The sequence below is a fragment of the Balearica regulorum genome, chromosome 9, assembly GCF_011004875.1.
Source record: "Balearica regulorum gibbericeps isolate bBalReg1 chromosome 9, bBalReg1.pri, whole genome shotgun sequence".
In the NCBI taxonomy this organism is placed as follows: domain Eukaryota; kingdom Metazoa; phylum Chordata; class Aves; order Gruiformes; family Gruidae; genus Balearica; species Balearica regulorum.
In genome coordinates this window covers 6,662,330-6,734,418 of record NC_046192.1, presented here as the reverse complement: position 1 = coordinate 6,734,418, position 72,089 = coordinate 6,662,330, and the positions used below count along the sequence as shown (strand labels likewise).

The 72,089-nt window shown below is 37.7% G+C and overlaps 2 protein-coding genes across 4 annotated transcripts; both read left to right on the top strand.

The window, feature by feature from the left end:
• The first annotated feature begins 13,836 nt into the window (after window positions 1-13,836).
• NMNAT3 (nicotinamide nucleotide adenylyltransferase 3) lies at window positions 13,837-40,579 on the top strand. Of its 3 annotated transcripts, none has more exons than XM_075760978.1 (5): window positions 22,372-22,625; window positions 24,733-24,869; window positions 32,150-32,333; window positions 36,622-36,731; window positions 39,787-40,579. In XM_075760978.1, the coding sequence occupies exons 2-5, from the start codon at window positions 24,761-24,763 to the stop codon at window positions 40,194-40,196; spliced, it is 813 nt and encodes a 270-aa protein (XP_075617093.1). In that variant the 5' UTR covers window positions 22,372-22,625; window positions 24,733-24,760; the 3' UTR covers window positions 40,197-40,579. The 3 variants fall into 3 exon arrangements, with proteins under 3 accessions (XP_075617094.1, XP_075617093.1, XP_075617095.1); XM_075760980.1 differs by lacking the exon at window positions 39,787-40,579 and adding an exon at window positions 38,014-39,503; XM_075760979.1 differs by lacking the exons at window positions 22,372-22,625; window positions 24,733-24,869 and adding an exon at window positions 13,837-13,930.
• A 128-nt stretch (window positions 40,580-40,707) lies between these two features.
• RBP1 (retinol binding protein 1) lies at window positions 40,708-58,334 on the top strand. The gene is made up of 4 exons (XM_010298244.2): window positions 40,708-41,817; window positions 42,437-42,615; window positions 54,694-54,795; window positions 58,063-58,334. The coding sequence occupies exons 1-4, from the start codon at window positions 41,745-41,747 to the stop codon at window positions 58,114-58,116; spliced, it is 408 nt and encodes a 135-aa protein (XP_010296546.1). The 5' UTR covers window positions 40,708-41,744; the 3' UTR covers window positions 58,117-58,334.
• The last annotated feature ends 13,755 nt before the right edge of the window (window positions 58,335-72,089 follow it).

Sequence of the window (72,089 nt, the reverse complement as noted above, 5' to 3'; positions counted from 1 at the left end):
TCACTTCTGCAATTCTAAGGGCTCTGTGCTGGCATCATACTCTGCTACCAACAAATATAACTAACGGGAAGAATGCAGAGGAACAGAAAACAGGAAAGAATGAAATACCAAATTTCAGCAGTACACGAGAGGTGCAGACTTACCGTAGCTTTAACAAAAATCAAAATCTATTTGTTATGAGTCTCAAACAAATGTTTGCAGAAAAGTCTAGATAGGACAGAAGAAAGAGATGAAGAGCTGGTTTAGTACATTCTTTTCTTCTCTTTAAGATCAGCAGCACGAAGACGTGACATTACAGTGATGTTACATCACTTTACATTATGCAATCTTTGACCACACAGGCACCAGGATCCAGAGAGGTAGGTGCCCTCATGTAAAAGGCTTAGTCATGTAGAACCAACAGGATTAAAGCTCTGCTAAAGTAAAGATACTGCAGCACAGAAAATCTCAGGGATGCTGGGACAAATGGAATTGCTAGTTTGGTTTATTGTTTATTTGTATCACAGTTGTCTAGGGAAAAAAAGAAGCAAATGAACTAGTCTGCTCTGTACATTATGAGTATTTTCAGCAGAATCATTGTTTCTTTTTCTCTTCTCTCCTTTTCTAAGCTAAGCAGCACTTCGGAAATATCTGTTTTAAACAGGCTGAATTTTCTTCTCCTGCTGCTAAAACAGCTACTAGTTTACACAAGCCATAGCTTATAATTTTGACAAACTAAATATGCAGATCCTGATTTTTGTGTCTGTCTTGCTGCATTAAAAACCCCACATCATTACGATTGCATGTTTGGAGGAGTATTCTTATAAGCATTTCATAGATTAGCATAAGCAGTCATTAGAGGAAACAGTAAAATTGCTCAGTACAGCAGGAGGAAAGTGAACCTGAAAAGAACAACATAGATAATGCAGATAGGCAAAAACCTAAAGCTAAGTGAAAAAACTTGGGCAAGTTGCAAGCAAAATGAGAGCTGAGCTAAGGAGGAATAGTAGTCCTTAGTCACTGGAGCCACTGGGTTGAATGTTGCACTATTTAAAGAGGGGATACTGAGCTATCTTTTCAGACTGTCTGGGTCTCCTGGAAACAAATTTTCCTTCAGGGACAGAACTCAGTAACCACCTTCCCCAAGGCCCAAACAGGAATAAAAAACCATGCAGATTTCACATGAAAGTGGAGAGTAGTAACTGGTCACGTCTTCCTCTCGCCCCTAAAGAGAGGTATCAAAGCTAGGGCCAACATGAGGACACAGTGTTCCCAAACATCTGAGACATCAAGACTTGCTCCAGGACTTCATGAATTTGTGAGTGCAACTATCTTCTCTTTCAGAGGACATGACAGAATACCCATGAGAAAGCTTTTGGAACAATATCCCCCTTCTGAATGGCTTTTAATGTAAGAGACAATCATTGCCTGGAGTACAGCTAAGCAGATGCAGACTTACTCTGAAGTTTATACCTGCAGCTACAAAAATATGAGCACAAAATCTCATTGACCTAAAGGAGCCCCTCCCTCATACCAAGACAGTTTCATATTCCAGACAGTTCTCACTGTACCCTGATCACATCATTAATCATAAAGGCCCCATAGCTAACAAAATATCCTGTTCTTTGAGAAGAAAAACAATACTGAAAGGTCAATAGAAGTAACAGCATGAATCATCATAGCAGGCAATTATATCTGCTGTGGTATCAACAAGGTACTCAGAAATGGCATCAGAAGTTGCTTGATCAATGACTGGAGCAGGACAAATGAGCTCAGTGAAAGCACAGTTGACTGACAGCTATAGCAAATACAGCCTTGACTACAGGTGCCTGAAGTTCATTACTGTTAATGGTGGGTTCCCACTTGGAGGCCTCAGTTACAGAATCCTCAGTGGAACGAACGGTTAGCAACAAAGATATTTCTCAGAGTTTGCTAGAACATTGATGTGTTGGGGGTTAGGATTTAATGGTGCTTATACGTTGAGGATTTGAAATGGTAATTTTAACTACAGCTAAGCTAAGTTTTTGTTAAAATCTTTTGTTAAAGTCTACTCCATTTGACTTAACTTCAAGAAGTTACTGCAAGATATCATGCTATTTCAAATAGCTGTTTAAAATAGCCAAGCATTACTTATTTCATATCATGAAGAGAAACATGATACACCAACTTTTACACAATCATAGCATGTTCTCTTTGTGTGTTTTACTGCAGTAAAAGCTCCCACCTGCATTATCCACTTGGAGATGCATCTAAACATCTTCCACAGAAATGGAGAAGTGTCATCCCTTCTCTTTTGCAAACTTGCCTTCTGTTCTTCTGTATCAAGAAACTCAGCTAAGAAATTTTTGCATGTAACCATGTAAATCATTCTGGTCCTAAGTATATGTCACAAAACAATCATGCAGTGAGGGTCAGCATGTTTACAAGAATACTCTAATGAATAACAGATCGTAGAATGAAGAACTAATTTTTGCATTCAAATTCTAGCAGAAATTTCCAGAAGAAAAAATGTATGGACAGTCTCCACTTCTGAACTTCTACCTCTGAATTCCTCTACTCTCATACAGATAAATTAACTTGCAGTTGTAATCTCATTAGCCAAGAAATTCTTCCAATATCTTACAGTTACACAATGTCTGCTTTTTTATTTCTGTTGGATATATAGATTTATACTTATAAAGCACTCCATCACATATATTTCGTGTTTAATATACATAAAATGTGAGCAATAACTAAATATGCTCTCACAAACTGTCCAGGTCTTTTTAGAAAATAAACTAATGGCAACCTGTTGAATCTCACCAAGGAGAGATTTTGCTATTTTTACTGCAGCATGCAAATAACTATAATTACTTATGCTGAAAAAATGTTAGTAAAAAGTATTTTTGAAAGTCACAGGTCCAGAAATTATATTTTTTTTCTGTAAATCATGAAAATATATATCATAATATCTCAATTAACTATACCCATAGCTACATTTAATGCAACTGAGAATAAAGTTCTACTAAAACCCACTTGAAGTAATGCAGCAAACCTGACACACATCTTTGCTGATTGAAATGGTGCCTTTAAACATACTGCAATAAATCTGCACCTTGTCTAATCTTAATCAAAAATACGCACCAGAACAATGATCCAATGCATTAATCATGGTATATAATTGCAGTAAAATAATAAACAGCCACAGCTTGAATAATGTTTCTAGTTTGACAACAATGTTTTTCCAGTCAATTGTCAAACACTTATTTTTCCCCGAATAAAATCTTTACTATAGATTTAGGGCAATGAACAATATTTAAAACCTCATACAGATGACATTCATGAGATCTTTTTCTCACCATTCAGCAATAACTTACTCACTTTTCGACTTCATTTTATTCAACCAAATTGCTATGAGAACAGTTGCCAGGACATTGACATTGTAACATTTACCTTCGTATGTGTTCTCAAAAACATTATTTCTGCACAAAATGGAACATTGAAAATTGGATGGATTATTTCTTGAGGGCAATGAAAATAATGTTGTTTACTGCTACTTTTCTAGGTTTGTACATATAATAAGACACTGAAATCAGCTCCTTGGGAGGGTAAATGAAGTAAGCCCATTCATTGGACAGCAGAAGAAATAATTCACTTTAATCCCATGTTAATATAATCTTGCCTGGATTTTTTTTTTTAGAAATACACAGATTCTGTTGCATTCTGGTGGAAATTATGCACCCTTTGTACATTCTGAGCATGCCTTGATAACCACAGGTTCCATTATGTGTTTAATAATTGACTATTCAATAGAGCATTGATGCATTTTTGTCTGGAACTAATTCACCTTTGTCTGTGTATCAGCATGAATGTACAGTGAATTACAGATATGGTCTTCAAATGTAAAGGCCATATGCTTTATTCATCTCAGGTTTTTTAACTACATATTCATGACAGGCACTGCTTAGAAATTAATATCCTAACTTGTATAAGCTAGTATATGTACAAAATGATTTATTAGAGCAGTGATTCATTGAAAAGCACCTTGAACCTTTATTGGGAAACAGCACCTCCTGTAACAGGCCTGACCTCGAAAAGAGAATTACTCATTGCTGTATTTGCAGAGATGTGTGTGACATGGCATATTAACAAATAAAAACAGTGGTTAGAGTATTTAAAATACAACTTTTAAAAAAGCCACAGAGAAAAATGCTACTACTCATACACATGAATATCTCTGTGGCAGGAAAGCAAGCATAAGAAAGTACTCAGTGTTCCATGCAGACCTGGTACCCCACCATTGCCAACTCGGGAAAAAAAAAAAAGGTTTGTAACAAAGTGCTTATTCACAAAGATACCATATTCCATCTCACCAAAAAATAAGCATTTCCATCACCTCTGTTCTCTCCAAACAATTCTTACCAAGATCAATCAGCCTGGGTAGTTTCAAGCACAAGCTTACTGATTTAGGCCACACAACCCCACTGAATTCAGCCAGTATTAGCCGAGAACAAAAAATAGACTGAAGAAAACAATCTCTAAAATTTTCAACGAATGACATATAATCTCAAGAAGAAAAAGTAGTAATTTTTCTCCACTGGGAAAAATTATCATTTAGCTATACAATAACCAAACTACTTTTTCATCTTTAGAAGCTCTATGTCTAAAGGCGAAGTTGGTCTACAGTACATCAGTCATGCCAGCACCTTTAAGAGCCATAAATTCACATAAAGACTATTCATGGCACTTTGCCATAACTGCACTATTGGCCCAACGGTGCCTTTGAATTTCCTCTAACTATAACCAACGCCTAATGCTTCAGAAGTAAAACAGCAGTGCCCAGAAATAAGACAACAGCTGCTTTTAGCCCAATCTGTAAGATCATAAATGTTAAATTTATTAGCCAGTTATCCAGTTCTTATAAGACACCCCTTTTCCTCCTCAGCACAGTGATAAGTCAGTAATTATTATAACACATACAGGCTCACATATATCAAGTTAGAATATATGCTAAACTAATGGTAATATTCAATTTCACATTTTAAGAGACTTCAGGTACAAAATGTGCTATTGGTTTATTATTAGCAAGTGACTATTCCCAGGTAACTGCAGAGTATACTACCATTTCAAACATGTCTGGGCAAGCTTACCTTAACTCTTGCTGTCTCCCCAGCCATCCATCCAAGTTCTTTTGTTTTAGCATCTTAGTATGTTCACTTCAAACCATAACAGACTTTCTTCCCTTAATTTATAGTTAATTATTTTCCCTCAGAGGGTTTAAGGAACGCTATAGACTACAAAGTACCCCTTATTTTGCAAGATGACAAAGGGTACTGCAAACATTTTTATCCACCAGCACACAGCCATATCTCAAGAAGCATTTCATTAAACTGGATCACAGTTTTGCCAAAGCTACGATAGAAACCACCATGGCTACTCTCCACAGTCCCTATATAAACACATTGTTTCAAAAGTCCCATTCAAAGGGACATACTATCACAGCAATAACTCACACTTGTACAGTCAAGCAATACATTTGTTAAATTCTATTTTGGGGCTACCTACAGATACTCTGTGTGTTCAGGCAGATAAATAACCTTTCACTACTGCTATCAAACCAACAAAACAGAGCTAGTGGGTTCTCTTAAATAAGTGCTGTTTGTCACACACCTGTGGTTGCTGATGAGCAAGGTAATTCCTATGCATATATGGAAAGGATCCAAAGTCTTGTCAGCTGCAAGCTATTGGCTCAGCTGTAGCAGTGGGGCCACTGCAAGTACACCAGTATCTTTTAGGTCTGGATCCCATATAGAGAAGAGGAGAAAAAAAAAAAAAAAACGAGAAAAAAAACAACAAACAAAAAACCCCTGAAAAGATCTGACGCAGGGTTTTTAGGAATCTACCTTTATTGACTTTTAACACACTTATGATGTCTAAATTTCATTTCTCTGAGGACTACTTGTTTGACTACACAGCTATCCAAGTGTTACACAGCTTCATTCTCGATTGGATGCTTGTCTGTGATTGTGTCTCATCTGTTAGTGGTGGAGCCCTCAATAGGAAAAGTCAATTTAGCAATTTTCTGAAGCAAACAGGAACTTACAAGATGTGGACTCAATTCACAGGCCAGTTAAAGTTTTGGGAATCTCCTAAATGATTTTTTTAGATGTTTAATGTGGTCCTGTTGTACTTAAGAATATTTTTACTCTCTCACACCTTTCTTTGTTGAGAATACCTTTGAGAAGGACCGTTGATTCCCAGTGATATATTTCATGTTTATTTAACAAGAGATACTCTTTACCTATTTATACGGTGTTAGAGCCCTGATATGTTGCACTTTCACACCTATACTTCTGTTTTTGTTGGGACTGTGATTACAGATACATGGGCAACAAAGATACTGCACATTAAGCTCTTAATTACATAGCCTGTTTTTCCTTGATTTTTTCTTCAGGATAACTACCATTCGTTTATAACACAGAAAGCTGGTTTTTTTGTTTGCATGTAACTCTGTTAAGTTGTCACTGCATTTAGCAAAATGTATCTAGGGAAAATGATAAAAGGGAAAATGCTTTCAATTGAAGACTTTGGGAGATAATGCTGGTTCTGCATTAGCTGGAAAATTACTGACATTTCATTGCGTGAAGGATGCTGTTTACTAAGTGGATACTTCACCTTTTAAAGGGCTTATTACAAGGTTGGCTATACGCTGTACCATTACACAGAGATTTTGTCTTTCATCAACAACAATGGCAAGCGACAACACTGTTCTAAAGCTCTAGAGACATTTCAGCTGCTGATGGCTCCTAAGTAGTGAACATAAACCAACAGTTTCTCATTCCCGAGTTACTTTATGGATTTCATAGTTGCCTCTCGGTTCTCTGTATGCAATCTAAATAAGTTGCCAAATGCCCCACCCAGGACTAAAATGCAAATGCACTCAAAAATGTGTGGGAAAGGAAGATTGCTGTTAAAACATTCATGTCTTTAATGAAAAATAGACCAAGCCCTACTTATACGTAGTTTTCTGTCTCTTTTTTAATATGCATATATTGTCAATTGAATGTTAGCACATCACAGTCAGCTACTCTATTTTGCAATAATAACTAACAATGACAGTTATGCAAGATTTTATGGCTCTCCTGAAGGAAAAAATCTTGACACAGCAGTAATGAAAAGAAAAAAACCCAACCCTTAGGTCTGCTTTTCACAGAGCTTCATATAAAATATTCTTCTCTGCAAGGCTTTATTTCACCAGTGATCTCTGCAGGAAGAACAAAGCTACAGATAAAGTTAGGCATTGCCGTCAGATTCTGAACTGCCTGTGTACGGACAAGCCAATTAGTGACTAGCAATAAGTCATCAGGTGCAATTGAAAGGAATATGCAATCTGGCTTTCCCTTTCTCAAGAGGCACTTATCTTCTCATCTATTGCAGCTATAACTTGAAACGCCTCTGCAGTTGCCATCTGGCATGTAAGTGTGGATCTGGGCCTAAATAAGAAACAATAAAGATGGATGAAAGCCTTGATGCTTTGCGCTGCACACTACTGCTTTGTAAAAGATTCTTTATATTAAATTATACTGAAATCAAGATTTTCAGCATTATATTTATGCCTCATCATATCATTTTAAAGTTTATGTAAAACAGATTAAATAATCTTCTAGCCAAGTCATTAAAAATAGACGGGTGAGGGCTGAGAGAAAGAGAAATCCCCTAGCTGACAAAGATAACAGAAACCAAGAAAGAAAACTATGTTAAAAATAGGTAAAATGTGATATTTACATCGCATTTAATCTTTATGCTTTAAAGTACAATATTGCATGTTTTAAAAAGTGTACAAATATGAACTTTCTTTTTTTTTTTAAATTAAAACCATGTTGTGCATTAGTAGTCCTTGAAGGGGATGGCAATATCGGCTACACAGAAAAGGCAGGCATCTGACTGACGGTAAGGGGCTGCAGCTGACCATCGCCGGAGTACGCTTCTCACTGCTTGGTGAAATTGTACGGCTTATTAAGCACATGAGCACTATCACTGCGTGTGCCCAGACGGAATTCTCTTCTGGGAAGAGAGACACTGCAATGCCCCCTCAAAACACAAAAAAACCCACTACTGACCACTTTGTCCATAAAAATCCTTCTGTACTAACTGTAAGTTTGGTTATAAGCAGGCAAAAACTCCCTCAATTTTCTCCTGACATCGATAGGAGAGAAGAAGAAAAGGAGGTCACATTGGGAAAAAAAAACCTGCAACTATAGTTTGCTCTCAGAAAATAGCAACAAACTTGAGCATTTCAGCAAACTTGTGTGGCTGTGGCAGCAGGAATCGAAGCCCATATTACCTCCATTACTTAGAGTGGGCAAATGATGTGCCTCACAGCAATTCCTCTCAGATAAGCAATAATGAAATCCACACCTCGTACCCATTTTTCTATGTTACACAACTCCATCTTATGGAGAAGCTATTCTAAAAATTACAGAGCTCCCCAAAAGATGACAGCTCTTTTTCACAAGAAACCTTCAAGGTTTTGAAATTAGTCTTTGTTCTGCATTGAAAGAACACAAAATCTTCTGGGTGCCTTTGTAGAATGGAATTGTGTCAGATAGCCCGTTTTATGAAAACCCCTACGCTTTCCAGTGTTAGACTTGTTTTCTTTTCTCTTTGCCCTGTTTGTGCAAGAGATCAGCGAGGACTATGCAGTCAAAACTTTATCAGAACAAATATGCCACCATGATGCAATTAAATTTTGACTAGTGATATATTTTAACTGAAAGTAATTTAATTAAAATTATTCCAATCATTACAGAACTGTTCCCTGCATTTTAAACAGAATCTTGAAGCCCAGAACTTTGTTGTTCCTCTCACGTATGACCAGGGTAAAGTTACAAAGGTTCTGTTCAGGCTAAGGCGGCAAAGAAGTGAGTTACTGTCATCCAACAGTATAGAAGCAAATGTTTCTTTTCGATCCAATTTCGTTCTTGGTAAACAGATGTAGAGTATATACTGTATTCTCACCACAACCTTTTTTACTACTGGAGCTGCTGCTCTAGAGACTTTGCTGACGTGGCCCTCCCCATGCCCAGCTCTGCTCACAGCAGGGCTCCTACCGCTTTTCTCTCGGGAAGCCACAGCCCCGCTCAGCACAGGGACGTCTGTCCGGCCGCATCAACGCGCAGAGATCCAGCAAGCGCCCATACCGGATTGCGTCACTCAGAGGAGTGTTTTCTCTGCTGCTTTACTCATGTACCGCAGGTGCTGTACAGTAACTTTGCTGTACAGAAACCTGTTAAAGTACAAGCATTTTCTGTCTCCGTCCTTTCTGAATTGGAACAGAGCCAGACCAGGAAAACAGGAATGGTTTCCTTCTGATAACAGTATTACTCCCAATTTCAGCTCAGCAGAACTGTTAGATCTCAAACTTCCAATTATGTAGAGGCTTTGGCTATAGGAAAGCTGACATTTGACAAAAATGATGCTGTGGTTTCCAGTACAATTATTAAAAATACCTGCAGTAAAATTCTTTAGATTACAGAGGATGCTAATATCCACCAACAGAGTTTAAGAACTAAAAGCAAGGTGCCAAATACATTTATAAAATCCTCTTGAAAGAAACACTACCAAGTTTCTTCTATTAAAAACTGATTTTTAAATGATCTGATAAAAATTCTCTTGGACTGCATATATATGTTGTTATTTCCAGATACAATCCCGCACAAGTTTTTTAAGAGTCATTAGATTACCAAACATAACCCTACTTCTGAGATTTTATCAACCAATAATACCACTGTGCTGGAAGGGTAATATAGAATGTTATCTGAAAAATTATGCAAACAAAATGAGCTATTTTAACGTAACTAAAATTCAAAATAGAAGCAAGTAAAATCAATGACCAAAAGGAAAAGACAAAATGAATGGAAGACAATGCCTACCAAGATACAATTGATATATATTGACAGAATTTTACAAACACTGGAGGATTAAGGAGGGAGAGAGAGAAAAAAAACCCCAAAACAATTTAAAATGCATGCGTGACAGACTCTCTAATAAAACAGAGAAAGAAAGAGAAAGAAAGAAAGAAAGAAAGAAAGAAAGAAAGAAAGAAAGAAAGAAAGAAAGAAAGAAAGAAAGAAAGAAAAGAAAAAAAGAAAGAGAAAGAGAAAGAGAGAGAAAGACAAATGAACCAAACATTCCATTCTGTTCACCTGTGACAAAAAACTGCTTTGATCGTCATGGAGCCTGAAACAAGTAAGAAATTTTTATTTATCTGCCTTTCAGTGTTTGTATTTTATCTTCTAGATACGTCTTCCTTGCAGCCAAGTTAAAAAGTTCTATGATTGTTATTTGAGCCCTTTTAAGTTGGTTTTGGTTTTTTTTCCTTAGCTTTCAAATAAAGCTTTGTATTCTGCCCCGTCTCTACCTCTGCTCATTTATCCTCTGCAGCTTCAGAGGAATATAGCACACTGGAGCCTGCTTTGCTTTGTTTCTGTACTGCATTTTAGCTTACTGCTCGCTTCAGTAATAACGGATTTGCTAATGTTTGCCTTTAATTCTAATAGCAATCAAGCAACTGAATGATTTTCATTTACAGGAAGTTAACATTTTCTTGTCCACCCGTATTTGTAATATTTGATTTAATGTTCAAACTAACCGTAACTGCAGCATTTAAGTAATTTAAAAATAAAAGCTTGTGTATTTACTCCATAGATTAAGCCGAGTGAATGATTGCCTCTTTGTCCGAGCCAAGACTTCAAGCTAATGCTTTCCAATTCTGTTATGGAGGGTAAAGGTTAATGAACACTTCTCTCATGTTTCTCTTCTCCATCTCCTCCCAGTAGAATTTTTTTCAGATCTGAACTATGCATCAGTAAAGGCCAGATGCCCAGAACTGAAAGATTATGCTGACTTGCCGTGCTGCTGTTTTGGCAGATTTTACAATTACAAGGCCTAATTCTACAGCCTCGATGTGCACAACTTATGTAAGACCCTGGGAGCTTTATGTCTCAAGAACTGCAGCGAACGCCAAATTTTCATACAGCTACTGATTCATAGCATCTGGAACAACTTTGGCTTGGAGTTTCATACTCATAGTTTTACACCTTGACATGGGTATTCCAGCTTATGTTTTACTTAATGGGAATAGAAGATTAACAGAATAGTATTGTTGCTCCAAACTCCCACTGGAACTAGTCAAGAATGGAAACACATGAAAATAAGACTACTGGGATAAAGAGCAGAAGCTGGTCCAGTGATTACCACTATCTTCAGGTGCTAGTCAGAACCTTACATGATTTTTTTAATGGTAACTTTGTCTTAATTTATTTGCTGGAAGACAGGTTTTAATTGGTTCCTCTTTCATAATCATCTTGGAACTTTCTGTGGTCATTTGTTCTTCCCTTGCAGCATGGCATCTCAGCACTTCAGCTCTTGCCCACTTTCTTGTCCGACGCTCACCTGTTCCCATACCACCTCTTTTACATCACTGCACTTCAGGCACAATTTGCAATTTCATCCTCTTCAAGAGGGCTCAACGGGGAGCACAGTTTAGGATCAGACCTACTGCTCCATTTATTTACCATTAGCAAATTATTCTAGATACAACTCATCTTAAAAAGCATTTTATTTATTAAACAGTTTTAAAATGGAAAACTTATGTTTAAAGGCAACATGCAAGAAATGCTTATTACTACAACTATGATTCAATGTACAACAAAAATGGTGAAGGACAGATCCTCAGCTAGCATAGAACAGTTCCCGTTGAGATCAGTGGAGCCACATTAATTTGTGTCAGATACTTCCCCTTAGTTTTCAAGCCTGATGCACAAGATTTAATCTTTGGATTGGTTTTCTTTTTTTGTAAATGAAGCACCATGTTTCCTTTTATAGGGAACCTTATTTATTCCCAAAACACATAACAGTAATTAAAAATCTACAAAGAGGAGGTTTTAATTTTAGCTACTTATTTCCAGAATAGGCTTTTAGTAAGCCCGGTCAGCAAAAATAAATGATCCATTATGCACTAGGATGTCAACTTCACAGAGTTTTTTAAAATGGACTTTTCTCCCTCAGAGGGAGTCGGGGGAGTTACTGTTTCTATAACATTGTAGATACCTTGATAAGAAAGATTATTTCTACATACACATCAGTTAATTTCAATACTGCCTATCTGGCTTTTCATCATTATATAATCCCATAGGATTATAATCCCATAGGATTTTAAAGCCTGAGTGCCTATAGTCTAGGCTGCTTATACATAAGAAATTGCTTGCATTGTCTTTTTGTCCAACATTTTTACATCTATATATGCTTAAAAGCAGAAGACATGATACTTTATATACTTATCTGGATCATTTTGTTTAAGCTTGTGCCTTGTCTTGGGAGTCTAATTTATGATTTCAGACTTTACCTAAAGTTATGCTTAAACAGTATATACCCTACTCCCAGTCACAAGCCAAAGACCCAAATGCTGAAACAATCCCTTGGCCAGCCTTCGGCAAGGCCAACCAAAGATCTGAAGTACAGCTCGTGGCCTCCATGCAGCACTGAAGTTTTATCGTTTGCACGTGCATTTTACACTGTAAAGCTTAAAAATACAATCCACGATCCTGTTTATTTTTTACCACGATGTCACAGAAGAGGAATAGCTGTGCTTCCCTTTAACATTATAAAAATTAGGAGATTTTTGGGTAGATTCTAAAACTAGCTGGTGACATTCTGACATCTCAAGAAACTGGATTTTACATGCCTAAGAATTAAAGAGAATAAGCAAATTACCTCTCTGGAGTCCAAATTTTGCTAGAATCTATTTAACACGCAGTTTATGACATCTCTGTATTTTGCACAATATTCAATAGCTGATGGAGAAGGCTATTAATGAGAAAGCTGAGCTTCCTGACTCCACGTCTCTGAGAAAGACACAAAACCTCACAAACTCTTTCGGTTGCAAATTGACCTCGCCACCCTGAAAGCACAAAACCCTGGAGCCGCAGAGCCCATCCTCAAAAACAGAAGGAAGAGCAGGAAGCCAAAAGTTTGGACCGTCACCTTCAGGTGAATAACGGAGCTAAACCATCAACCTTCCCGCTAACAAGAGGAGGACGCTTAGCAGCGCTCAGGAACGATGAATCGCGATGTGCCAGCGCAGCGGTGGCAGGAGCAGGCGGCAGTGCGGAGCCAGCCCCGAGGGCGAGCGGCATCGCGGGGCGGGGGAAAGGCGGAGGCAAGGGCCGCTCCCCCGCTTGCCCTGCACTGCCAGAGGCCGACCCAGCACGGCCCGGCTCAGCCCCGCCGCCCCGCCAGCCGCGGTAAGGAAGGAAGAGGCGGGGGGCTGGGGGCTGGCGGCGGCCAGAGCGGCCCGGCGGGGTGGCGGTGGGGCCCTCCGGCAGCCGCCGTGCCGCTTGCGCTCGGGCTTCGTCCCTCCGCCCGCGGCTGGGGCCGGCGGGGATCCCGGAGCGCGGCGGGCTGGCGGCCGCGATGGCTCGGCTCGGCCTCTCCGCGCCGCCTCCTCGCAAGGGCCGGAGCCTGCGGTGCCCGGGCCGGGACCAGGAGCGGGCCTACGCGGGTGTGTCGGCCCGGGTAGCCGGCGGAGAGGGAGACACAAAGCACCAACGCGGGCAGCGCCCGTGCGGAGCGGGGCCTTTGGTGAAGCGACGGGTGTTCCCGGGCAGCGCAGGGCTGGGCCCGGGGGAGGCGGCGCTGGCGGCGGTCCTGCCCGCTCCGGCTGGAGGGCCGTTTGTCCCCGGAACTCTCTCAAAAACAGTCCGCGGCTGACGTCTGTCGTACTCTGTACGTCAAATACATGATAAACATCTATCCAGGACCATATACATATAAAATAGCCAATTAAAGCTTTTTTCTTTTTTTTCCTTTTTTACCCAGAACACCTACTCAAGTGCCGGTGCCAGTTAAAGACGACAAGGATATATGGAGGCTACTTTTTTTTTTTTTTTTAAATCTCTCTGGCTTTCACTGTGTAATTTATTCATCTTCTCCACTTCAGTTTAAGAGGTTGTTTCCCCCCTTGTGCAACAGCTGTTGTTTGGTTTTATAAATGGTCCCCGATGTTTGTTTTCTTTAAGCTTTGTAGCCATACAATATGTGCAAGTAGTTCATTTTTCAGGCATTATTATCAGCTACTTAAGTCTAGTTACATTGCATGATTCTAGCAATAAATTAGCTACATGCCTTTAATTTTGGAAATGCAAATTTTAGAACTTAGCGTAGCTATGATAAGCTAATTAGCGTTCAGATGATCTAGAAGACCTTAGAGAACCCAGAGATGTCTGAGGGGGGCACTGAGGACACAATAGGAGACAGTTCTGTCAAAGGGGAATTTGAGCAGTTTGAAATTCTGCCTTTAAAAATAATGAGATAAATCAGATTTCATTGCAGTGATGATTTCTAAGGTCTTAATTAATGAAATGTATAAGCAGCTACTGCTGCATCTGCCGTAGCAGATTAAATTGGGTGAAACTGCTAAACCCCAGCTGTCTGCCCTGTCCATAGCAGGGCACTAGTGCCCTGAAGGAGGGCTGCCTGAATCTCAAGAGCCAACTTCGCAGCTACATTTTTTCCACATATTGTTGGTTCAGTGCAATGCACTACTCAGAAACGCTCTAGAAGCCCCTTAGTTCCCCAAGCATTGTGTGTTTTTCTTAACAGTAACAAGAAGAACAGTTGGACTTGATGATCTTAGCGGTCTTTTCCAACCTTAAAGATTCTATGATTCTGTGATTCTATAAGAAACTAAGAAATTAGGCTTACAAAGTATAATGGAGATCTTCAGAAACACAAGAAATGCCGTACTGTCAGACTAACAGCCCAGCGATCTGTCTCAGGCAATGGAGAGAGGAGATGCGATTTCTGGAAACTAACCTGGCCACCTGCTTCCCCTTGTGTTCCCTGTCACCAGCCACAGCCGCTTCATTAGGGACACCATACACGCATGTATCCTCTGCAGGGTACTCGTTTGCCTGGTGTAAAATGTTTGTTGCTTTCACTGACTGCCCCCTAGATCCAATATTGCAGGGAGAAGTTTTGCATTCAATTAATCTAGTGCCTTCATCATTTTGTAAATCTTAACAGTAGCCTCCCCCAGGCTCCTCCTCTCCAAACCAAACAGTCCCAGACATTTTTTTGCCTCTCTGGAATAGTAGTAGCTCCAGTCACTTGACGATTTGAACTGCTCTTCATGACCTTAGACCAGAACTGCTTATGGTTAGTCAAGACATGGACACATCCAGGTTTTCTGTAGTGCTAAAGCAATACCCTATGTGATGGTCTCTGTGTAGTTTTTGATGTTTATTTCAACTATTACAAGAACTTATGAACATTTAGGATGATAGTTGCAATGTGATTGCAGTGGTAATTAGGTACCTAATTTCACTGCAGTTGTTTGAGAATCTCACTTCTTTTTCTTTGGATAGATAGAAATCCCCATACAGGTGAGATATTCTTAAAGGGCAAGCAAAACATTTTGGACAATAAGCAGGGAACATACATGTTTGTATCATTTCCTTAAATTCTGTGATGGTACAAAATGAAGCAAATTTAATTGCAAATAGCCTTCTCAATGTCAAGTGTGCTACACTTAGGGACACTGGGATGCTACTGAATTGGTGCAGGAGGGCAGGCTGTTTCAAACAGCAGCTTTATATTAGAATTATATATTATATTATTAATTATTAACCTCAGCTGTTGAGTTGGGTTTGTTGGCTGTGGCAGTAACTAATAGATGAAGTTTCAGAGGAAAATGAGTAAACCTATCATGCGCTTAATAAACTGAGCAGTTCTATATATTGCAGAAGAATTACTTCTTGCTTCCTGGAGGTGGTCAGGTAAACCTTGAAGCATAGAAAGATAGCCTCCTTAGTCAAGTTTTTAATTTTCTTTTAATTCTTTACTTTGTTAGAAGACCTCTTCCATATAACTGTAGAACCAGTGGGATTGTCTTTCCTAACTATGCAGCATCAGGAGTTAGTTGCTCCTAACGCAGTAGATAAGAAATAGTTATCCCTTTTTTGAAACAGAAAAGTAAGCAGTGGGATTATGGATGTTGATGTTGTAACTTTGGTCCTGCTGGATGGTCTGGAAATTCTGCATTACCCTGTGGTTGCTATATATGCTTATTTTGCATTTGAGTGTTCTGCAGTAGTACTTTTAGGGGTTTCATTAGTTTGCTACTTTTTAAAGGCAGCCTTATAAGAAAAGATTTCAGTGACTGAAGATGCTTTCTTTACCACTACCACTTAAATATCTACCATTTGTGTGCAAGTTCTCTTTCTGTTACTAGATTTGCCTTAGGTTCTGCTAAATGTATTTTACTAATTGTAAGAAAATTGCAGATGTTCATAGAAGAAAAATTACTCTGAATGGCTTTTCAAAAGGAACTCTTGAAGTTTTACTAAGAGTTTGTTTTGACAGACAAGTCAGCGCTTTCACTAAATCAGCAGTTTGTTTGCTTAAAATTAGCCACCCTAGGTTGCAGTTCTGCATGTATTCTCTTTTTCTAGAAATCAATGTATTGTTCTTTCTGGATGACTGACTCATACATGCAAGTAGAAGGATAACTGTTGGTTACTTAGAATAGTTTATACAACTGTAGAAGAAGAAAAAAGCTTATTCATGAGTGTGATAAGGGCACAAGGAATAGGAAGGGAGTTGAGTGTTAGATGTTGAGAGAACACTAGGGATTGTCAGATTAGTAACTATAAAGATCATACTGCAGTGGATACAAGAAGATGCCAGGAGCTGCTTGGATTCTCTTGACCTTGTGGAAGTGCTACAAGAAGGTGCAGGAACTGCTGTTGTGTAATGCACGCTGAAATCCTGCATTACCCAGCAAACACTGAATGTGCATAGTTTGCCAAGCTGGTTGGTTTTTAACTTAGTTTCTGTGTAGTTCTGGGTTAGTGTAGTGTCATTGGCTTTGTCAAGTGATTATATATAACAGATGAAACTGCTACAGAGCTCCATGTGTAAGCATTGCTGGATGTTTTATGGGCAGTTAGAATGAAATGTCTTTTTTAGAAAATGGGGAGTATTCCATGATTTTCCCAGAGAATACAGGGAAAGAACATAAGACCATGATGCTGTGGTTTGTCTTTACATTCTGACTGTTTAAGGACAACAGATAAATCTGACAACCTAAAAATATTTAGTAAATGCACGTATATATGCATGTAAACAATATGTGAGTTTATTGTTGATGTACATGAATGGCGTTTTTTGAATTCCGTGTTGCTGAGTTGTTGAATTCCATATTGCTATCCAGGCAGTAGGCAGCCTGGAAGCACGATTATTTTGCAGGATGATGGTCCAGACTAAGACTATTAAGAAAACTGTATCCTACACAATACTATCATGGGAGTATCTGTGCGGACATCTTATTGGCTAGACTCTGGGGACTGGACACTTTTGTCCCACTGTCTAATTCTGGTTATAAACCTGCAACAACTCACAGGCTTAAAAAAATATTTTGTAGTTGACTGGAATTCACTGGCACTGTTTTGTGTGTGTTGAGAATACCATTTTTTAAAGGTTGTGCTAAGGAATTATTCTGCTTAAATTTTTTGTTCTTGAAAATCATTTAAGGTGATACCATGTTCACTATTAACTGGAGATTCAATTTTAGCCTGTATTTCAGACTGTATGAGTCCTCTGGTTATTTTATTATGTAAAGTTTTCATGCTTTGTCCATGTGCACTTTTTATGGTGAATTTTTTTGTCTAGTGCCTTTTAACCATAGTTTCTTTTTAGCAGTGGAGCAGAAATAGTTGGGAATGGAAATTACAAACAGAGAAGTAGTTTTTATTTGGAAGAAAAAAGTCATTTAAAGGACACGATAGCATAAATCATGTTTAAATTTATTTCAGAGATGTAACTGATGAAGAGGTCTTGTTGGCTCTTCTATGAAAGGGAATTTCCCCACTGATATAGCCTGAAATAAAGAAATTGCAAGAATGAAGTATTGTACTGTGTTTTGAAGGATTCTAATCCCAGAAGAGGAAGAGACAATTCTGCTGAGGTTGCTTTCCTTGTTAGTCACCCAGGCACTTGGAATTTGGGCCACAGACATATTGCAGTTTTCTGTGAGGTAACTTGGCCGTGGATAGCTTTTTGGTCTCTACCATTTGCTGGGAAAATTTGCTGCCTGAACAAAGCTGAATTAAAAATGGCGAGTACCCCAAAATTAAGCTGATCTTCTGTCTTATGCCAAAGAACCCTACTAAAGACAATATTTGTTGTGCTCTGGGCCATTTTCATAAGCTGCTGCTCTAGTGACGACTGCAACGAGCTTGGAGGTGATTAGGTTTGGGGGTTTCTTTGAAGCTGATTTAGAGACTGCGATGGCACTTGCATTTTCTGACTAGAAGTCTGTGTGGGGATTGGAAGGGCCAACTTCATACTTCTGATATGCTGAATCTGATAGAAAACCATGTATCCTATCATATACTTGTTAATGGCTTTCCAATGAAAGTCAAAGAAATGAAATGCACCTGAGTCACTGGAATCTAACAATAATATGATCCATCATGTGACCCTGAAAAAAGCTATTTTAGAGGATTAGAGTGTCATATTAGGCTTATGTGTAATATTTATGTGCACCTTTTGAAATTCTTGGCTGGGGTGAGTAACTTTCTGATGAGCAAATAAAATATTACCCTAGATGATACATTTTTCATTTTTTTCTCTCACCTAGATATTTATGTTATGTTCATTATTAAAGTGGAACGTGGGAATATGCAGGTAAATATCTGTCACTGTTGTGGAGGATTGATTTCAGTGACAGCACATGCTGGGAACTTACTGACTGGAGTAACTTTTGTTATGGCAGTGACTCCCATTATTAACAGCATAAGAAAATCTGATATCCAGTCATATTTGTAAGGGATCTTTGTGTACTGTGGTTTGCTGTGATTTGGGTCAGCTACTAAAATATACTTTTTATTTGCTGACTTTGAAAATGTGTCTTGCAACCATAACATCCTTACTGTCACCTGGTGTAACTCAGCTGGGCTCAGTGCAGCTAGATGAATTGATAGACAGTAACGATGTGGTCCAGTAAAAGGATGGATGTGGGCAGCTTTGAATTTGTTCAACTCTAAATTTCATCTACATTAGTCAAGATTCACAGGAAGTGATAATACTTACCCTGTGCTAGGATTCTGTTTATTTCTGCTCTTTGCAGAAATTTTACCTCAAGGGTGAGTCTGCCTCATAGCGTGCACATATCAGTGTCTTGTCCTCCAGTTTACTAATTTAACAGCTCATGGACCAGACTGCACTGCTCAGCACTCCATTGTGCTTCTGATAATTAATCAGATACAGCTTTAATTACGGACTTTCAACAGAACTTAACTGTGGTCATCTGTAACGTCATCTATTATTGACATGTTGTAGGAATATAGGCAACAGAAAAAGAACTTGCAGGAATTTTCTATTGAACATTTTAATGATTTTTCCATCATAAACCCTTTTTTAATATAGCTTAAGTGTGGTCTCTCTCCTCATTTGAAGGTATCTGCCCTTCGATGTATAGCCATGTGATGTACCATATTGTTGAAAGCTTTCTGAACTGCAGGCACTCATGTGTAAGATAACTGACATTTATATGAAGACACCTGCTTGGCCAAGGCTGTTGGTATCTGTGCCCAGGGCAGAGCGCACAGGCTCATAAGCGCTCACCAGAAGGAGCTGGTTATTGCATGAAATGGGAATGGAGTGGAATAATACACAGTTACTGCATGAAATGGGAACGTACTGTAACTTGTCTCCTTCAAACCTTGTTAAGTCATCTCTTTCATCATTAAAAACAATACCTATAAAGTTCCAAAGCAACCAGACTTCACTGTCTCTGGTCAGAGCTGTGCTTTCTCTGGCTTCCATTATTTATGAATTTTGAAGACAGACAGCAAAGATGACAAAAGATTTGTTATCTTTTACTGATTAAGAAGTACAAACGAAAGGCAGTGTCTGTCATGGCAGGAGGAAAGCGGAACTAACAGGAGATGTATTTACTGTTTACTGACTTCACGAAAAATCAAACATCGTCATTTCTTTTTAAAAGCAGATTTACATTTATAAAATTAAATCAATTATTATACTCTTAAAATAAACATACAAATCTTACTAATACTGCTTGATAATAGTGATGTTAACCGACTTTTTCCCAAGATTTCTGTCAAATGCTTTTTGACTACTTGAAAGTAGAAGGTGCAGTCTTGCAATTATTAAAATATTTTTAAAATATTAAAATATTTTTCAATATTAAAATATTAATCACATATGAAGATAGTACAGTAATTGGCGGGGGGGGCGGGGGGGAGAGCCTCAGTACAAATGTAAATTTTCAATTATTTTCTGCCCCTTCTCTCAAGAAACTGAGGATTTGAAACTGGTTTGCCAGGTAGTGAATACCTAATCAATTTAAAGTGTTACCATACAGTTTACTATTTCTGCTTCTGGCAATTGCAGTAAATCATAGAATCATAGAATGGTTTGAGTTGTGGGGGTTTGTTTCTTTTAGCACCAACATCTAAAAATTACTGATTAGTACTAACAAGAGAGAGAGAGAGACTGTAAAAAGAAAAAGGTTGGGTTTTTTCCTGTAACAAATTTGATTTGTTAAGAATACCACTTTATAAACTCAGTAAGAGAATGCTGAGAAAATGATGTGAAACAAAGCACCTGTTCTTGGAAGTTTTGGTTGCATTCCTTCTCTGCAGCCTGTGCTTAATCAATGTCTGAATATACTGGGAAGGTACACAGTGCTGTTGGGTAGGATAGAAAAGGTCCTAAAATTGCATGTGCGTGACAATGCGTTGTTCCTTGTAATGCATATAGTATGTTTATTAAAATAGGGGTGATACCAGTATTAGAATTTCTTCAAAATAAATATTGCCTGTTTATATCTAGATTTTTCTCTTCCTTGCAGTTCCTGGGTAGGTGGAATATTTTGATGCAAGAGTGATTTTAAGTACAAAAGTGATTCCTTTATAGAATTAATCATCCTCAAAGGATTCTTGAGATGATCATTTAATGATTATGGAGCACTTGCATGTAGGTAGCTTATACATAAAAGCAGTAGTTTGTCACAGATGTAATAGGGAGAATTAGGGAGAAGACGACATGAAGGAGGTATCCCGTCACTTCGGTTAAGGTATGTGTGAAGCCAGGTCCAGCCTCTGAAATAGTTGAACCTTAGTTCTGCTTTCAGTTAGGGAAATGGAGGCACAGAGATAAGGACCTGAATTCTAGAAGGGGTGAATAATTGCTGTTTCTGCTGATTGATAACATCATTGCATTGCAGCACTCCTAAAAGTTGGGTACCAAGGAAGTCCCGGAAAGAAAGTTTGCTTTCTTGGTTGCAGCCCTCTTTTAGATGTCACGCTCTGTCCTTTCTTCCCCTCCCAATCTGTGTGCGTTGTGCATTTTTAATTCTCCTTTCCTGTTGGAGACCAAGATACATGTTTGACTTAATTGGAATTTCTTTTTACAGCCTTGCAACAAGACGGGATTAACAGTTGAATTATCCATGCACAGCTTCTTCAGAACTACTTATTTTAGCAAGACTTGGGAACAGCAATATGAGGAAACGCTTCTATGTTTTCTGGGGTGCCATTAATGGAATACATATTGTCTAGGGACAATTGCTAGGAAACAAATTAATCACAGATTATTTATTTAACAAAGTACAGTATTGATGTTATACTTGAGTGACTTTTTGCAAACATACTGCAACTAATAGGTGCAAATTGGTATTAGCATATTTAAATTGATGCAGAAACTACTGCTTTCTTGGTGTGTAGGCCATTTGGCAAGAGACGCAACTTGTTGAAGTATTCAGGACTCGCTTAATGGCTTATTTTTATGGAGTACGTGAAATAGAAATGTATTCCGCTGGTACAATGTGCACACTCAGTAAATGCTGGATAACAGCACGGTTACCTACTTGTCTGTATTCAGTTGGTGAAACTAGTTAAGGACAGTCTGCTTCATGCATGTAGGTAAAATGCACATGACGTTGAGCTGAATGTTTGTGGAAGTCTGTAGTTGTTGAAACACTGGGATGCTGTAGCACTTACAAGAAGTGTGACGGCCACTGCGGCACATAAGGTCAAGATACTTTCTCCTCGGTTTAAAGTTCTGTCTTTAAAGTTTTCTCCTGTGTTTGATTTCTCAAGAGAGCTTAGCTGAAAAATCAGTTAACTCTCTTTTTTTCTGTTATTTTGGGTGGTGGTTGAATGATTTTAAACCTTTAATTAATCACAGCTGACATAGTGGCTGAATCAGAGAGTTTTGTTTGCAATCTTAAAAGGTGTACTGTACATGTTGAATAAGTTTAGGATACACTATATAGGGGATAGTAGGAATAAAAATGCTGCTGTTTTGATTTTTATTTACATGGTGTATATATGTATAAAAACATCTTTTGAAATGCCTGTTTGCTACATGTTTACTATTAGTACACTCTTGGTTTGATTTTTTTCTTTTTCTTTTTGTCTTTTTTGTTGTTGTTGGTTTGGTTTGTTTTGGTTTTTGAATTTCCTTTAGCAGTACCATCTGGTTACCATTAAGAACTACAAGTTGAAGTCTTTCCCTAGAGTCTCCGAGGTATAAATGAGTAAGAGCTGCAATCAAACTATCATCCAATACATCTGTTTCAGGTGAGAAGTAGAGAAGTCTATAGAATTAAAAGCTTCTTTTAAAAAAACCCAAAATAAATCATTCAGTTTATAACTTTTAAGGTGGCAAAGAAAAGAACCGCAAAGGAAACGTAAACTATACTTCATCAGAACAGAAGAGAGGATATCAGAGCCATCAACTAGTAGATGTAAGAGCTAGAGCTACTATTGATATGTGTAATGGTGAAGAATGGGTATGTGTTTTTCCCCTTGAATGCATAGTTGTTTGAGTGAGGCGATACCGCTTGGCAATTGGGTAAAGTTATATGACTGTGTCGTTGATTTTAGGTTCTCATATAAGATTGTATAAGCCTGTTTGCAGGGCTGGATGCTGAGTGACATCATTGTAGTTATTACTGTAAAAAGTTTCTGCTTCTAGGAAATTCTTAGTCTGGAATTAATTTATTTATCATTGAGAGTTCAGCATTGACTAATCTGTGTCAACAGAATCTATCTAGCAAAAAGTTGGGACTATAGGAGAACACTGATATGTTCTAGCAATGATTTCTTTTTCAGTTAATCACAGATACTAATGTTTTGCTACCTCTTTCAGGGCAAAAAGACCTTCCCCATACAATGAAGATACATTTACAGAATTGCTGTTATTGAACAAAAGAATGCTTTGAGTTTGATTTTTCTGAATAAAGAAAAAAGTTTGTAAAGTCTGTAAAGTTTGCATATAATTTTCAGGTATAAGTTTGTTAGTGTCTATACAGGGAAAGTAAATCAGAGTAAAGAGAGAGTGCTGTGAAATGTGCTGCAGCTGCTACAATTGTAGACTTTCAATGGCTCTACAGCCATCTACAGCATCTTTTCTCCCCAATATATCTCCCTTAGTATGATGGGAGATACAAGAAATGAGTAAAATAAAATGAAAAAAGTATAAAATAATCTTTATATTAAGTACTAGGTTGTCAAGGTACAGATAGCATGTATGCTTCAAGGAATTTTCTCTATAAAAAGTTTGCAAACTGCCAATATGTCACAAATAAAAATATTAAAACTTGTTGCTAGGTTCACTGAATGCTGTTAAATGGTACAGTCCTAGTCTTCACAGTTGAAAATTCTGTGTAAATAGAGTTGGCAGCTATAAAACATCAACTTGATTTATCAATTTGATCAACTCGATTGATTTAACCATTATTGTTAGATTTTTCTAAGTAAGAAAAGGGAAAAAAATATAAGGTGGTATAAAGACTTGGAACAGCGAGAGGTAGGCTCTGAGCTGCAGTGCTTTGATACACTGCAGGTGGAGAATAGGATTTGGTTAAACAGACCACAGAATCTGTACTGGATTCGGTCTGTTAACCCATGACCAGCTTCTGAAGTTTGGGATGCAAGTGTTTTCTGCAGGAAGAGTGTTACGCTTGATGGAGTGGGCTGGAGGCCAGGGAAGGGGAAGAGAACGGGGTGTGTGTGTATGATATATGGGTGTGAGCATTGTAGAGATTTCAAATCCTAGGAAAAGAAGAGAGCCCTATCTAAATACTGGATTCACAGATATGTATGTGGGACACAACTGTTTTTATCATGCTGGATATATTCTGGATCAGTTGTAAAAAGAGCTATGCACATAAGTAGCTTCAAGCACAGTGACCAACTTAAACTGATAGCCACTGCGTTTTTATTGAGATGACTGACATTTTAACTAAATTATATAAGGATTGTTTGTAAATGCACCTGCAGGGCTCCTAACAGCATTGCTCCCCACCCACTCACCCTGTTTATTTAATAAAAAATAATAATCTGTTTTTGTGGCAGATCTGTGGATTCCAAAATTATTAATAGGGGGTTGGCAGAAAGACAGAACAAAACCTTGTTTTCTGACAGAAGCAGGTTAAATAAAAATAAAAAAACATGTTAAATAAAAATAAAAAAAATCTCCTAATTAATATCAAAGAACATATGCATTTCTGAGCTAGTACTTCCTGTATGCTGTGATGATACAGAGGATTGATCTTGTGATACTTTAGTAGTGTTCCAGGAATAGACAGTTCTGAAAACAGTGCTCCTTTTACTTAGAGGAACAATGGGCAGACTGCTCTTTGTCAAGCTTGTCTTTTATTTTAATAACTTTTTTTTTCTTTAGGGTGGAGTTTTAATGGTTTGATGTCAGAATGAAGAGCAGGATACCTGTCATTCTTCTAGCTTGTGGCTCCTTTAATCCCATCACAAACATGCATATGCGTTTATTTGAGCTGGCTAGAGATCACCTGCACCAAACAGGTCAGTAAGGTGTTGTTAGGATCACGCACATGTGGTGGTTTACTGTGAAAATGAAGAAAGATTTTTAATGCTCTCTATAGATAAGCTGTCAGTTTACAGCTGGCTTAATTTTAATATTCTTTATTGATCATTCAGTATGAGGCTTTCATGGCATATTCAATATAGAAAGTCTAGCATTACCTCTTCCTTTGGCTCAGCACATAAACAAGTATCATAATGCAAATAAAGTGAAAGTTTTATCAGCAGTTTTAGGACCATATTCATGGAACAGGCTAAGCCTTGTGAAGGAGAATGCTTAACAATTTTGAAACTGAGAAGAAACATTTCTGTTCAGATTTCATGCTTTTATGATGCATTGTGTTTTAATATGAAGAAGTGTTACAGTTAGCAGTTTTGACAGCCAGGTGAAACTGCAGAAAAGATGAAACGTTAATTATTCATTATCCATCTTCACTAAGAGGTACAAGTTAGCTCCCCTAGGAAAATCATTTCCTCATAAAGGAGTTGAGAAAAGCTAGATGTCAGCAGGCTAGAAAGTTTTGGCAACAAAGGAGAAAGAAAGGTAACATCGGGAACTTAAGCAAGAATCAGAAAAGCTACTGAGAAGCATTGAACTCTAAGCTTGATCAGCTACTTCGTTGCTGAGGCTTTTATTTTTTTTCCATATGGCAGCTAAAATACACACATATGTTTCTGGAAGAGGTTGGAAGGGAATCATAGCTTATTGGAACCTGATAGAGAAGTTCCTAGGGAGGTGGTTCAGTAGGAACCTGAACAGAAAATAATAGTAAAAGGAATTTAGCTGTCAGATTGTAGGGAGGGAGGGAGAGAGTCTGGTAACCACTGATACCGTTGTGCAGTAATAGCAGCAACTACATACTTGCCGTATACTGTGAGAATACTTTGACATTCATGAGGAAGAATTACACAACCAGCTCTGAGGGCTGCCTCTACAAGTCTCTGTTGTCCTGTGACTGTAAAATTACATTGTTCCTCCTGCAAGATGACAAATAAAGGGTTAAAAAAGGGTTTGAATTGGCTTTTCTTACTGTAATTTTATAACTGCTTCTGCTGCCCAGGTGTGCAAGGATAGAAAGGTAATGTGAGACCAATTGGTAATTCTGTTGAAGTCATATGTTATAGTCCAGTAACTTATTTCTTTACCTTGAAAGAAAGAGTGAACTGGGAAATGAATTATGATTTTGTCTGAATCACAACTCATTGTCTGGTCTGCTCCAGGGTCTGTGTAACAAGAAGACTCCACCCCTTACTCAGAGCAGTTTACTTAAGTCAAGTGAAAATCATTAAAAATGAAATTTTGAAAGGCTGAAATGAAAGTTGTGCATTTTTTAAGCACTTTAACATCAGTGCTTAGTTCTGGTTAGGATGTGACTCGCCTTTTGACTTACTAGTTTAATGTGTGGAGTCTTACTAGTGTAGGTACTTCACGCATTAAAGAAAGGGACTTCATTTGAGTCTGGGTTGCCTGCAGTGTTGTCATTGCACTTTGTGAACGCTTAACCCAGGATGTCTGCAAAGCAAGAATCCTCAATTAGCTTGTGGAAGCTTTACTCGTCCTAAGTAGAGTTAGCTTTATTTGAAGTAACTGTAAATGTAGATATATGTGTTTATATGTATGGATACACAAATCTGGTATATGGCCTTTCTTGCTACCGTGAAAACAGTTTCTCAAACAGAAGGGGTTGGCAACATGCTATAAAAATGATCAATTCTGGATGTCTGTTTTATGGCAGAACCATTCCCACTCAGGAAATTAATTGGTCATTCTCTCATGTTTTTAGTCCTGTTTCCACTTCTGTGGTTACCCAGGGAAGGAGAGGAGAAATTGGAGCTTATTTACTGAGAAGAAGTACTAGTTGCAGACTGGGAGCTGATAGTGGGCTGGAGGACAATGGTTATACATGACTAAAGCTTGTTTGAAGTGAGTTAGTGGTCTGCCATATTCATACTGATTCCCTTCTCAGTGAGAATAATGCACTTCCGAGCTAATGTACAGACTGAATGCCTGAAAAAGTAACTAGCGTGAATGAAGAATTAAATAGCACGAGGGGCGATATTTCCTATACTGTGAGAATGACTTACTTCTGGTGATCCTTCGGTATTTCTGCTCAATCATAAACTGGGCAGAAATGAGTTGTGCAGTAGCTTGGCTGGAGTTGACTTCACAGTCAAGTTTTACTATTATGAATGACATGGCTATCCCCGATGTGCGTCCTGACTGACATCTCCAGTAATTCTGTCTGCCAGCTTTTTGCACATCACTTCCATTTCAAATGCTGTCTAATCTTATTTTTCATACGTCCTTACTTTAAGTAGGGAATTTTATTGAGTTTCCAATACTTTAAGCTGTATTGGTAGTTTTATTGCCACATGTCAAGTAATTCATCCTTTTTCTGTTAATACTGGTCGACAATTCTTGTCATGCCGCCTTTTAAATATAACAGACGTAGCTACGTGTGACTGAATAATTCTAATGATTTTCTTTATCTGGATTTTGTCTCTACTCATGTGAATTTGACTTTTTATACATTGTGCTGGTTTTGGCTGGGATAGAGTTAATTTCCTTCACAGTAGCTAGTACAGGGCTGTGTTTTGGATTTGTGCTGGAAACAGTGTTGATAACACAGGGATGTTTTCGTTCCTGCTGAGCCGTGCTTACACAGAGCCAAGGCCTTTTCTGCCTCTCACACCACGCACCAGCGAGCAGACTGGGGGTGCACAAGGAGTTGGGAGGGGACACAGCCGGGACAGCTGACCCCAACTGACCAAAGGGATATCCCATACCATATGATGTCATGCTCGGTATATAAAGCTGGGGGAAGAAGAAGGAAGGGGAGGGGATGTTTGGCATGATGGTGTTTGTCTTCCCAAGTAACGGTTACATGTGATGGAGCCCTGCTTTCCTGGAGGTGGCTGAACACCTGCCTGTCCATGGGAAGTGGGGAATGAATTCCTTGCTTTGCTTTGCTTGCGTGCACAGCTTTTGCTTTACCTATTGAACTGTCTTTATCTCAACGCAGGAGTTTTCTCAATTTAACTCTTCTGATTCTCTCCCCATCCCGAGTGAGTGAGCGGTTGCATGGTGCACGGTTGCCAGCTGGGGTTCAACCACAACAGACATCCTCACACGCAGCTAGAATTTTCTCAGATTCAACCCCTTGTTTTAAAATTGTTTCTTGAAACTGACTGTGGCAAATGCCTTTCCAGTCTGTTAATACCTAATGTCAGATGCTTTTTTTCCTCTTTGACTGTATTTCTCAGTTGACCATAAAGTCCAAAGAAATAGTACTAGAATCACTCTATGTATGATGTTTGAAACTTTGTTTCCCAAGTATTGCCAGTGAAGGATACTTACATCACCAAGTTTCCAGATAAGACCAGAAGGGATAGAGGGTAAAGGAGGGGGGTAAGAAAGACAAGATGTTTCTATCTATGACAAGACAGATGCAAGGGAGAGGTGAAGAAAAATGAGTTACTAGCTTACGGAAAAGTGGGAAAAACGTGACACAGTCAATGGGTTGTGTCAGATGCAGCGCTGGGCAGCAGAGCTGAGAAGTCCAAGGAGTAGTCAGTCACTAACCATCCTTGGGAATCTGGAAGTTTATGTTGTGCGAGGGCTGCATCTGATTAAAATGGACTGATATTTTCAAGGAAGGGATAGGAACAGATTGTATCAGTAGTAAGTCAGCATAAATGCAGACTTCAGTTTATTTTCCTGCAACAATTCTGATAACTGGAATTTGAAAACACCACCAAAAAATGGTTTAATCCTACTGTTTTGATAGTGTGCATAGCAGTACGGATACATGATTGGAATAGGATCAGATCAGCAGTATTTACTCACTACATATACAATAAATAGTAGTTAAAATTAACTGAACTTAAAAAATGAAAAGGAAACAAATCTTTGTTGTTTTTTTTAATTACAAGATTTACAGCAGTGTTTGCTTAAATAGAGCAGTACTTGATTATTAGGCTCTACCCTTGACAGACACATGAAGAGGGATGCATGTGTGGCTTAGGATGTGGAAGTGAAGGTGTATTTTGAGGTCTTGATACAAAATGTTCATTAAAGATGAGATGTGTGGAGATCATTCAGCATTTGTTTGAAGACTGATCATTGTGCATGCTCAGTTACTCAGCCGTTGGAGGAGGGTTCTTGAAGTTGCAATGTATTTGAGTGGCTGTCTGACTACAGAGGTAAATCTGTATCTTCAAGCCCTGTAGTTCACTCAACCAGTTGGATATGATTTATGTTTGTGTAGGTACTCGTATGGCATCTGTCACTACAATTTTTGCACTCAGTGAATGCATCTTTCAAGCACTCTGAAGTGGTGAAGGTAAAGTCATCCATCCTATGGAGAGCTATCCTAAAAGATTACCCACTACTGCTCTCATATATTTGTTGTTTATGTTGACTTTCAATGCAATGATTGCTGAATTGTTTACCCTTTTGACTTTCCTTCTGTTGAATACTCCTCACAGAAAATGACTGAACATGAAGTTAAAAAGTCTTGCCTATTTTCTTTTTCTTTTTCATGCTTGGCAATCTCTACATACATGTCACGGGAAGGTAAGCGTAGGATGGTATCCTTTTGATATTTAGTCTGTAAATCATTTCGAACAACTGAAATATTTGGGATTACTTGTTTCTTTTCCCTCCTATGTAGTATCTGAACAAAGATGTTAGATATCCCTCCCTCCACCTCAGTTAATGATAACCTATAAATAAAATTAACATTTTGTTTTAAATGGGCAATGAAAAATCCTTGTATTTGTTTTCCTAGCATTACTAGGCTGAGAGTTCTGGGAGGATGACTGTTGAATTCTTGTGGTTTCAAGGGAAACCATTACTATTACTTCAGTACAGAATTTTGTCATGTCATTTTAATATATGTGTAGTCACACATAGAAGGCTGATAAAAGAAATTAAATAAACCAATTAACTAACCCTATTTGTAAAAGCAAATGTGGCAGCAGTTGTTTCAGTGAAGAAATGAAAACTTACATTAATGTAAGCTCTTGTTGTGTCTTAGATTGTTAGAACAGAAGATTGTATTGTAACTATTTTCCAACATTGTTCACTTCTGATAGCAAGTTTTACATCATTTTATATTTTGAAATATGTCCTATGACACCTGAGAAGAAGATGAGTAGTGGGCAAGAGTTAAATGTATGGAAATAATACTTTTATTTGGTTTTCTATAGTGGTTATTTACTTTTCTTATTTACTTTTTGGTATAGTTTCTAATAGTAAATCCCAGACTTACTACTACAAAAAAATAATCTTTAAAAGCCCTGCCAAAGTACACGTACGATTTTATTTTTGAGTGCTAAAGCTTGTAGTTTTAGGTGGAAGGCTCTCATGCATCATGTTTGCATAGTGCTGGGTTACTCAGTCGTTGTGAATCATCTCAAACAGTTATTGTATTTGACTTTTGGTACGTTAAGTATTGGCACCCTTGATTTTTCTCTTCCGCTTGGTTTCATTTGTGCTTTGGAACAAGCTGATATGGCATCAGAAGCTCATATCTCGTCCAATTTGTGCAATTCTAGGCCAGACTAGAGACTGAAATTTTTACAAGTCACTAGGATATGGCAGAGTTGCAATCATTCTTGGCTAACATCTCACGCAGTTTTAATTTTTACAGTTAATATATTTGTTTAAAATATAAGGGAACAATTCTTATCTGTAGAAACTGAAAAGAAAGGAACTGAAATGTGGAAAATAAAATTTTTGTGTAAGAAAAACTGTTTAATGAGGGTAACATATTAATGAATTCAAACTGTAATTTCTTTCCCTTTAAATGAGAATTTGTTATAGCATTGTATATTATCAAAGTACCAGAAAATACTTGTTGTTGATAAATCAAGTGAAATTATTTCCAATTTCAGATCAAGAGTTGGATTTAATAGTATACACATATCTGCATGTTTCTGGAAAGTTTTATCTTGCTCTGTTGACCTTTTTGCCTATAAAGAGAATGTTTTAAAACAGAGGATAGTTTAGACTGACATTTTAACAGGAGACAGGCCTGTAAATCTCACTGAACCTTAATGGTATTTTTTAAACCCAACTCACTTAAGTTCTTTTGAAAATTTTACCCTATTACATCAAAATAAATGTGAAGTTACTGAATTGTCATTGTATAATATTAAATTGTCATGTGCCAGTATCAGAAATTATGAGTCCAGGGGTATCATTTTCATTACAATCCAATAGCAGGAACTTGCTGCGTTTAGGTTTCTTTGTTGAAACAATTGAATTAGAAAAAAGGAAGAGGATTTTTTTTCCCCCTTCAGTATCATATTTACCATAGTTATTGAAAATGCATGTGTTATATTAGAAATCATTTTATTTCATTTCTGTTTATTTGAAACACCCTTTCTCTCCTCTCCATTTCTTGAGGGACACGGCTCATATCAGTGCTTTATTTCCCTGTTCATTTATTAAAATCAGAGCTTCATTTTTGTTTCCTGATTTGAGACCAGAACTGCAGTCTAACAAAAAAGAGATTGTTGTGTTAATGATTACATTATATTACAGGAGTAGAAAAATATGGGCATATTTTCAACTTTTATTAACATGATCAGCCAGATAGAAAGGGTCTTTAATGGCTGTTAAGCTGCTGTTTGAACCACAGTGCTGCAAGTCTCATTTTAGACTCCATTAGCCCCATCTTTGTTCTTGAATCTTCTAATTTGTCTGAATCACATTAATCACAGTTGCAGTAGTATGCTGTAATTCTTGCTTTAACACAATGAAAAGGCACAATGATTTTGATAAATAACAAGCATCAGATGCTTAAGAACAAAGCAGTGGTCAGTTAAGTCATCTATTGCTCTGGCTGTATAAAGGCTGTATTTTTTGGAATGTAAAACTTAATTATATTTAGCAATTTTGATAGTTTGCATCATAAATTATAAACATCTCTACTCACTTGAAAATTGTGTGTTCATCCATTCCTTTTTGAATCATCTAATAGAGTAAAGATATTGATAGTAATTGTGAGCACTTCACAGAGGAACAAGGCGGCTGCTATTTCATTATTTAAATTGCTGTTAATGTATTAAAAATAATACCTAGATCAAGTTGTTCATAGGCTCTCACAGCTGAAGTTAACCATGCTTTAAAGAGGTTGGACTAGATGAGCTCCCAAAGTCCCATCCACTGTAAAATTTCAAGATTCTGTGAAGATGACTTTTTTCTTTTTTAATTTTTTCTTTTTTTCTTTTTTTTTCTTTTTTTTTTTTAAAAGGAAGATATCAGGTGATTGAAGGCATAATGTCTCCTGTTAACGATGACTACGGAAAGAAAGGCTTGGTTTCAGCAAGGCACCGGATAGCAATGGCTAAACTAGCACTGGAGACATCTGACTGGATTCGAGTTGATCCCTGGGAGACTGAGCAGGAGACGTGGACAGAGACAGTAAAAGTGTTACGGTAATTAATTTTTTTTTCCTTTCTCTATGAAATTACTGATTGCCAGGCTACCAAGTCAACGCACAGAACTCGCTCCTGTAAAACACCAAAGCAAAGCAGATCGTGTCTGTTTATGGCATCATCTGCTATGAGATAAAGTACTGTATCTGTATGCAATGAAAACTCACATTGCTTTCCTTCAGACAGGCTGCGTAGTCAGTATTCCCCATCTGGAGTCTGTCCTTTCCTAGTGCAAAGTGTGTTCAAAAAGTTTGTAGACATGGCACTTCGGGACATGGTCTAGTAGACATGGTGGTGTTGGGTTGATGGTTGGACCTGATGATCCTAGAGGTCTTTTTTCAACCTTAAAGATTCTGTGCTTCTATGAAAGCAGATAGGCTTTCCCCAGACCTATGCAGCACTCCACAGTACTGCACTTGTGCCATTTAAGTAGTTAGATGCACATGGAAAGTCTCTGCCAAGAGAGAGTCTTGCAAAATTCTAGTCACTGAAAGAGTTCTGGAGAAACGTTCTTGGCTTTCATGTTGTTTCTCTTGTTCTTAAGTCTCAAAGCAGGTAATACAGAGATCTTAATCAGAAAGTAAGAGAGTTTACGAACAAACCTGTTCTTTAAGAGCATCCCTATTCCACATTAGCTATGTTGGCATTATTATGCCTGCAGTTTTATCTGTTCACATGTCCTCGAAAAGTTTTCTTATTAACTCTAACGGCAAGTTAAACCCAAGCCCATAACTGCTGATGTTTTCTTCAAAATCACTGAGTTTTGCTGTGGTTTTGAGTTGGAAGTAAAAATTAAACAATTTGTCCAAAACCTGTTAACTTGATGTAAGGGCCTTGAAACATGCCTTTTTCCCATACAGTTAGTCTTGGTAATAAATGCATTGTGGGGCAAGGTATGAAAGCATAAACTTCTTGTGCCAGCCACTTTTTGGAAATGTAGATGCTACAGAAGTCCACAGATAATGTTAAAGTGAAAGACTTCATGGATGCCTTTCAAGAAGGCAAGTGCACTGTAAGAACTATCAATGATTCTTCATTTCTATCCACATTTTCTAGGTTACTTTCTAAATGGAAACAGTTGTTTGTATAGCTTAAGGCTCTAAAATGTACCTTCCAACAACTGCCCAGAAATCTCTTATGGCTGTGTGTGAAAGCAATTATAAAACATACCAGTTACTTTACAAAAACATACATGAGAATAACCTACATACTTACAAAACAACTTACAAAGGCTTTTAGTTCTGCTTTTATTTGCTTCACTGAGTGAACATAGACATGCAGTTGCTTTTTTGCCCCTTCCCTCCAGCCAGCAAAATAGGATCAGGACGGGAGGAAGACTAGGCAATGCTACCCTGTCTTTGCAGAAAACTTCTCTGTTCTTTTCTCTAATCACAATTGCATATTCCAGTGTGAGAAATCACCAAAAAGTCTGTCCTGCAGTATTGGTTGGGTATGGGATTTTTCTCCTAAACTTCAGTTTTGTAAAGCTATTTTCCTCCAGAGAAGCAGCCACAAATATTAGAGATCAGGTGCTCCTACTTAGAAAGGCTTTGATCTTGCACAGCTCCAGCTGCAGTGAGTACTACTTGCAAAATTGGGTTTGTAAATTGTAAATCCACTTCAGAGTCCTTTAGGTACAGTAAATTAAACCTGTATGTATAATTTTCTACTTGGGGAAAGTAGTATCAATGTGGTATGAACAGCCAGACTTCCTGTCTGCCTAGAAAGTGAACCTGTAGTTTTATAAATAAATTCACAGAATGTTAAAATGTATGCCTGTTAAGGAGAGAAATGAGTGTAAAGCATTTTTCCCCAAATGATGACCTATATTAGCTGAACCAGTGCCATAATCTAATGCTGAACCCTGTCCCTTGAATGGGGAAGCAGCATTCTGATGAAATAGCACATGTAGGTATTTTGGCTTTTTATTGTATTTTAACGGTCACACGTGAATATTAAAAAAAGAGGTGGTTTTAGGGCTAGATCCTTACCAAGGATAAATAGGCAATAGTTTATTGTGGAGTTCTGCTTCTTCATAAGTGTTGAAGGTTAATCTATAGATTCCTCCCTGGTCAAAGAACCAAGAACCAATTGCTGCCTTCACTATAAGCTCCCTCAGGTAGGAAACTTTGTACTAATAGAAAGAGATTTTGCTATTGGAAGGCAAAGGCAAAAAACATTATTGTACCTAAATGTCTCTTCTTATCAGCATTTTGAATTGTACACTTAACTGCAGTAGAACGTTGTGTCCAGGAATGGCTTTTTCCTACAATACTTGCTTTACCTGAGTGCGATGAAATTTTCACATTTCATCAAAATCTATGGATTTTGCAGAGGCTCCCATAATAGTTATGACATAAAAGAATTTTAAGCAGCAAAGCTCATATCCCACTTGTGATGGTGCTATTAGTTGCCTGTTACATTAAGTGAGTATGGAAGTTTTGGAGACTATCCCAAGGCTTTTTTTAGAGAGGAGGAGGGAACACGATAGAGCTATTTCCCACTTAGCGGCTGTTCCTCAATATTCTTCCTAGACAAGAAAACAGTATTGTCAGTAACCAAAGAGCTACATTTATTCCACTTGTAATGTAGATTTGATTGTGGTGCAGATATACTATGAATTAATTTAGAATTGGCAAAGATCTGTCTTACCCAACTTTTGTTGAATTGTGCTTGTGATTTAATTACATAGTTTTTCAAAGCTTCATGCACAGCTCAGAAAATGCTTGATAAACTGACAAATTGCTTTGTCCTTTTTAGCGTGTCTTTAAAATAACACAAGCCTCCCTGCCCCAGCACTTGAAACACCTGCTGAACAGACCTTTCAGCAGTTAAGATTTTGCAGTACTTGTAACATTAGTCTTGCAGCAAGCTCTTTGCCAAGAGTTCTTACTTTTGAATCATGGCCCAAGAATGTCAGTCCATGATACAAAGTTAGTGTACTTGACTATACATAGCATCAGCCTGTTTACAACAAGGCAGGATTAAAAACAGAAATGTAGGAAGGCACGGGGCAAGCTACTGCTACCTACTCTCTACTACCATATGTCTCTCACCTCTTGCCTGTGCAGTTTCTTTAGCCAATGGCTGAGCATCAAAAATTACTGGAGAGAGTTCTGCAGCCTGTCTAGGTGTATGTTATGACACTTGCGCAACTTATTCCTGTGGCTAAAAGTACTTGCATGATTTGAAGAGTGTACATTTAAATCACAAAACTATAAATTCATTCCTTAGGCCAGACATTCAAAGGGTTACCTATGGCTTTGTACACATACTGAATTCAGACTGTACCTTTTAAGTCATAATCTTTGCTTTGATACAGTTATATGAGACCTGATGGTCACTTTGTATATTACTAGACAGAGACAGGACACTGGTTTGAGTCTGTTGTCTACCTGTCCTGTTTAACCATGACCTTGTTTCCTGAAACGGTTTTAGCTCATGCCAATATGAGCCATGCCTACATATGGCTCGGGATCGTGCAAGTCAGGGACTGTTCGAAACAGGCAAGGCCATGCTGATTTGGAAGGAAGGGAGTTTAGGTGTTTGGATCTGAGATTGGCACATGCCCTCATGATCAAAGAAGAGGCCACTACCATGAGGTAATAGTACCAGTATTGCAGTGGGGCACCAGTGATCAGGAGCAGCAAAAGAATAAAGTAATAGAAACCTGGAAAAACTGACAAAAGGATCCTTGCCTGCCTTCCTGGATCTGAACTCAGTAAAATTAGAAGAATAGCATATGTTAAAAATCTTATAAGAATTGTATATTTTGAATTTCTCAGGATTCTGATTCTTTTAATTAAAATGAAAGGGAAAACCACAAGGTGAAAACTCAGGGAACGTGTTTTTGTGGAGAAGAGGATGAGAGAGAATGTCTCCTCCTGAAAACTTTGGAGTACACATTGTAGAAACATCATCATGAGGGGTTGTATTTAATGAAGAAATTAAATGTAGTGATTGAAGTGTGATTTAATCCCGCTTCAAGCAAAAACCTGCACAATGTTTTAAATGTAATGTTACTACCAAAATTGCCATAATCGTAGAATTTCAAAAAGGAATTGAAAAACAGAATGCCGTTGCAGAGGTTGCTTGTGAATTCAGCAAAATGTTAACTGCAGTGATACTAATCTCATGGTAGAATGAATATGCTAAATTCTTAACAAATAGTATTCAAATCCAAAACGCATAAAAGCAGACTGTGTTCTTGAATTTGAAAGTGCCAGGTAATCGCTTTGTGCATCTCTGAGAGGATTACCTCACACAGAAGCCTTTATTTTAAATGCAGGCACCATTACAATGAATCACTCCGATTGCTCCAGTCCAAGAAGGAATTCATGAAAAACAAACAGCCCATAGAAAGATCTACAGAGGATTCCTTTTCTTACCAGCACTCAGGTTGGTTCATAACTGTAAACATGACTCTTTGTTTAGCATTAAAAACAATACAGCTTTACCAGACAACTAATTGATGAAAAAGTTGAACATAGTAGCTGGTAAATTTTGAGGACTGGAGCTGCCTGCCAAAAACAAGCCATGCCAAATGCCAGCATGACTGCTGGCGCAGTTATTTTGTAGTAACTCCACATAGACAGGAGACTTATTTTGGAGTTGTATTAATTCTTGGTTTTATAAGCATCTCTTTAGCTGTGTCAGAGATGTATGTTGTGGCCCTACTGGTTTTGCAAAGCATAGAATATATGAATGAAAAGTATCAAAAATGATAGAGATTACTTAGAATTGTAATTCTAGTGTTAGACAATGGATGAAATATATGGATACTACACCACTGATGCTGATGCATTGCTGTTTACTGCTGTTGACATTAAAGTACAGCAGGTTCTGGAAACACTGTCAGTTTTGGGTTTCCAATTTTATCATATTCCCTAGCCCTATGACTTGCTAAGATACTGCTGGATTTTTGATACATTACATTTTTCCTGTAGTATTGCAGCATTTCTTGGACATGAATAATACATTTTAGTTGTTCATGGTTATACAAAAGTTTCCAAAGGATGAGTTGTTATATCTGTATAGATGGTAGAGGAAAAAAGTCTCAAGGCATTTGGACTGCAGTGGAATCTTGTGTCTGATGGGGTTAATGATTGTTGGCAAGTGACAAGTCAGATTATTCCACATTGCCACACTGACAAAAATTAGTGTGAAAGTAGTAAAGACTATTTTAATTTTCCATTACAAAAAATTCTTTTTGGCCATTATTTTCTGTACTTATTTCAAACTTTATACCATTTTATGTAAAAAAGTCAATAAAACAAATATTAAAACTAGTCTTTCTTTTCCAATAAAGTTTCTCAGTTTAAAATTCATCAGTCATCATCACAGGTTTCCTCTAAAGTCAAAACCAAAAGGCATAGCAAAAACTGGGTGAGAAGGAGGACAGGCAAGAAACAGGATTCTCTGTTCCAATGCCTCACCACCCTCACAGTAAAGAATTTCTTCCTAATATCTACCTTCCTTCAGCTTCCTTCTCTACCTGCCCTTGCTTCCACCCTCTGTAGGCTTCCTTTTTGTCTTTGAGTTTATCCAGGAGCTCCTTGTTCATCCATTCAGGCTTCCTGGTGTTTTTGCCTGACTTGCTCTGTTGGGATGCATCGCTCCTGAGCATGGAGGAGGTGATCCTTGAATACTAACCAGCTGTCTTGACCCCTCTTCCCTCCAGGGCTTTATCCCATGGTACTCTACCAAGCAGATCCCTGAAGAGGCCAAAGTCTGCTCTCCTGAAGTCCAGGGCAGTGAGCTTGCTGTGCACCCTGCTCACTGCCCTGAGGATCTTGAACTCCACCATTTCATGGTCACTGCAGTCAAGGCTGCCCTTGAGCTTCACATTCCCAACCAGCCCTTCCTTGTTGATGAGAACAAGGCCCAGCATGGCACCTCTCCTCGTTGGCTCCTCTGTCACTTGGAGAAGGAAGTTATCATGAACACATTCCAGGAACCTCCTGGATTGCTTATGCCCTGCTGTGTTGTTCCTCCAACAGATACTAGGGTGGTTAAAGTCCTCCATGAGGACCAGGGCTTGTGAACCTGAGGCTATTTCTATCTGTCTATAGAAGGCCTCATCTGCTCAGTCTTCCTGGTCAAGTGGCCTGTGGCAGACCCCCACTATAGTGTTGCCTGTACTTGCCCTCCCTTTAATCCTGACCCATAAGCTCTCAGTCAGCTCCTCATCCGTCCCCATGTGGAGCTCCATGCACTCCAGCTCGTCATTGACATAGAGGGTGACACTCCCTCCTCGTTTCCCATGCCTGTCCTTCCTGAAGAGCCTGTATCCTTCCATTCCAACACTCCAGTCATAGGAGCCATTCCACCACCTCTCCGTGATGCCAATAAGATCACAGCCCTGCAGGCACACTCTAACTCCTCGTCAGAGGAGCACATCTGCACTTGCAGATGTGCTAATCATTTACAACCACAAATAAATGTAAAATGGAGACAATCCCTCCATCCTTCCCCTTCATTTCACATGAATGCAAGGCTGTGAAAATACCTAGTCAATGTTTGTAAAATGCTCAGATGGTATAACAATGAGTGCTGTAGAATAGGCTTTGAGGAAAGAAAGAGTTCTGTCCTGGGGCTTAGGCAGTGGGCAGCAAATAAGAAATGGAGAGACAACAAAAAAATTGTAGTAGTGAAGTATCATTCTTTGTCATTATTTGAGGCACAGCAAACTTGGCTTTAGATCTCTTTGTACTAGAACAAAAATGCCATGACCACGTCACACAAAATATTATATGTATAATATTCTGCTGGTTCAAATTTCTCTAAAAATAAAATAAAACTTAGTAGGTCAGCTAACTAGCATATTGTACCAGTAAGGGTAGTTCGATTAGATATAGTCCGTCATGTTTTAAATGGTACAGGTGTACAAACTCAGGTGAAATTCTAGGTTGTTCTCTGGCTAATGTGACAGTATGCAAACATTGTGTCTGTGTGCCAGGGTGCAGTAGGGCAGCTGCTCCCTAAGGGACGGGGCCATATGCAGTAACACAGCAGCAGGCAAGGGCCTCGCTAGCTGGGGTTGTTCCCACAGTACCTGAGCAAAGAGAGCAGGGCAGACTGGGGTGATGTAGCCAGGTTCAAGCAAGTCTAGTCTTTGTGCTAAAATAATTATCTTCTTTATTTGCTTCTTCCCCTTTGTGGCTTGCTTGAGCAGAGGAATAATTCTCCTTTAACATTGTACAGATAATATTTGATATGCTGTGAGTGATGATGAAGTAGGTGATGGATTAATGGTGACCAGACATATAAAATCCAAGCTGAATTTTTCTTACAACTTTTTGAAAGAAAAATGGAGTAAAGGTAAATGATTTAAAAAAAGAAAAAGAAAAAAAAAAAAGAAAAAAGAAGTGATGAGTTAAAACCAATTCTAAGCGTAAACTTCCTAGAAAATTGACCAAGTATAGAAATCTCTCATTTCCTTTTGTCTTTCCAGTTCTGCCAGAATTAAAGCTGCTCTGTGGGGCTGATTTTCTACAGACATTTAAGACACCCAATCTCTGGAAAGAAGGACACATCAAAGAAATAGTGGAAAAGTTTGGTTTGGTCTGTATTAGCCGTGCTGGCTCTGATCCTGCTCAGTATATCAAGGAATCAGACCTTTTAACTAAATTTCAGCACAATATCTTTCTGGTGAAAGAATGGGTTCAGAATGAAATTAGTGCAACACAGATACGCTATGCCTTGTGCAGAGGATTAAGTGTAAAATATCTCATACCAGATTCTGTTATATCCTACATTGCACACCATAATATCTACACAGAAGAGAGTGAGCGGAGGAATGAAGGTGACTTGCTTCAGCCTCTTAAGTTGCACAACACAACAGTAAACCCACTAAATGACTGATGTCTGTATTGTGTGAAGTGCACAGACTCAGCATTTTTTCATGTAAAGTTCTTGAGAAAGTGGTTTCTTGTTAATGAGGGGAAAGTACATCAGTCTAAATTTTCTTGAATTCATGTGGTGGTTCAAATTCATGGTTTTGTGTGTGGTAGTGCTTAAGCAAATTGGGATGCTCAGCTGCATAGCTTAAAATATATGAAGAACAGCTTTCTTCTGAAAATAAAATAAGATCTTAACAATAAATATTAATCTCTAGCAATACTTAAGGGTCAAACATAGTACTTTCCTGAATTGTAATTTTGTAATACTACAGAGATTTTTAGCATGAAGATGCCTTACTGTTCTGAAGCAGCAAAATAAAATGAACCCAAACTTTTCTTTACATATATTTAAATATATATTACTGTTAAACTTTGACTTTTTAGGACCCTGAGTAAGTTTTTGTGTTTTAGCAGTTTGGACAAGAGATGGAAATAAATCTTCTGTCATGCAAGCACTTAAAAATGCGTGCACCATTCATGTCACTTTTAAGCCTCCAGATTCACAAATGACAGACAGTCCTCATCCCCAGATTTAAAGTGGGTTTCTTTGCTTCTCTGATCCAGTCTTCTATAAGAGTAAGTAATTGCCAAAGCCCTGGTGTAGATAACATATCCAAGAGGAACTTCAGCTGCACCATTTGAAAATACACAGGGAAAAATAAATGAAAAGAGCTAAGAGGCTTTCTCAGTATTTGAGCCCTAATGTTAGCCAGAAAAATCCATTCTCTTATATGTTGGTTGTATCTCATTTTTGACAGAAGACACCTTCAAAGAATATAGAATCTCTGTAAAGTGCTAGTTCTGTGTTTCAATGTGCTTAGATTAACTGAATGCATGCATTCAGTAGTGATGTAACATTTATCAATATACAGAATTAACTACTGCTTCTTAATACAGGTTTCCACCTAACTGGCCCTTTTTGAGCCCTCGGTTGGCCAAACAGCTTTCACTGGTAGTTCTCTAGAATTAAGGAGCTTGTGGAACAAGATAAAGTAAAGCCAGACACAAATTGCTTTCAGTGAAAGAGTCTATATGATCGTTTTCTGAAAAGAAGGCATGAAGTAGCTGGAACTTATTAAAGGAAGAAGGATTCACCTCAAAAAACACACAAGATAAGCACCTGTATAGCTTTGGCTAATATCCTAAACTAAAGCTAGTTAATAGGGGTTTTTTTCTGAGTGGTATGAAAAATGAAGAGTAATATGGTTAAATTTGATCTCCAGATAATCAGTACCCTCACAGAAGTTCCACGGAAGTCGAATGTTTCATTTTGCTTAAATCAAGTCATCCTGCTGTCATTAGAAATCTCAGAGGTTCAGCCTTGTGGAAGGATTTAAAGGCAACACTTCAACAATAATCGGATTAGAAGGACTTGCATAGCTACATGGTCTAAAAAAGAGATAAAAGAAACCAGAGTTCAGACTCACCACAAAGAAAGGCAGTGAGCTGTGTGGTGCAGAATCAACACACTGTTCTGAGACTTTGATTTTGACAATTACCTAAAGTGGGGATGCCTGCAGATTTCAATGGTTACTGGAAAATGGTCAGCAATGACAATTTTGAGGAGTATCTGAAAGCACTGGGTAAGGTTCCCTTCGTGTTTCTTTAATAAATAATCAATAAATGCAACCTTAGTCTTTACATGAATCTACTTTTTCTTGTACAGTCATAAATCATTTTTGTGAGAAGTACTTTTTTCAGGAATGCACTTTAAGAATTGCCTTATGCAAAATTGTTTTGTCTTAAGCAGCCTCTACTTTTTACCATCTTGAAGCTTACATTAACAGAGATTAAACTACATAGCTTGCAGAGGTAAGTAAGTGGCAGATTTCAAACTTAAAAAAAACAACCATAATTTGAAAAAGAGTAAAAATGTTATGTGTAATAAAGAGACAATAATGTACTTAATGCACGTTTGTGCGTTTGCATTTGATGTAAAGTGCTAGTATTTCTATAGAAATATTGAAGGCCTTATTAACTGTCAAATACAAACGGTATTTTTTAGGATTCCACGTAATCAGAAAATCAAAACAGTAACTTATTTAAGTTAAAGGAATTAGGTTATGGACTATTCCTGATGAGAAAGCTGGCCTGAAAGATCTGGACATTATTTATCTTTGTTCATTTTAGTTCTCCCAAGAGCTACAAGCTTCTTTTTGTGGTAGACTTCTCTGGATTAAAATAATTCTTTTTCTTTTTCAGATGTAAATGTTGCTGTAAGAAAAATAGCAAACTTGCTAAAACCTGACAAAGAAATCCTTCAGAATGGGGATCATATGATCATTAAAACGCTAAGCACTTTTAGAAACTACATCATGGAATTTGATGTAGGAAAGGAGTTTGAGGAGGATTTAGCTGGGGTGGATGATCGCAAATGCATGGTAAGAATTAGAACCATAACAGACAAAAAAAAAAAAAAAAAAAGAAGAATTTATAATCTGCGGCCTTTCACAGACCACATCTGTTAACCATTTTGTGTGGCTATTCCTAAAATTATTTCTGTACTTCTCAGTTTGCCAAGATGTGCACACAATTTTTAGCATGCCTTTACGTTAAAGGAATGCTAATTTTAATCAGGAGCACAAAACAATTTTTTCAGTGAACAAACAGTAACTTCAATGAAACATTACTCAATTATACTGGGATATTTGTTAGTCAAAAAGACATTTATGTTCAGACTTTCCAAATCTCTTCACTGAGTAATGTTTTACAGTACAAGAAATACACTGATTGCAGGGTCAGACACTACCCCCCCACATGTAAGAATGGCCAAGTGCTTAGAAATTGCAGCTTTTCTTTCTTGTTCTTGTTCCTGTGCTCCTTCCTTCCAGGGTGTATTTATTAGAGCAGATGCGTTAATTAGCCTACTGGAACAAATCTTATTGCAATCAGTATGCAAACACTGAGGACTCTGTCTTATGAGCAATTTTCGCTTGCCAGAGAGACAATATTTTCTAACTTATGACTGATAAATACCAATTAACGGGGGAAAAACTTGAGAATACCAAGTTCTTTCCTGTTAGTCTGAAAGCATGACACCTGCAATATCCTACAGTGAAGAAGCTGATAAGGAAAACAAAATTATCTCAGGAGGACTGCAGAGGAGAAATCACATAAAAGCGAATTAATAGGTTTCCGTTCTTAAAAAGATAGTGCCATTCAAAACCCATACTATTCTCTAACACTAGGATATGCAAATTTTTTTTTGCTCTGGTGATGGCAGGAAAGGGAAGGATCATGAAGATCAGAAAAAAAGAATGGCTAGCTAGTGAGTGCCTCAACTAATCCTTCTGTAGTCCTTGTTACAGAGGGTAGAAGCGTGATAGAGTGCAGAATACAAAATTCACAGAAGGGAGAAGCAATGTCTATTTGTCTATAGGAAAGTGCCCCAATGTCGTAATGCATTTTTGACTGCTGAAAGGCTCTTGATCAGGATAATGAGGTCCAGATCCACTGAACAGTTATGAGCCCAAAGAAAGACTTAAGTGGCTAAATTACTATCAAAGATAGGAATGATAAAAGCATCTGCTCAAGTGCTAAAAATGTCTGAAATCCTCAGTGTTTGAGTCAGTGAAGTACTGGTTTATGTGTGTACAGAACTGCCTCCATCTAAGCATTATCTATACTTAAATACCATTAAACGCCATCTAAAGGAGGACTAAAACATCCTTTATATGGTGGAAAGAAATAATTGTGCTCTGAGGCTGTCTAGCATGTACCTGCAATGAGATCTTACAAAATGTGTCAGACAACCACTGTGCTGAAAGATCAGATTTAGAAGGCATGGTAATGTAGCCCTCGCCTAATCGTGCTTTCAAAATCCTGAACAGATTTAACACACAACTCTTAATTTCCTGACAAATACCCTAAATAGTCATTATTTGTAACAGGCCAAAATTCTCTACCCTATTTTGCTAAATTGAGTGATGGGGAAGAATTCAAAATGTTGAACCAGAAGGAAGAAATTAGGGAAAAATTATTCTCGTCACTACAACAGCTATTTGATTTGGAGTTGAACTTAGTTCACCCTACTTCCAGGGGTTGCTTAAACATTTTATATATTGGCTGTTTAGTGCAAAATCCTCACTCAGCCTTGGAAGCAGAATGTGCCAGCGTCTTCTTGCCTTTTCCAAAAAAATCCAAAGGGCAGTCACTAACTCTGACTGTTTTGTTAAGAATGACTTAGGCTTGTAACTCAAAAAAATTTTCAGAAATCCTCCACGTCCCTTTATGGTCTGCAACAACAGACGCCAGCTGCAGCTGTACAGTTGAGGTCACTGATCACTGGTTCTCTATTTGCCTTGTAGCAATGTATCATACTTTGTAGTTCAGTTTTGTTATTAAAGATTTCTTTTCTACATGAGACCTCAGTTTTCTCAAAGGCATAACAATACAAGAAGCTGTCTTTCTGAAGCCACTTCAGCCCAAATCTGATAACCATGTCAGGCAAAACTTGCAGTTGTTGAGCAACAAAATAACTCCAGTGGTCCAGAAAGAGTCTTCTGAGAGAAGGGTCATGGAGGTGATAAGAGATACTGGACCACTCCCTGCGTGGTGTTATGAAGAAAACCACCATAAAAGCAAAGGTTGATTATAATTCTTGGTGTTTCCTTTTCTCATCTATAGCTTGTGAAACTGCATGCCATAAATGGCTTAATCATTAATAGTCCACATGTGTAATGGGAGAGATAGTGAATCAATTATTGTTATTTATACAGTGGACTGAGCAGACCACTGGGCAAGTTTTATCCAAGTAGCTCAATGTATGAGAAGTACAAAGTAACATGGATAAGACAAATTATACATTAAACATTAATCTATATAGCAGAACAATCATCAGGACACTAGCAAAAATAACCTTAGAAGTAATTAATCCAATAGGTATAGATCATTTTTTCTTTTAATGAAGAATATATCATCTAACTAGAGTTAACATATCAGTAAAAATAATATTAGCATGATGAACAGGTTAAATCTTGTGTATAATTCACTGAAATTGTGCTCACCTTTCAGTTGTAAAACATGTCTTTGAGTCAGTTTGGGTAGGGCGCAACTACCATAATTACAAATCGATGCTGTCTGTGATGAGTAAAAGCTAACAAGTTCTGCTGATACTTATTTGAGAAGTAAATCAAAGGTTTGACAGTAGGAATTGATACTCCTGTGATGGTGTAGGCCCCCTCCTTCATTTCACTTAGGATTTTTTTCATTTTTGTAGTTGGTCACTCCTGGAAGCCTGTCTGAACTTCCTGGAACAGTGAGTAATATAGCTGGATAAACCTTAGCAGTTTCAGTTTGTCCTTTTTTTGACCTTTAACTGTCGCTTTCCTTTATGCAACACGTGTTTAGGTGATTCTGTTTTCTTAAGGGATATAGGTAACAGCAGTTGGTGACGTTAGTTCCTTTAAGATTTTGTTTCTGTTGGGAAGTGAAAATTTGCTACTGTGGAATCTCAAGAAACTCAAAAGCCCTGGTAGTTTAGCTAAAGATGCAATTTCTGTGTTCTGTAAAACCAAAGATTGGGATAGTTGACCGCACCAATGTGTGGACACAGGAGAGCTCACTAATCACAGCACAAAGTACTTCCAAGAAGATGGTTGATACTCAATGCGTTCTAACCATTGCTGAAACTGTATGGAGCAAGCTGCAGCACAGCCTGGTCTCTTAAGAAATCTAGACAAGACATTTGCATTCAGTTAGCTCCATAATACTGTCGTGCTTCTCCTAGAGCTTTCCCCCAGACATTTTGTCTCATAGATAAATGAAAGTTTCTCTATTTGCTTGGCAATTTCATGAAAGATGTGTTACAGCAAGTTTAATCATAGTTAATATTTTGATTTGTTAAAAACTTGGCAGTTTTAACTACAAAGGTAGAATGAAAGTTTACATATTCATGAGCATCTTTTATTCTTTACAACTGTTACAAGGTGCACATTAGATGGTGTAGAAAGAAGTTTAGAACATTAATATTGTATTACTTTATTTCTCATATGATGTGAAGTTTGAATTGGACCATGTGATAAAGTTTCTACTACTTTGAAGAGTTTTTTCATGGTTTTATTTGGTAACATATATCAGCTGTATAGTGTACAAAGACAGAAATTTAAAGTGAAATGGATAACTATGGCTTTGGTATTTCCTGAGCTGAGTATTTGATCCTGCTGTCTTCATTCTCAGTGAAGCTCCAGCCTCATCATGAAATTTCCTCAATTTTAAAGATAAATTCTGTAATCTTGAGTTGTGATTAATTTAGTGAGGATCTCAGGTATTGCACTAAGTATAAAACTTCATTTCATGCACATTACTGTGGAAAAAATTTACTGTGCACAAAAGAGGCAAGACCTTACTGAAACAACAATTAATTGATAACCATCTCTTGAAGTATCTCTCATTGCCACATTATTTTGCCTCCCTTTTTCACCACCAGTAATAAAGTGAAGATGAGGAAACATCTGCAATGTGAAATATGTATCAGTAAACATAAGAATGGGGCAGGATCTGACACTAAGCAGAAAAGTTAGCTTTATGTACCTTCACAGTGTATTCGCTTAGTACATCAGTCAAAAGTTTATAAAAAAGGTAAGTGACAAAACTTCAAGGCTGAAGTTTCATGTTCCAAGTCTTTGCACCCAATGAGTCAAAGCAGACCAAGAATGGGATAACTCAGATGCAAAAATTACTTACTTAGAATTTTTACTTTTCTAATAATTTTGCTGCTAAAGTCAGCGAAAGTTTTTGCATTACGATTTTATTCTGCTGTTCAAACATTTGAATGAGACTGAATTGCATTAGCTCACCCTATCCAGAACGAATCTGTCTTTTGACAGAGTCTAAGGGCAAGTGATCTATTTAAAAAAACCAAGGAAGATTCTATGTTCTAACAGTTGGATAACTGAAAACAGCATTAGTTGCATTAGAATTGAATATTTGGCTAAGCAAGTGAAGGATGCCTCAGTAATTCAGAGCATTGTGCTCTTTGGCTTAGTAATTTTTTTCTTACATTAAAGCAGGAAAGGAAATGACAATGACTGGGGACTGGTAAACATAAACCAGCAAGAATTTAAAAGCGAAGGTGGGAAACCGTACATATTAACTATTTATTAACCAAAACAGAATACAAGCAGAATATAATCATGGATAAGTTATCAAATGGGTGTTTGGAGTTCCATTATTGGAGCTAATATAACTTTTAGTAATAGTTAAGTCTTCCTGGGGTGGGGTAGGGTGAGGGGGATTGGGGAATTGTAGAATTCACTCATCAGATTTATCATACATCTTACCATACAGAGTATCTTCCTGAAAAAATACAGTCATGTAATGTTTAAGACAGCCACACAAGGATTGTTCATAGGCATCTGACCAATCCTTCTGTCACATAAACCAGTGCTAGTTACAGGTGCCGTATCCTAGTGAAAGGAGGCAAGTTGTTTGAATGTGATCATGGCTCTGTTTTAAACAAACATGCCTAATGTGAAACTGATTCCTCTCCAGTTTATATTCAGGAAAAATGCAATGAAGTTTAGTTGTTGTGGACATAATTTGATTTATACTGCTGCAAGGTCAGAATAAAGCCCTGTTATAAAATTACATGGCTCGTGAAGCTTATTTAACTATTTAGGCAGGGTTCCTCTGTTCCACAAATGGAATTAACAGCTATTAATCTAGTTTAGAGTAGGTATTGGAATGAAGACTTTGCTGCCAGAAAAAACAGCAACCAACAAACAACATTCCAATACTTGGAATTCCAGTAGGGATCCCCCACAGGGCAAGAAGACACAAAAGAAGTTGTGCCTATCTAGTAAGATGCAAGATCAGCAATATGTCTTTATTTGATCCCTGTGATTCAACTATTTTGTGTCTTTACCTCTTCAAATTTGGTTTTTTTCTGTTTGGCTTGTAACTGTTTTTTCCTATACTCTGTTGGAAAAAGCATTGTTCTAGAATGACTGTTGCTGGGAGGTGTTTTTATGTCATTGCCTGTGTGTATATACTAGTGTTCTCTCAAATCTAGTGCCCTTTCTCCCTGCAATACTGTAAATTCCCCAGCTCCTCATTGGAAAATTCTCTGACTTTTGGGGGGGTTTAATTTAAAGGAGGTAGTCTTCATGTAGTTTTCTAACCTTTTACAAAGTGCTGTTCACAAGTGAGGAAGAATAGTCCTCCGGTCAACCCCTCAGAGGCTCCAGAGAACAGGGGTCCACTCTTGGATCTGTCTCAAGCGCTCTAAAACTCTGCTTCGTTCAGTCTCTGTGCCTCAGTAAAGAGGAGCTGTTTCCATTTTTCTCCCTTGTTTCACGGTGCATGCACTTTTGGCATTACTGCTTATTACCTGTAAGTGATATGCTCAGCACATTTGTGCAGTGATATCAAATGAGATCTCTAGAATCTTTTGCCATATAATTTAAGATGTCATTAACTTCAAATTTTGCAGTGCTGGATTCATGTCTAAAACCCGAGACTGTTCAGAAGCTTTCAGCTAGTTATTCACAAAACCTCTGCTGACACACTGAAGCTTTGTAGGAGAGGTGGGTTTGGCTGGGCTTAGCATTTCAGCTTTTTGTGAATCCTAAAAAGCTCAGAGACTTATGAATGCAGAAAGTGGAATGAGAAAGAATCAGCTGAAAACCTGAGAACCAGATTTACCAAATCCAATTTTGAATGAAAAAACCATTAGTGTTAGGTACAATTGCATTTTGCTAAAATTACACAGAGGATAAATCAATTATATACAATAATTTAAACTCTAAGTGTCTTAGAATTGATTCTGATCCTTGCACAAAGTGAATTGGATGTGCTGTTTTGTACTTTTTTTTTCTAGCATAGGATGTACACAAGTCTTCCTTTTTTTTAATTATTTGTATACAATTTTATTTCAATGAGAATAAAACCCCCACCATTCCTAAGAAATAAAACATTACGCACTGTCCAACATATTGATTCTACTCCTCCTCCCATGTATTTTCACCTGCATAGCCTGGAGCTTTGACACATTTACTTTCCTACTCCCTGGAACATGTCTCCAGTCGTTGCTTTCCTTTATTGCTCTTATAAGCAAGGATTCAAAATAATGAATTTGAAAATTTAAGATCTGATCCTATCTGACAGCAGCTTACCCTTTGATCTAAAATTTGTCAATCCAAGCCTAAGCCCAGTTGCTAGCAATGGAGGTGCTGACAATCATACAAGCAAAGTACTGCTTCTAGAAGTGTCTCATCTTTTGACTACAGTGAACTTCAGTAAGCTTATCAGTCAGGTGCAGAATGCCCCTGCTATAACCAGCTTGTCTTTCAATAACAATCTGAGCAAATTTGTAATGGCACGAGCACATTTCAGAATCCTGTAGCTATAGATACCTATTATGAGACATCTGCCAGTCCCAGAAGCAGTTGAGAAATGAGTTGTATTGTACTACCAACTATTTCCTAAGAGTTACCTTCAGGAGTTCTTTTGCTGAATGGCTGAAAACAGGAATGATGAAATGGGAGGTTAGATGTGTAAGTGTTTCTACAGAGTTGAGCTGAAGTTAGTAGGAGAAGAAAAGGTTGGTATAGACTTTATCATCCAGCCTAGCTACAGGATGGCTAAATACCTGTAGCCGTGGTCCAGCAACAGTATCTTGAGATAAAGTCCAGGATCCTACCACTAATTTTTCTGTTGGGTTTGGTTTTGTTTTCTCAGTAGTTTCTCTGTCTGTCACCAACCTGCCAAATACAGAGTTAATGAGTTAAGAGGAGTTACAGGATGGAGAGATGACAAACCCTAAACATGGTTGTAGCCCTCCTGCTGGCAGTGTACAGCATGCCTTCTACACAGAAGGCCATAGGCAGTGACTACAACATCGCAGAATGCCCCTTCACAGCTACATTAGATTTTGTCTGCGATATCAACATTAGTTTATTCCATCAGCACTTCATTTGATGAAAATTTCCCCTGCGGAATGCTTACCAGATTTTTTTATATCACTTTGACACTTAGTAGAGATGAAAATGCTTTACCTTGAGAGGCTATTAAATATCTTGTTGGATCTATTGTCATGTTTGACTAAAAATTCTAGGCTATTTTCTTTGGTGTTATTTGTAAACCCAATACAGGACACAGCTCAAATTGAATTTTCCTATGTCATCTGACCTAAGCAATTACTTTCCATCATTCAGTCCTTCTTAAATCATAATTACAGTTGTAAAATGACTGGTCATTCTCATAAGCAGAGAATTTCTGGATTGAGATGGAGCATGGAGTGTGTCATGCAGTTTTAGAGCATTGCAGTCATTTGCTGCACCATAATATAGAGACAACACTCTGAAGGGAAGTAGAAGAAAAATAGAACTGGCACTGCTGTGTGTCTCCTACAGATGGGAAATCAATAACATATTTTTGATGAAAGGCGGTAGCTACAATTCATATTTGTAAATGTAATGTGTCGAAAATCTATGTAACATTAACAAAAAATGTTCATGGACTACTTTTTTTCCAAAAACAAAAGTTATTTTCTTTCAGTCACCTGTAAAATACATTATGTATCTTCAACTGCAGAGCACGTGACACAAGCAAGCACATTAGGAATAGCCAACTTGGGAATGAGAAACATTGTGCAGAGCCAGCATCAAATGGTTTTGCACTTACACCTCACTGGGAAATGCAAAGTTCTCTGAGAAAATAGTCTGTTTGATGAATATTTCAGTAAATTACAAAAGTCAGTATCTCTGGCTGTGGGTCAACATGATTTGCCCCTAGAAGCTGGAAGTAAAATCTTTCGTAATTCTGCAAGACTTCACTACTGTTACTTCTACTACAGAAAATGCAAACACATAGTCAATAGATTTGTTTTGGTTTTGTTAAATATTTCATTTAATAAATCTACCTTGTCTCATAACTGAAAACAGTAATGAGAATAATTATTTCTTCTAGCTTTAAATTTCAGGAAGGTGGTGTTGCTATGCACATGTATTTAAATTAAGAGATTAAATCACTTAAAAAAGTATATGAATGGCCAAGTAATAAAAGCAAAATATTAAGTACACAAAAATAGTATAAGACTATAGAAATCATATCATAAAACTAAAGAAAATTTGAACATTTTTTGTGTTCTCAAGCTATTTCCGTTGAGGTTTCCTACAGAATTAAATGCATTTGACCTGAGAAGTATTCGTCTTGGGTTTAGGTATAATGAGGTAGTAAGTAAACAAAACTTAAACTTGCTTATGATGAACTAGATTATGTACTGCCTAGTTGAAAGGAATAAATGAAGTCTTTGATTTATCCTACAAGTATCATAAGATGCTCAAGAAGGCAGGAGCCTTCTGTCTTAGATAAATACTACGTTTTCATCTAGTTGGTTCTGTTACCATTAGGAAACTGCAGCTTTCCAGTATCCTGAAAGTTTGTCTATTTCTCCTCCTCCTGCTTCTGGAGGAAGAATAGGAACTGTCTGCCTGGGGATGCTGTGCTCACCAAATCCTGGGAAAGATTTTCAGTCATTCCAGATAGGAAACAGTAGCTCAGTCTCTGTAATCAGGCGAATCTTAGGTAATGCTATTACCAAAATGAGGGCAAACAAGGGTAATTATAAAAGCCTACTTTTCTAAGTTGCTTTACATAAAAGGTAAAGCATTTCTTTATCTTGATAGAAAGTGTGTGCTGGGAGAGGAAAACAACAGCAACTAAAGGTTCATACAGAACAGCCTCACTAGGCTATTCAAGTGCTTGACTCATAGTTATACAATGGTGATATCCTGATCCAATCTTTAAAAATAAACCTTTGCTCTTATATACAACAAAAGAGATTATATTTACCAACGTTTGTCCTACACTGGTATTTTTGGAATATTATTATGTTCTGACTCAAATATTTGCAGATGTTCTAAGACAAGCATTGCTGTATCTTAGCTGTTGGTAAAGGGTGGACTATTTGCAGCAGCCAGTGCACACATAACAGCCGTAGCAACTCCAACCTCAACTAATACTCAATGTGTGTCTCAAAAGAGACATCTGGAATGGAAGAACTTATTTCAATCTGAGTTAAAAGAGAAGTTTCTATCTTCTGTATTAGTTGTGTCTTTCATTATATGAGACATTACAGTTTGACTTAAAGAAAAGATAAAAATGCTACTGATTAATCTTACTGTCATAAAGTGGTTGTTCCTGCTAACAAAGAAGAGAACATTATGTTTTCCTGAAATATATATTCTGCCCTTTATAACCTTCATAGCAAAATAGCCACATACAAAAATCAGAAGCTGTATGGTTTACTCATACCCCTTCAATATTTCTGTTTCTCAAAGGGAAGGCAGAGGATGATAACTGAGAATATTGGCTGATAAAACAGCTTGTTTAACCGTCTGTGGTAGTATACTGTCCGTGGTTATCACCAAATTGCTAAAAGCAGTATCTAATCTTGACTAGAAAAACAAGAAAGCCAGAGAAAAAAATGTTGTTTTTTGAGATGAAACAATTTGAATCACCCTTGGCAGCTGAAAAGTTAACATTTCCTTGCACTGCTACAAACATTTTTCAGTTGCCCCAAGTGTACTAAGCTAGTGAATATTATCAAGACTTCCACAACTGACTTTGAACATTAGTAGTACTAATAAAGTTGGATCTTACTTTATCATGGTATATTGCCTTTGAATTCACATATAAACCCACAAAACTTAACTATTAAGCTATTCTAGTGATTAAACTATGCAGAGCTATTACTCAATGGATAAAAATAAGTTCAGTTACTAAGCAAAGTTGCATATACAAATGCTTCATTCCACAGTGTCCCTCACATCTACAAGTCAGTGGTAGAAATAATATTCATTTTCTAATATATTCATTTTTTAGAATCATGAGAAAGTCTTAGATATGTTAACTTATAAATCAAAAAATTTTCATTTTGGTATTATTTGTTATCTTCCATCTCCAGCTGGACATCTACAGATTCAAAATATATATATATACTATGATGACCACATTAACTACAGCTTTACCCAAATGCTTTGTTCCTGCCTGCATTAGCACTTTTTACTTTAAAAGTATATGGGGTTTTTTAAATGTTATCTACTACTTGGTTTAAATATGTCATTTTACAAGAGTGAACAGAAGAATTTGTGAATGCATTTTCCATATCAGACAGATTTTTAGCATGGACACATGAGTTTGTCTTTCAGAGACCCCATATGGTGCAAGCAGACTATATGGGATCAATAACAATGCCTTGCCTGTTATTATCTATGCTGGCACTCTTTCTAGTGATTCATTTTCCATGCTTGTTTAGCCTAAAGCTTCCCAGAGGTGGAGACTGCTGGCTGTACTCATTTAAAGATAGTGGCTATCATGTTTATCATTTAAGAATTAATTGTTTGTGACATACAGAAATAATATAAATAGGGCTGCATAGTTGTTGAACTGGTTTTAGTTCCCAGAATGACAAATGTAGGCTGATTTATTTTCTTAGAAACTACACAGGATGGATGCAGTAAGTTTAATGATAGAATAGAATTCATCTTCTCTCTATATTTGACTGCTCAAACGGGCAGTGGCTGAAGACACAATGTAGACAGTAATTCCATATTTAGTCCTCAACAAACAAGCTCGTTTAAAAGCCATGTGCTACTATTGATGTTAAACTGTCCTCATGGAGCACAAATTGTCACTGCTCTTCCCCTTCCCTCTTGAAATATTTTACAGAGTATTGCTTCTCTTTATCTTAGGAGGACGTGAAAGGCAAATTGTCAGTAAAGACTAACCAGAGTAACAAACTGTAGGATGCACCCTTGTACATTTAAATAGTTTTATGAATCAAGTTCTACTGAACCTACTCAGGACAGCACCGATATTCACAAAAGGTGTTGAATCCTGCAACACCTTACTCTTACTCTTATTCTGCCAGTCCTGGCTCAAGTAGTTCTCCAGCTACAGTTACACAAAGCAGGATGCTGGCAAAGTTACCAATTTGCTGATACTTCCAAACCACTCTGCTTGATGATGGAAGGCAGATTAAGACATCAGGAAAAACAGCTCAGAATTTAAAAGCCTTGTTCTTCCATAGCTGCCAGTAGGTGGATACTTTTTTCAGGTAGAGCAGCTGGAGAATCTTTCTTATGGTGGAAAAACCAAACAATCTCAAGTTTTTAGCTCCTTTTACAAATACAGTGTTAGGCTGCACATCCCTTCTGCTGCTGTATTTGTCAGCAGTGATAGAGGAGTGTGCTCTTACACAATGATTTTTATGATTTTTTTTCTTGAATTTAGACAGCTTTAGCTCATCCTTTCAGGTTTTGGCAGGCAGTTGGGCAGCAACTTTCTATTTAAGCTCATTTCTTTTGTAATTATCCTAAGAGTTACAGCACTCTACAGTTATTCATCTTATGAGATACACTAATCATTTATTATATTAGAGAGAAGTTTTGCTTTAAGGAAACTAATCGTAATATCAGAGAATACTACAGTAATACTGAACATACGTGTTTTGTTAGACCACTGTATCTTGGGATGGAGATAAGCTTCTTTGTGTTCAGAATGGAGAAAAAGAAGGTCGTGGTTGGACCCAGTGGATTGAAGGAGATGAAATGCACCTGGTAAGATCATGTAACAGGTTTTAAATGCCACTTTATTAAAATGGTTAGATGTAATGCAGCAGGCTGTGTGCTATGTTATCTTGGCTTACTTTGACATAATTAAGTATCCGTGCAGTATTTGACTTGTTTCTAAAGCAACAATTTCATTTGGAGCCATTATGCTTTTATGTCCCTTACAAAGACAGCCTGATTTCAAAGCAATACTCTGAGTTAACTATCTGTCCAGACGTACCATTTTGAAATGTTTACACTGAGGAAGACATTTAACAGAATGTCCTTCATACACCCTGTGAAATATGCAGTTTGGTAGCTGGTGAAATTATGCATCCAACAATAAGCCATAAGGGGAAAATATACCATTGTTCTTTTAAAATAATTACAGGCCAGACTGCATTAGAGACTAGAGATCTAAAACAGCAATTAAGTTTTTGAAATGTCATGTTCTTTCAGATCATCATTTTTATCTAAGTTAACAGGACCTGAAAGAAGATGCCTGTTCTTTTCTCACATAGCTCTTTATAGCATCCTCACTCTCTCATCAATGTGGGTAAAAGGCAGTCTTCCTGCTGAGATAATAAAATCCAACCTCCATTTCTGGTTGCTGTTCAGTACTATTAGCATTCAGCAGTCTAAACGGATGTTCTCTAAATATTCAAATCAGTGGCAAAGTTACAAAATCTTTGCAAAAGTACCCCAGACCCCTTATTACTAAACACAATTTTCAGGAAGCACTGGAAGACCCAGAAACCAGTTCAGGAAAGGAATGTATATGACAGATCTTACCATGTGGACTACATACTTGATAAAATGCAGGTAGGGAGAAAGTTACTAAGTGATCACTTTATAGCTGAGTTGATGGGCTCACTGAAAGTAGGGAAGAAGCAATAAAAAGGAGACTCCAGAATTTCCTGTGTATACATATTCCTTCTACCTATGCACAAACACACTACAGTATTTCCACACTACCTCCTAGCTTCACAAAAGTTGGTACCATGACACCAAGCATCAGCCCTTTCAGATTCTCTGCTGGCAAACAGGTTGCAATTAGCCATACAATGTCTGGCCTAGAAGTTCAACTTCTATCTTGCTGCACTCAATCATACACACATGTGCACTCATCTGTACATATATGAAGCAATAGCACTAGCTGCTCTTGGATTCCTCTGTACTGGCATCCTGGTTTCTGTCCCTTGCCAGTGCTGCAGTCATCATTTCTTCTCATTTCCTGTCCCCAACACCAATTTCTTTAGCCCTGATTTCTGCTATCCTTACTCTGACTCATGCTCTAGCCATACCACCTAGCCATGGACCTCCAGGCCAGACCACTTTCTATGCTTAACCCTGTCAAGAATTTGATTTTAGAAGTTATAAATTCAGATTCAGTTGCTCAAACGTGTGTTTAGTGCCACTTTAGGTACCCCACGGTAACCTGACTGATCGGAGGCTGCTTTTCAGAATCTGTGAAGAGTTCTGTGTAATACCTGGCAGCTCATGCAGGTATCCATGCACTCGGTGGCACTTGTACCATTTATCACAACCTGTCTCTCGTACACAACAGCAGGTACAAAGTTACCTCAGGCAAAGGAAGTAACCAAGTATTTTAGAGGCCAGTTCCCAATATATCACTTTTATATTTCATGAACTTCAAAAGATGTCCTTTATTTCTCTGAATCCTTGTTAATGTAACTCTCTCCATTAAACATACAGTAATAGAGTCTCATTTAGTATCTTATTTTTGACCAGCTAAGATTACTAGGTCCTATACTCTTCAGAGTCCTTTGATACAATGGGCAGTTACCTCTAAAAAATTGATACTTCGATAGCTTTATGATCCTATTGAACTTTACACAATGAGCCAAGTGTTAATTTAATTCTTTCCACAGTTCTGTAGAGAGTAGTACCACATCCTTTAGTAGTTTATCGCCTCCTATTTTCTCCATTTCATTCTATAGTCTGTACTTTGTAGTTCCTTTTCCTCCTTAGATTCTATTTTATGTGAGTGACTTATTTGACCATTCTCCATTTCCTTTTGAGTTTTATTGCCCTTTTCTATTGTATTGATTGCTTCTGCTCTGGAGGTTTTTGTCACTGTCAGCAGATCTTTTAGCCCTTATTGCACACTCCTACTTCCGAGGTACCTATATGGAAGTGAACAAAACAGGTCCTAACTAAAATCACTGTATCAGTCTGCTTATTTCATCAATTCATCATGAAGCACTTCCTCTTACTAGGGAGTAGCAACATATGCCGGTAAGATTATTGACTCAGTGTAAGGTTTTTTTAATATGTAATTTTTTTCAAAGTCCCCCATAAGAAAGTATGCATAACTTCCCAGGAAACTGCCTCCTGTTTCCTCAAAATATTCTGACAGCTTTATTAAAAGTCTTATCTTGAAATAGAAGGTACATCCCTTCTGCTAGGTCATACATAACCTTTATGTCCCTTAAGAAGTTCCACCCCTTTTTCTTCTTCCACTAAAACCAGTCAACACCTGCACACATCTCATGTGCACTTCTCAGGTCTAACTAAAATAATTTTACTAATGGAGAAGATTAAACTCCATCTTCAGTGCGATTAGGTAAACAACAGTAGGCCTCACAAATCAGTGCCCAAGATGTAAACGTCATTGCACCTGCTTATGCACAGTTCCCTATAATCCAATGACTAGCAGGTAGGGATTTTTGAAAAGCTCTTGTGGAACAAAAAGGAACAGTAGGCAGCATTAGGCATCCAGTATGATCAAGTTCAGTCAAAACGCACTGCTGTGCGGTGATTGATAGACCTAGATCAAGTCTTCTCTACACAACGACCTGTCCTTTTCTAGCCATCATCATTGTGTTACGAGAGTGGGCTTTCAGCTGATTTCTGGTTTTGTAGGTTTGAACTACCAGTCATTAACATACAAATTCAGAAGTGGTTATTCAAATCCAGCCCCAAATAACTTCTTTATGTGTCCGAAGTAGAGAATGCCAGTTTCAAAGACCTAAGCAGTTGTACACACTGCAAATAGAGAATAACGCACCAGGAACATATTTGGCCCTTTTAGATCTAAGATCCCAGAATAACTTCTCTTACTGCCTTTCACTAGAAAACAAACCCAAGCTAGCTGGTTTTCTTTAGGATCAAAAATAGGCTAAAATATGTACAAGCTACCCAATCTAACTTGATAGAAAATTGTGGATTCAAATTAAGCTGGACATACACATAAATGCATAATGCATGTGTCCTATGTAAAAGTTGTCTTTTTTAATTATTTTCTCTTCCTAGGAAATAAGAGTGTGCGGAGTCAAGTGTAAGCAGGTTTTTAAGAAGGTACAGTGAGCCCACTGCTGGTACAGAAGTGAAGAACAGTAGAATTTGCAGACTTACCACCACATCTCCAAATGCTAGTAATGAACACCATCAGTGACAAGAGCAAACACAGAAATGAAGATCGTATTAGAACTGAATAGTTAGAATAAAATATTTTAACAAATCATTTTAAAGAAATAACTGCAAATAAAACTGTTTTTAGAAATGCCAATTAAAGATACTAAACACTATAAATGTGTGCATACCATAATTCTTGACTATACCAAAATAGGACTGTTTAGTATAAAACAAGATACTGGAGTTTAAGACATTGTAAACTAATTTTTTACTTACAATGGAAATCACCCTTCCATAGCCTTAGCAAGGGGCCTTCAGGTAGTCTTGTTTTCAAATGTTGAATTTTAGTTGTAGGGAAGTGAATGAGAACTCTAATATGTGGCTTACACTTAAATCCTGAAGCCAGTGAGAATTTTACCATCGGCTCCAGTGGAGCAGTGCTTCACTGAAGGCATTCCACCAAAAATAAAAATCTGATTTTTGAAGATAAGTAAAGGTATGGATCAATAGTCTGGAAAAACAGTACTTACAGAAGCATGACCAAGCGACAATTCTTTTCTAAACGTTTTAGCCAATATCTGCCCTTTTTTTTTTTTCTTATTCAGGAGAATATCATGGTTTAACCCCAGCCAGCAGCCGCTCATTCACTCCCCCCACAGCAGGATGAGGGAGAGAATCAGAAGAGTTAAATCTCCTGCGTTGAGATAAAGACAGTTCAATAGGTAAAACAAAAGCTGTGCACGCAAGCAAAGCAAAGCAAGGAATTCATTCCCCACTTCCCATGGGCAGGCAGGTGTTCAGCCATCCCCAGGGAAGCAGGGCTATGTCATGTGTAACGGTTACTTGGGAAGACAAACACCATCACTCTGAACACGTCTCCTTCCTCCTCCTTCCTCAGCTTTATATACCGAGCATGACATCATATGGTGTGGGATATCCCTTTGGTCAGTTGGGGTCAGCTGTCCCGGCTGTGTCCCCTCCCAACTCCTTGTGCACCCCCAGTCTGCTCGCTGGTGCGTGGTGTGAGAGGTAGAAAAGGCCTTGGCTCTGTGTAAGCACGGCTCAGCAGGAACGAAAACATCCCTGTGTTATCAGGGCTGTTTCCAGCACAAATCCAAAACACAGCCCTGTACTAGCTACTGTGAAGGAAATTCTCTATCCCAGCTAAAACCAGCACAAGAAACTATTAGTAAGATCACTGCTAGAAACTGTATATAATTGTATACACACCACACAAAAGACGTCTAGCATTGTTTTGTACAATAGCATTTACAGATTTTTTTACAACCCATCATAGTCTTCATGTTGTCATGCAGACTAAGTGCAAAGCATTGGCCTGATTTAATCACTAGTTATAGTAATTTGCAAACCAAATTGTCATATTTTCAGTCTATCAACACACTGGATATACAATTAGCACCACCACTTCACACCAAGTTCAAAAAGCCACAATGATACAGGGTGCCTGGGTGGATCAGACCCTTAGCATATGACACACTATTATGAGTGTCTCCTGAAACAACTGTTATTAGCCGTTTTCAGGGACTTAATCTTTGGGGAAGTTGCTATGGCAGAGTCTGAGGTGTTCTAAAGTGGGAACATACCTTTCCCTACTCTGCTGCAATGCCTGTGCATAGCATTGCTTTTGCCTTCTTTGGGAACCCAGTGCTGAGACTAAGAGAAATTTTAGACATTCCTTATGTAAATGGCCACAAATACCGCCATTCTCTACTAATGAGAGACAGTTTTAAAATATGCATTATTAAGCCTGTTTAGAAGAGCTAGCAACCTGATCTAACATGAAGAAATGGAAGTTCAGAAACATTCATTGTAAACTATAAACTTAGTACAGCAAGGATGATAAACTTTCTGAACTGTGATATTTCAACCGTACTATATATATTGTGAGTGTAGCACCAGATGTGCTGTAATAGACATGTAATTCAATTTTGTAAAGTTTTGGGGTTTAGTTTACATCAGAAAGTGCACAGAAAATATTATCCATGAAGACTTAAGCATCCCCATGTGATAAAGAGGTGAAAATTCTTGTGGTACTATTGCAACAGCTGTGGTTCACGCTACTTAGAATTACAGACATATGTAATGTGATTGCTTACTTTAAGTTCCCTTGTAATTCTTTTCTTGGCAATACATAATACTCATGCCTAAAAAGCCTGGGAATTATACCTGAGCCTAGTCAGTCAGGTACGTGCAGAAGCTGTTTTTCTCTCAGGGAAGAGTGTGTTAGCCATCTAGCTATGTTTCTATAGCTAAATGGATATCCCTCCTGACTGATACACAGACCAGCAATTAATGGTGATTAAGTTTTCTTGTACTTGGAGTGGGACAGGTCAAAACTGATTACAGTTAAATAAGATAGAAAGGTTGTGGGGGAGGGAAAAGGATCAGAAACCTATGTATCTCAGGTAAAAAATACTGTTCTGCTTAAGTGAAATTGTGAATAGTGGTCTACTTAAAATGTAATTTATCACCTTACACAAGGTTGGGGATATCCCAGTTGTCAAATTTCAGTGCATCAGTCATTTGTTTTTCTTGAAAGATTATTGAAAGAACTTCTTTCCTTCAAGTTTCTAAATTATTGATTTCATAACCATGCACACTGTCCAGACATCTCTCTGCTCTTTAGCCCCAAGGAAAGCTAGAGAACAATGAAAAATAAGGAATGAACTCCAATTTCTCATTTATAACAGATCTTAATTTTTCCAGACCACCTATATTTTCCTTCTCATGTGAAAACTGAAACTACACAATAAAGAGATGGTTCACACCACGATCCACAATTAAACTTTGCATAATTCTTTTTAATGTTCAGCACTGAAACCTTTCTTGAAATGTAGTTTTCCTTCAATGGAACTTGGCAGTTCATAACCCTTAATTCACCAGACATCTTCTAATTTTTGCCTCCAGCTCCCTGCAGTCTTGTGTAACATTCACAAACTTTTTGCAGAAGGTTTGTAAATGGATCAGTTAACATCTAGCTAAGTAAATCCGATTGTTAAAAGCTCTTATTATCGTAATCAAACAGCTTTTCCTCTTTGGGTCATTTGGTACAAGGGCAAATTTAGCACTGTACTAATAACTAATGGTTTATCAACCAGAAGGAACATAACCTGCTTCTAATTATGGAGAAAAGGCAAGCTCAGGAAGTACTTCCACAGTTCACATACGTAAAATACAGAAACTTCAGAAATATTTAACTTTGAATACATTTTCTTCACATCATCTGAATTGCCTGCCATTATAATTGTAACCTCTTATCTCTACTGCAGCAACCGTTTCCTTTGGAGAAGAAAATTATGTTCGTTCATTCCTTTCATGATGATGTTCTCCAAATAATATGTATAAAATTAGCCATGCTGTTTCCATAAACCTTTAACAACTTGTTATCATAAAATGTAATTTAAAACTTCCTCCATAAAATAGCTGCTTACTGAATGCGTAACATTCAACAATTACTTGACAAACATCAGCCTCCCTGACTACTTTCAAAGCTTCTTAGTAGCCAAGAGCTTCACAGTGAATTCACATCCAGACTTGCTTACTACGCAGGAATCAAACTTCATATTAATTTTATTGATCTTCCACAGAATTTCAGCTATGGTTTGCCAATACCAACCCCGTATTTCTGCACAACTGTGTTACTTCCAGATGATGGATTCTTAATTCTGTAAGGAAAGACCAGTGCTTACTGCAGCAGTGTGAATGGAAAAGCAAAAAGGTGCATTTCACCAGTTCTAAAAGTTAAATCCAGACTTGATATTATGGTCAATCCAGAAAACTCTAGATGACAAAAGCTGAAAAGTACATTAAGACCAATACGTTCTATAAGCATGATTGTTCTGCTTCTTCAGTTCCCACAGTTTGGGCTTTTGTATTCATTTTCTAGGTGTGTATGATCTTCTGAAGATGACTGGGGAACTCTCTGCCACGTTTTATAGTTCTGTGGCTTTTCAGTGAAGAGCACACACAGAAGGAATACATATTTGCTGTCTTTATAGCACATGAAGGCATGTTGTGCATATGAAGTTTCAGCTTTATGGTAGAAGTAGAGAGATAACCATGTTTTTAGCAAGCATGGTGCAACAGAGCAAAATTCAGAGTATGAAAGTTCAGCATGGGCAAACCTACGGTGAAAACAGAGGCAATAATGTGTAATATAGCTGTAGGCAACCTGCTTAGCTTTCGTGAAGATACAGAGGATTAAACAAACATTAGGGATAAACCAAAATTAATCTACCTGAGGTATGAACACTACTATAGCTATAAGTTCATCCAAAATTTATTAAATGTTAACCTGATTTTTCCAGGAAAAAAAATAATTTTGGTTTGATAATGTCAACTTCAACCTTCTGCTACATTATTGAAATATTTTGTGCAGATCTTTTCATTATAAGCCCCCTGTGCTTAAAATATGCGTACTTCTGAAATGCATCCGTAAGTTTGGATTTGCATCTCTCTTATCCTGCTACTTTATTCCTTCCCCATAAATTCAGTCCTTTCTTTGCAGATCAGAGTGACTACAGCTTAGATGTTGAAATTTGTTCCAGTCCTGGGTATTCCACCTACCATTAACTTACTGCTCCCCTAACTTCCTCCTGTCCTTTTCCCTCTTTCCCTTCGACTCACTCACTATCCAACAATGGTGCATAGTCTGAGGAAGAAGGTCTGGAATACAGCAAGTTTTCTACCGGCTTTCTTACAATTCCTTCCTTCTCCTCCCCTCCCCCCCCCCCCCCCCCCCCGCTTTTCCCCCCTTGAATTTCACAATAGTTCCATACATTTCTATAATTGTTTGCTCTGGACACTGCTTTACTATACATAAGGCTTACTTTTCCCCAGGCAATGCTCCCAGTAATTAGATCACATCCTTTCCTGCTCTGCCCTGTCCAGCAGAGGACATTCTGCTCATTTGGACAATATACAAATTTGAGGCTTATCCCCACCATGAATTCCTACATGACTTCCAAGAGGAGCAGAGGATGCCACATTAGTGGCACTCTCCATAGCACCAAGTTCCGGTGCCAGAATTCTACCAAAAGCCTACAACTCTATGCTGGTGGCCATTTGGACCTCATAAAGCCCCCAAACAGGGAGGTCCATGGAGCGTTGTTTTTACGAAAGTCTTTCCTATAGAGCTGAAGCAAGGCTCATGGAGGTGTTCAAAATTTAACCAAGTTTTTAGGTATAAATTTGCAAAAAGGGACTTCCTGGCTTATGCCAGTGCAGTAGCTATTAAGCAGACCTTTTGTACATTCAGTTGTAGTTAAAAACAACATCAATGCAAAAGACTACTTACATGATCTCAGATCCTTGGTTATATACATTGAAAATTGGCCTCTGGGCAGAACAGAGGATCACAAACCAGTCATTAAGGTTTTTTTATAGCAGCTAGAAATTAAAATTACACTGATCTCTCAAGAATTATATTTGCTAAAGTTTCACTTTTGTGAGTGTAGTTGCAGTATTACTTATTTCCACCTCTTGCTGCAAGACCTTGTTTCTTTAGGTAAAACTCCATTTTCAGTGTTTGGACCACAGACAACAGATAAGTTGGTTGACAATTTTCTACTAGCCAATTCTTATGATGGCTCCACTGATACAAATAGTAAGAGTCCTTAAGCTGCATGCTTCTTAGCAAGTATTCACATTATACTGCTTACTAGACAGTACAGACAGCCAAGAACTTACTTGGGTTAAATTCACAGAGGCACACACATACACCCAGGATAGTTTTCATCAAAGCAGAGGCCAAGGTTGGAAAAAAAAGCCTGGCAGGACATAAATATATTGAAATTGGGGCTTAGTTTAATCTGTTATTCATGAGACACTTTCTTAAAGCATGAGGCATAGGAAACAGCTAGTTTCCACTCTGAACATAACACTTCATGTAAATTAAGCACCCAGCCTAATTACTGATTTACTATTAATTATTATTTTACAGTTCTCCATGTTAAAGTTACAGTTGTAAGATCCCAGCCAATTTAGAAGTTAACGTGTTACTGGTCGAGAATACTGGTGGAAAAGTGCAGTTCATCACTGTGCATCTGCTACCATCTTTGTGCAAATCAGGCATAAAATGTAAGACTAGAGGAATTGCCTAACCTTGAAGTCAACAATCTTAATGCATGGCAACGCACTGCCCTCTGTTCCAGTATTTAAGGTAGCAGATGGTAGCCAACATCATCTAACAAGGTATTTAAAGCCTAATGAGGACAAGTCCAAAGAGGATGCTTGCTGAGAAACTGACAGAAACAACTGGAATATACTGGAGGACCTAGGAAAGTAACTGAGTTTATGAAAATCTTTGTTAGCATTGCAGGGGGGACAAGATAATGCTGAGATGAGTTTCTTGAGATCCACTTCACATTTTCAGATTACACATCTGTCTTTCCTACTTCACAGATATAAGTGAAAGATATTTCCTTCATATATTGTGAAGACAATTCTTACTTTTTTAGAGGTAAAAGTAAACTACTAAGACCCTTTTTATAGCATGAAATTTAGGAAATATCAAATACCCTACTTGTCAGAATCATGCAAACATTTATTTTAAACTTCATTGTGCTAATCCGAGGTTCTAATCACTTTAGTAAGTTCTAAACATACTTTATTAGTAGTACTAAACATTCTTACAGGTTTAAATAGTAAAATGTCCACTGTCTCACAGTGGACAGCAGATTAGGCAGATGAATAGCAGTTTAAGAGGCTCCTCACAAAAACAATGATCCTGAGTCATATACTTCTTTTTATCTTCACCTGTTTTTCAACCTAATTTAGCAATAAAGATTAAACATTTAGTGTGATCCTCAGCTGCCTTTTTAATGGTATTTGTGATTGTTCATCACAATCTACCCATGTCATTACATAATAAACACAGGAAAAGGATTAATTCAGTTTGTGAGCTCAGAGCTTGTAATGATTAATAAGGCTTTCACAGAGTAGGACATGAAAGAAGATTCAGTAGGATTTGAAAAGCATAGAGTATCTACAAATACAAAGGATCAGGTACAGAACTGAAACCCTTTGTAGTGGCATGATCTGTAAAGAAAGCAGAATGGTCTTTTCAGATTAGGAGGAGAGGGAAGGGTGAGAAAGAGAGAAGAAAAATTAGCAGCACTAATATTTTTTAACAAGTTGATTATGTTTTATCTAACAGCATAATCTGTACAGATCATATTTTCATTTGGAAAATTATTTGTTTTCTGTTTTATATGAATAATTCAAAACATACATATTAATTTTAGTGGGGCAAATAAGGTTATAGAACATTTATCTCAGTACTTGAAGACTGGGTATTTGATGTGAGCGCACATCTAATCTAATATATACATAATACATGTCTAATAAATAGTCTAAGGACTGTTAATTTTTTGTTTCTGTGTTCTAGAAATCCAGAATTTTTTAACAGATACCAAAATATTTTGCTGGCACAAAAGAACAGAAATTAAACCAGATTCCATTACCTAAAAAGTATTTTAATATTAATTAATGTTATTAAATGAATGGTATTAATTAATCCTGTTAAATGAATGGTATTAATTAATCTTGTGAAATGCCTTTAATGTCACTACACCATTTAATCTTCAGATATATTCTGTAGTGCCATGTATGCAAAACCCACCCTTTGTGATTTCAACATATGACTAAATTATACCACAATGTTCTCCCAGCCTTTACTGATCTGTAGCTCAAGCTGGAAGATGTTATCTCTGTATTTAATGGCCTTCACTATATTTTTCTTTCACAATATTCTCCAGTCACTTTTGGGATCATTGTAAACTTTTAACAACCAGCCTCTGCTAGTTGTTGAGAAAACATCTCTTTTTGTGCTACCTGCTATTATCATGTAATTCCTCCTAATTCTTGTACTGCAAGAGATACCAAACAGCCATCCCCTATTTTGTCCATGCCACTCAGATTTTCTTTCCCCCAGTATCTCAGTAAGATAAGTGTTCTATCATAATCAGAATCACTAGGCTGATTCCAGTATATAAACTTTTCATTCCTGGAAGCTTTTGTTTAAAACACCAGAAGATCACAGTGTTCCCATTTCAGTCCACAACACTGAAATACTCCATGGGAACACATGGACTAAGAGCAACTCTTACAATATCTAATCCATGGAAATCAGAATTGAAATACGAGTTAGGGTTGCAGTCTACATTTATGCAACAGTCTGACTAGGAAAAATGGGAAAGAATTGCTTAGTTTGATCTATGTAACAGTTTTATTGTAAAATAAGCACGAGTGGGGTGAATGGGAAATAGCTTATAACAAGAGTTAGAGTCCTAAAGAGTCTCTTATAAGACAGAGCAGTAGAGGGTAATAGTCTACTGGCATGGCATGAAGGATGCGCTCCACTAGATACATCCACTTTCATCAATGATGTCTATCATTTGATTGACTCTACTATATTAAATTTAAGTGGACAGTAAAAAGCAAAAGTTCTCCAGTACAACATTAATAAAACTTTCCTAGCATGCATCATATCATATGATGATATTCCTTTTTGGACACTCTCAACTGTGATCACATAACAGATTTATGGCTAGTCATCCTCTATTAGTAACACATTTGTCTTGGAATACTACCTATGTGGTACTGCTATTTCTGTTCTAAGGAGGTTTTTTAATCTGAAAGCAAATGTTTATTTAAGTAATTTACTCCTATCTAGCAAAAGTGCACACACTTTTACTTCACTTGAAGTAGAGTCCCTTCAGTACCGTGTGTTTTATTACCAGGGCAAGCACTTTCTCTATATTAATAGCTAATAGTAAGTATCCACACTGAACACTTAAGCAGAATGGCATTTCAGTTCTTCACCAATCCCTTCAATAGGACTGCCTGAAGATTAAGTTTCTACACCATGGAGGCAGAATAAAATTCCCTCTTTCAAGGGCCACATTCTTATCAAAGGATGGGAGGAAAGAAGGATGTGAAACTGTCTGTGGTTTTTGACTCTACAGTTATTTACATAACAAAAGACCATTTATCTCATGGTACAACACTATTCTAATGCTGGGGAAATTAAAATGTCAATACTGAGACAAAATCATTTCAAATTTAAAATACTTTATATAAATGTTCAGCTCTTTGACAGTTCAAGATTGGAGCTGAAGCATGAGCAGTTATTTATGATGGATAAGCATTATAGATTAGCTAACATTTAGAACTTGTTTGTGCATGTTTGTGCACATGGAAGTGTTCAAGGCCAGGCTGGATGGGGCTTTGGGCAACCTGGTCTAGTGGAGGGTGTCCCTGCCCATGGCAGCGGGTTGGAACTAGATGATCTTTAAGGTGCCTTCCAACCCAAACCATTCTATTGTTCTGTGATTCTATGTGCAGAAATATACGGAGCTTGATTATCAGCAGTAAACTGCAAAGATGTGCAGCTCTTAAAAATGCTTTTATCAACATTGTGGAATTATTTTAAGAGCTTTCCTGTAACTGTTTGGCTGGCCTTTCTTTGCCCTCCCCTTTCAGCTACACAAAGCAACAGTACAGAAGTGCAGAGGAAAAGGTAAAGAAAGAGGTAATGCAAAATTGTACTGGAATTTGAAGTTACATTTAAACTGAAAGGTCCTTCTCTGTCCTAAAGTTCCTACCCAATTTTTCTCAAGTGCTAGTCAGTGTACTTACTACAAAAAGGAGGTATTTATAATGAAATGCAGGCACCATTATAATTTGTTAGGGCTTTGAACATAGTATATGGGGCAAGCTCACTGAAATTTAACGTTCAATCGAGTGCAACAAGACTCACAGCAGTTCATTGTTCCCCTTCTCTAATTCTAAATCAGCATGATTCAATTTATCTTACCAAGACACTGGTTATTAGCCATAACCATTACAATTTCCAACACTTCTTTCCAGCTGGGCATGTTAAGGGCATGCAGAAGAAGTTAACAGATTTCAGTAGTACTTCTGTGAAATGACTGTGTGATCTTTCACTCATCCTACCAAGAAATGTGCTGCCATTCTTGATGCTGACATTTCCAAGTTTATTTTTGGAGAGGAAAAGGGAAGAAAAGCGCCATTTTATATATGTTACAACAACACACCAAAGAACTTATTCAAACACATTACCAAACAGCTCCTCCAAACACTCATTTTTAGGTACAACAATGTAGTTCTCTGAAATGCAGTCAGCCCTCTCCACTGTACCACTGATACCACTGTTTATCAGGACAATCCTTAAGGGCAACATATGGTCTAAAATACCACTAGCTAGAAAGCTAATCATCACTACTCCTTTATTCCAAGACATATGTTCCATTATTTCAGATATAAACACAGATACTCTCTCAGTTCCTAAGAGCTGCTCACAGATTACTCTGAAAGAATTCTGAAGGAATTACTTGTGAGTTTTAGACCTATTATACCTAAGAAACAGCAGAAAGCACAGAACAGACTTTCACAACACTCTGCAGCAGTAACACATCATACCAACTTTGTCTGACACTGGCTTCAACCGATCTCAGACATGGGGGCTGACTTAGGAGCTAGACAAACAAGAACTGCAAACTAGATTTCACGCTGTCCTAAATGATGCAGAAACAAATGACTCATTCCCTATCAAGCAAAACAAAAAGTAAGTAAGTAGAACATCAGAGTTCCATAGCAAAATAGTCTCTGAACAGTCTGGTTCCAGCTCCTTAAGGACCAAAAAACCCCAAATTTCCATTAGAAACTTTCCTTGTCATCATTCATGCAATGGAACACAAGGTAAATGTCTCCCAAAAACATACACAAGATTATTTCAGAGAATGTTTTTGCAACATATGTACAATCCTTTATACTGTATTTTTCTCACACTGCGAGTCTGCCTTGTAAACATTTGAAGTATCACATTACACAAAATTCCATTTCTGTTTCCAACTACCAGCATAATGGTGTATATTTTTTACTATATTTCCAAATGTATTTCGGTGACCAAATAAACAGATAGGCACTTAAACTGCTGAAGGTCGCTCAAAAACCTTACCAGGTGCTTAACTGTTAGTTAAAATTAGCAGGTACTAAGTATCCAATTTGCTTGAACATCATGTGGATTTTTTTAGGAGAGCCTTTTTTCCCTCTTCAGCCACATAAGTGCTTTGAAAAGCTGGCCCAGTGTCATGCAGCACTTCCCACTCCAGCTTGTGTAACTTCAGAAACATTTAGTTGCCTTCTCAGTCACGTATTCCCCTGAAGGAAGTGAATGGTTTTCAGTACAAAAAAACCAGATCAGTTTGGATTAATCAAATTCTTTAATCAGACACTAAAGATTTGAAGCAGGAATGCCTAAATCTTAGTGAAGTGGAGGTAAATGTGGAGTACATTCCCAATTAAAACAAATAATATTGTTCTTTTAAGTCCTCCCTGCACAATGAAAATAAAAAAGCCCCACCACAACAAAATCATCAATAGCAAAATAACGACAGCTTTCAATAACAGAGCTGACCAAAGGTTCACTACAGTTCATCTCTGAAGCCTAAAACCTCAAGACACTGGATCAAGTGCCTAAATACAGGATGGCAGACTTCTTGTCTTGCCTGGTAATTTCTCCTCCTAATAATATCTGTATATATAAGTCAAGAGAAAAAATAAAGGCAATAGGTATCCACAGCAAAGGGCACTTATCATAAGAGGTATTTCTTTGTGACTTAAAGTCCTTTTGGGACTCACTACAACTTTTTTGGAGTGCATTATGTGCTGTTGTGCAACATTTGCATTCCATAGGACAAAAAATAAAAGGTGTTCATGAAACACCTTGGGCAAAGCAAGATTTCGCTTTCTTCATATTAATTTCCTTCCTGGTGTAAGTGCTCCTTATTTTTAGAAGATTCAGTCTTGTAAAGCTATACCATGGGTCATTTCAGTGCTTATTTGCTGATAATTTTATCTCTTCATAATGAAAGTATTTGCTGAAATAACACTTTTTTCATTCTTTTTTTCTCTTGAAATGATAGCAAAACTACTTGTAATTGCACTGAGGATTTCAAAAGTCAGTATTTCCATGCTTAAGATTAACACAAATATTTTTACTTGCTGTGATTAGATATCTAAATTCAGTCTACTGTCTGCATTGCAAATGTGCTTGAATGGGATTCTGCAAGGTACTGAGATCTCTACCTTGATATAAAAACGATTAAAACACAATGCTATCCACTGACAGAAAGCAAAGACTTATGTCGATGTGCTGGTGAGATAAAAGGCAGATTACTCAGCAGTCTGCATGGTCAGACACTAATGAAAAATATACTAATGGGTGGAAGAGGAACAGTTTGGGGCTGCTTTTGTTAAATCTGAACTTTCAAAGTATCCCATTACAGACTCAGTCTAATGAGTGTTCGTTTAATAGACACTATATAAAAAGCTATAATAATGATATGATGTCTTCTTTGAAACTTCAGATATCTCTGCTTGCCACGTAGTATTATAACCTTTACTCACAAGTGAAGGATATGTTGTTGAACAGAGATAGCAAATCAGCCTTCAAAGGCAATGAGCATATTCCAATGAATGGCAGGCATTAAGCAATTTCACAACTGTCTATTAGTAGGGCTCTTACACCTTCCAACCATGTTGTACTTTGCCACTGTCGCTGTTACATGGTGCTATTTGAATCCTTAGGACTGCTGACTGAAGATGAACTATATTAGTCACAAGGAGGAAAAGGGACTATTTTTCCTCTCTCATGCTGAATATTGTTCTAACAGATTTTCTTTAAATGCCCATCTGCATTAGTTGCAATTTCTTGATAACAGACCTAATTCGGGCAGCAGTCCTCTCTCCAAAAAGTTCATCTTTCAACTAGGAAGCAATGGAGCACAATACCCTGATAACTAGTACGCTTTCTTTCCTGTGACACAGTCGTCTTTTACTAGCAACAAAGGCAATGATAAACATAATTCTAACAGATATATATTTTACTACAAAGACTTCTGTTTATGTTTGGCAAGTAAGAAAAACCTACTCATATATATATATTTATAAGTAACACATTTCATTTCAGCACATTTCATTTTAGAGTCCTCATAAGGAAATACTTCCTGGCTCAAGCTCTTTTTTCATTGTTGCTATCACAGCGGCCAAAGCTGACGCTTCAGTTTTGCACTGCTTTCACACACCTGACAGTGTGAAGATACTTGTTTCCGTATTGATTTTTCTCTGCTCAAACCTCAGATCATCTGGAAATTCCCATGCAATCAAGGTGAAACCAAACAATTAATAACTGTAACTTCAAATACAGTCTGAAAGGGTCAAGTGGAAAAAATCGAGAGAGACCTGAGTGGATACTTTCATTTTGCACTAAGTGTCAAATAGTTTTAGCAAGACAGAGGTAAATATGGTTGTTCTGCCTTATTCATTCAGCTTCCTTAAGTTCTTTTTGGCAACAATCTAGGCAAGCTGTTATACTAATTATATAATGGAATACAGATAAAAATACACTTTTAAATCCATCGATTGTTTCCATTCCTTCCTTCCTTCCTTCCTTCCTTCCTTCCTTCCTTCCTTCCTAAACCCAGTTAGTTCATGAAAAAACTCACTGGTTTTCTTAAAACACCTCCCCCCACCCCTCCCATCTTCCTGGGTTCAACTTCACTCCCGGCTTCAACCTCTGCCCCCCTCAGCGGCACAGGGGGACGGGGAGTGGGGGTTACGGTCAGTTCATCACACGGTGTTTCTGCCGCTTCTTCATCCTCAGGGGGAGGACTCCTCTCGTTGTTCCCCTGCTCCAGCACGGAGTCCCTTTCATGAGAGACAGTCCTTCACGAACTTCTCCAACGTGAGTCTCTCCCATGGGCTACAGTCCTTCACGACCTTCTCCAACGTGAGTCTCCTCCACGGGGTGCAGACCTTCAGGAGCAAACTGCTCCAGCATGGGGTCCCCCACAGGGTCACAAGTCCTGTCAGCAAACCTG

Bases quoted from the DNA above. Each gene is read 5' to 3' on its own strand.
- RBP1 (XM_010298244.2), top strand. From the start codon at position 41,745: ATGCCTGCAGATTTCAATGGTTACTGGAAAATGGTCAGCAATGACAAT. The intron at 42,616-54,693 runs GTAAGAATTAGA...GTGTTTTGTTAG, and splicing joins TGGATGATCGCAAATGCATG to ACCACTGTATCTTGGGATGG. The intron at 54,796-58,062 runs GTAAGATCATGT...TTCTCTTCCTAG, and splicing joins AAGGAGATGAAATGCACCTG to GAAATAAGAGTGTGCGGAGT.
- NMNAT3 (XM_075760978.1), top strand. From the start codon at position 24,761: ATGAAGAGCAGGATACCTGTCATTCTTCTAGCTTGTGGCTCCTTTAAT. The intron at 24,870-32,149 runs GTCAGTAAGGTG...TTTTTTTAAAAG, and splicing joins AGATCACCTGCACCAAACAG to GAAGATATCAGGTGATTGAA. The intron at 36,732-39,786 runs GTTGGTTCATAA...TTGTCTTTCCAG, and splicing joins CTTTTCTTACCAGCACTCAG to TTCTGCCAGAATTAAAGCTG.